Source organism: Diprion similis, chromosome 12 (assembly GCF_021155765.1).
Source record: "Diprion similis isolate iyDipSimi1 chromosome 12, iyDipSimi1.1, whole genome shotgun sequence".
In the NCBI taxonomy this organism is placed as follows: Eukaryota; Metazoa; Arthropoda; class Insecta; order Hymenoptera; family Diprionidae; genus Diprion; species Diprion similis.
In genome coordinates, this window is record NC_060116.1 from 9,972,866 (window position 1) to 10,033,813 (window position 60,948).

A 60,948-nucleotide genomic window follows, 5' to 3' on the forward strand; every position below is an offset into this window, starting at 1 on the left:
TAGGTCGCGGTTGCCTCAGGTAAGATTTTTGGGCCTATTCACCCCGTTTGGGACCTCTCACACCTCTCACGAGAGATCTCTTCTACCTTCGTCGTTCAGTCAGTCCCTATCTGAACTCACTACCGAGAAGATCATTTCGTTCTTTATTACTCTGCTCCAAAGAAATGTCAAGATTCCGATCCCAGGACCTGATCGCGATCACAAGTGCCAGTCCGTTCGAGTGCCTGTTTGTTACTGAGTAAATCATTCCATTTTCGAGTTGACGATCTGTTATAGGACCTTGATTTCGGTTCATGCGGTTAATTCCACGTAAGTTGGCGTTTTTATTATAAAAGTAAATGGGAGTATAAATAGTCCCTTGTTTCTTCTGCACTCGGTGACTACGGGATTTTAATTCTGACGATTCTTGAAAGAAGTTCTTTTGCATCAACGGGGAGGAGTAGAACCCTGAAATCACAGGTTGGTACTATTATTTATTAAAATGATTGTGATGGAAGTGATTTGAAAATACTTTACTCCGATATTTTTAAATCTATACAAATGCGAAAAGTGCATGGCATTTAGTTTGATTCGCGCAATGGAGACTCGGAAGGTTTCTCAACAAATTTAACGATGTCAATGGTGCTGTTTTGTTTTACATTTACATTAAAAAATTCTTATTCCTGTAACTAGAACTTCATAATTGATGGAAATCAGCAGATTATTTGGTTTTTTATATAATAATAGTAATTCCAACAGGCAACATTCGTTCGCGCAACGCGTTTCGCGATGCGTGTATTTATAGGGATAGCGTCTCGCTTGGTCAGCAAGGGGTCGCCCCCCTCTGTCCAGCGGACCAATGGGGTGGCTGTATTTTTTTTATCAATACGATATAACGGGGGAGGTGGTTCGAAGGGTTCCGAACAAAATGGCGTTCCTCATCCCCCGAGAAAATACAGAACGACCGATATCATTACGGGGCAAAATTTGTTGTTAATAATCGGAAGGGTTCATGTCTGTTTTTTCTTCCACCCCACGCAGTTTCCTTTCGTTCCTTCTCCTTCTATTTTTACGATGTGAAGAATTCTTCCTCGGCCTCGATGAGGCGGCACAATTTTTCTATATAGACCCTCGACAGTCGATAGACCAGGGCCATTATCTACAGTCATACACTAACCCTGCTACTGCTGCTGCTTCTACTGCTGCTGTTTCTGATGAGGGTCATAAGGAAGGAAAAAAAGGGGGGAGAAGGAGACCTGGAAAAGCGTAAAAAGAGGAAACCTCGAGGCAGGAAAGGCGCGATGAAATGATCTTAACATGATTTGATGCGTCTAGCGATAGGTGCGAATCCGTGCAGGCATTCATCCCTTATCTTGAATCGTTATTTCCGGCCAAGCCTGCGGCACATTTCTCGCGTGCCTAAATGATTCCCTTATATTATACACCTTTCGATAAAACAAAACTGTCCGATTCTGACTTCGATCCGATTATCCTACTTCCGAGAGGCCATTCCACTTTCCGGTTTATCGACTAGCTTTCGCCGATTCTACCCTTGATTCTCACGTGTCAGATGCTCGAATACATATCGCGAAGAGAAAATAACACGCCAATTAATCTCGCCGCCTTTTTTATCGCCCCTAAATTCGTGCGTATGACGTATTCGGCAAAGGGCAATATACACTTTCCGGTTGTCACTCTCGAGGCTTCGATACGCGAAAAAACGGGGCTGCAGGAAGCTGAAGTAGCTCTGGCAAAGAAATCCTTCCGAAGACGGACCCCGCAACGATAGTATAGCGTCCATTAGCATGTTTGCGCTGCGTGAGCTCGACCTAAGTGGTGTTTTGTGCTCCCCGATTCGAATCGTCCTTTATGCGCGAATTCCGCATCCTTTAGAAAAACTTCTTCGAAAATATACCTACGTATTTTATACTGTCGTCCGTATAGTATAGAACTGCGAGAGAGGATTCCCGCTGTAACGTACCAACACCATTGCACACGTCGAATTCCGCGTATAATATATTCGCCTAACGCGATTCCGCGTGTACTATCGCCCCAAAAACATAACAAGACTTTCGTTTCGGTGTTACGAGAATCGCTACCAATTAACAAGGGCGCCTCGAAGAGAAACTTGAACCGGAAATGGGAGGCGAGGTGAGGCCGACACGTGGTCAAGCCGCGTCAAAGCAGGTTTTTCACGTTGTTATAAAAGCCTTCTTTCGGGGCTTCGGGGTCCTTTAAGGTCCTCTGGGGTTGGCGAGAGGTCGCCTTGGTACTTGGACCTTTTTTCTCCGGGTCAAAAACCGGGTAGATCTAACCCTCGAAGACGGTATAATAACCAGGCGGAAACAAGGACTGGAAAGTTGAAAACTTTGCAGTAGAACGTCGCGAAACGTTGCGCAACTTCGATGGGATTTTTTTCATACGTATTAGATAGCGAACGGTCGTCCCTCGCTATCCCGAGCCTGACGTCTCCTGGGAATTACGAAGCGTTCAAAAATTGAAGGTTACGGGGCTGAGAGACACGCGAAACTGAAAACTGCATTTGAAGTGACCAGGGGTTGAGTTTCTGGTGTCTCGAGGGAGGCGCGGGGATCCCGGGTATACCGAATTTAAATTCAAATTTTACCGACGAATGTAGCATTTATTTCTTTTTTTTGTTTATTTAATTTGTTTTTGTTTTTTTTTTGTTTTCTTCCTTAATTCTTTCCCGTTTATTTAATACTTCCTTCTTTTCTCAGGAATCACGCGCCATTTTCATCCGCCCTTCGCATCATGTTGAGGTTCAGCACGTTTCGGTGATATTATAATGCATCCCCTGCACATCTAGGTACGTGCTTACAACCCTCGGTAACATCCCTACGATATATTCAATGCGGAAGGGTCGAAAGGTTTCGCGTACCTGGTATTTTAACCCTTTCCTTGGTCTAGTTTCCGATCGAACGCGTTTTTCGGCAATAATTTTCAATTACATCTTGCCCGTGTATTATTTCGCTGCCATTTTTTTTTTTTCTTTTTTTCCGTACGTGACTTTTTTTTGCTCCTCCTTTCTTCTCTTCTTTCTTTACCGTTATGTTCGGGACGCATCGGTTCACGTATAGGCGTGCAAGGGGAGCAGAAGGCAGCGGGGAAAAACTCGGCGTGTTCTCAAACTGCGAAAAAGTATCATATCTTGCGCGGTTAACGGGCAAGCTAGGCGATGAAAAAAAAGCAGGGTAAAAGAAAAGGGGGGGGGGGGGGAATATAAACAGCGCAAGTTTGTTCATTCGCGAAATATTTTGTGAGAAAAGAGAAAGAGCTGGAAAGAAGGGGTGAAAATACCAGACGTTTTTGTGTATCTAGAATTCTTTAAGCGTGAAGGAATCGCGAAACGGATGAACGCGCCTAATATATCTTACGGCATCGGGTCAGTGATTCAAAGATTTTTTTTATTCATTAGTTTGATTCGTCAGACGTTTCTTGGACGATGGCAGATTTTTCCAAAATCTATGACGCTGAGCTAAGAAACGTTACAGTGGAGAATCGTGGCACTCCAAAAGACGCGAGTGTGTTCGAAGGCTCGCACAAAAAGAGAGAGGGAGACGGAGAGAGAGAGAAAAAACGGAACCCCGAATCGGAACTGACACTAAATCATTAATTTAGTTGCCCCGTTTTTTTACAGGTAGCAAAACCCTTTTCCCTGGCAGGTATGCCTCTTTTGTGTTTCCGTTTGGGATCCGAAAAAGTTTTCTACCCTCTGCGGAAAAAGAGAGGGAAAGAGAGAGAAAGAAAAGCACTCTGCACTGTCATATTGGGGACTAATATATTTTTGATCGATACCGTCTCTTCCGAAGTATTGGGCCCGTTTCCCACGGCGGAAAAAAACCGTTGTCCAAACAAACACACCCATAGAACGTGACTTTTCAAAATTCAAAGGCTGGAGCCTGCAGGCCATCGCCAAATTCGAGGATACGGGGGACTTGGTGGGCTCACGGGATCTGAAAGTGAAACGTGCTTACACGTTAATATCGAATAAAAAATACACAACGAGCTTGCGGATGCTGAGAAGATCCTGAAAAACACAGCGGAAACTGAATATGCAGTATCGGGAGTTCGGTTGATGGCTCGAGTTAATATGAGGAAAAATAAGGAGAGGAAAAAACAGTCTTACCCCAGGAATGCTATGTATTATACCTACTTACGTACTTATATACGCGAAACTAAGCGAGGCTGAAAAGTCGTGCGCTTGGGAAGAAATAAAACTTGGTGGTTCGTTGGAATTTTTGGTGGAAAATGTACGGAAAGCAAAAAAGCGAAGGCAATGAAGAGACGAAGCCTCGGGAATTTGATATTAAAAATTTGTCATATTTTGTCGATATGAGAATTCCGGGGATAATTCTACCTATTTTCTGCTTATTTATTCCTCATTGTTTCTTTGAAAATGGGGAATTTCTACTCGACGATGAAATCTCTGTGGGGGGGAGAAAAAAAATCCAAGGTGTTGCAAAAATTTACTCCGAAACACAACGCTCGATCGCTGATACGCGAATAGATTATATTGCCAAAATTTATTCGCACGCGCGAATGAATTGGGCGCAAGGTGACGCACGTATCCGCCGCGAGTAATTAGAATTCTCAAGTATCTAGTAAACAGCGCTGAGCTCGACAAATAGACGACGGACCGAAGACAATAACCGTGCGATTTTGATTAATGAACGGAAGATGGTTGACTTGAGTTATTAGTGGGAGAATCTATCAGGACGGTTTCAATACTGAATTACTCGAGGCCCTGGCGAATTGATTCGCAACGACTGGCGCCAGCTTTTCCCAGACACGTGTTAAATGCATTTACAAGGTGGAAACCGGCCAGTCTTCGGGGAAAATGGGCCAATTTACTCGCGGACAAAGACGTGTAGCGAGTACGGCTGATTCCTGAGTGCAAGGCTGAAAGTGAAAATCGGAAATCGGCTTTGGCTCTGCACATGAAACGCGAAAACCAAAATCCCCGATGTAATCCCTCTTTTGAACCCCGTTTCTCTCCCTCTCTCTTTCTCTCGGTCGCGACACCCTTCGCTAAATTTTAAGGGTTAAAAATCCGCACTCGACTCGACAATGCATCAGGATACTGCTCCTGCAGGGATATCCCAAGCTCGGAGCTGGATGCGATCGTCCCTTTCGAAGCCTTGCCATTCCCTACATTTCACATTGCCAATCGCTCTGGCGTGTACGTGCGGGGTGCCCAGAAACGAAAATAAATAATAAAATAAATGACATTTTCCCGAACTGTTTTGGGTTTTGGAGCGCGACAGGCCATTGTGCCAAATTTTTTCCTCAGCTTTTTTCATCCTCCCTTCTAGGGCCCGTAGGCCTACCCTGTACGACTTTTACACCGGTACTACAAATTTATTATGTTTATGGTCTACCATCGTGTACCAATGTCGCTCCAGGAATTACCCTTCGAATCAATTAATGGCTAGCCACCGCATCTGTTCTTTCTATTTCGAATCCTCAGTTCCGGAGTGAATTTATTCGTTTCCCGTATCCGTTTCGAATCATCTGGTTTATTATCTTGGAGGAGTTTCAGCCTGCGAAGTGGGGAATAATTGAAGATTCGAAAACACGTAAAGGGTGACATCACCGAATTTTATATCGATTGCATAGCCGACGAGCAGTACTCCCAGTACGGTCGTTGGACCGACCCTTTCTTCCCTTTCTTTCAGTTATTCCCTTTTCTCCATTTATATATCTTTCTCCCTCCTTCTCTCTCCTCCGTTTGCTTGCTGCAGGGCTCTCCGGGTTATTCTCCCTTTTTCCACGGAATTAGGGAATTTTAAAATTTAAGGGCAAGGGGGGAAGAGGGTATGCCCACTGGACCGGACTAACTTCAGAATTTATTGCCAATTTTTTTTAAAGGCTTTAGATTTATTTCCAATTTCTCGGCTGATCTTTTCAATCTATGGTGTACGTATACATCGCTAGGGGTGCAGCTCGCTATAAAAATAAACACATTATTCGCTCTCGTCGATAATTGATCCTTCGCATACTACAGCAAACCCGAGGCTGATTGAATAAGAGATTTGAAAAAGTCGTCTAATCCTGACGCCTCGTCGTACCGAAGCCGGCACAAAAAGCAAGAGTTCGGAAATAACAGATCGAACTCACATTAACTCTGAGAAAATTTATGCCTGCGTTGCGTTTTCCTTGTCTGCAGTTGAGAATTGTCGAATAGGTATACCACGGTGCGAAAAACGATTTAAAATAAAAAGAAAATAAAACTATGCGTGCGTAATTTTTTTTTATTCTCCAACGAATTTGTCACGATGTTTGAAAAGTGTCTACCGTAAATTCTTTTACTCGTAGTATACTGTTTGTGAGACAAATGCGAATTGGAGAAAGCAAAAAGTGATTGAAAATATTCAGATAATCAATATTACCGGTTCTGGGCAATGACCGTAACGCGAACGACGTTTTGAGTTAGAATGTAGCGAAAGCTCGGTGTAGATGCTGGTGGGGGCGGCCTCTAATCGATCGCTGGTGTCCACCCTTATCAGGGGTTGGGGTTGGGGTCGGTGTCGAGGTTTCCGTCGGGGATGCCGACGGGGGGCGTCGCGGCGGGGAAGGCCAGGCTGCTTTGCATGGCCGGCAAGCCCCACACCTACCCGGCAGCCTCCCTCGGGCCGAGGCGAAAACCAACCCTTAAAATGGGGGGTGAGACCTTGGCCATTGTTGCCAGATGCCCTCCGCATTTGCATTTTCTCGCGGTTTCTTTGAAAAATGAATCAGCAGCCCGGCGCCTGCGAGTCTCGGGATTAGGGTTGCGATTAGGTTGGGTTCTACTCGAGGTCCGACGGCTCTCCGGACCCGGTCGAATCAGGCGACGGTGTTACAAAAAACACGAGGCATCTAAATTCCGTTAACTCGCCCAGCACCCGCCGGGCACGCCAAAATGACAAAACACCTTCGTCAAGTTCAAACTTTCGACTCTCGCTTATATTCAGCACACCGTGAAGCAGCGAGTAGTTTATTTACGAAGTGTGAAGATTTTCATCTTAACTTGCGGCAGCTGGTACCTTCTCCCGGTCGATGAAACAATTTCACCATAAATTTATCTTGCTGCAATGGAAATGGTGACTTGTCTAGTGTAAGGAACGTTCAATGAATGCTAAAAATTTTCTTGTTCTAGGCATCGTGGGCGATCGAAACGACGGCTGTTCATTAACCTTGCAAATTGACTGTTCGTTCTTCTCCTTTTCTCTACTTTGCACAGCAACCGAGTAAAGTAATAAATGATTTAGTGCGGCTGTCGGTTGATGGAAACGAACTAATCGACTCACAATCAGCTACGTTCACAGATCTCGACTATCTGCACGTAAAATTAGTTCGAGGAAAATTCTATTTGCCAAGCGAACAAGATCCAGAGCGAAGGTGGGTGGAAAAATTTCTTCACAAGACGTGTTTAAGATAATCTCGGTGATTTGCAGACGAAGAACAAAGAAGCCATAAAAAATATCCTTACAGTTACAGAGTAACGGAAAAAATATTCCCCGCAGCTCCGCATCTGTATTTGGACAGTTCTTGTTTGAATGTGGTTTTGAAATCTACATTTACTTCAAGACGTCGACTCCATATTGGCACAAGACTTACGAACCGGGCTATATAGCACTTTAAGAACTTCTGCATACTCTGAATACGGGGTTCGACTTTTTTCAAGTCCGTATTCAATTTGCGCAAGGTTCATCGGTGCTTTAATACGTGTTGCGCATTTGACTTTGACCTTAAAATAATCGCGCGCATCGGTAAAAGTCGATACGAATTTTCAACCCCATCGTTGAACGACATGTCGCGAATGAATTGTTGCACCCGCGGATTTCGCCCCTTTGAATACATTTCTTGTATTTATTTTTTTTTCATCCCTTCTCAAATCATTTTCCTTTGCCGCACCTCGCCTTGCTTTTTCTTTTGCCGGGCTTTGAAAGCTTGAGAATAATTGTAATGGATATCACTTACACGCTCCACGACCGCTAGGACTGTAACAGTGATAGATTCCGGGTCTGGAAAATTTAATGGAAAAATCCCAAGTGTCAGGTACAGGCACGGCAGCGATATGTCAGGCCATTCACGACCCAAGCGCTTTCCCTCCGACGGAGGAAGAGAAGAAAAAAATAAATAAAAGAAAGGAGAGAAGCGTAAAGGAAAAACTAAAATGCTCTCGGACGTGATGCTGGAATCGTACTGTGATCCTTTTGACATTACTCGGTCACCCAACATAAATGTGAAAAAGTCTCGCGATGAGCGAAACGGCGAGTAAGTAAAAAAAAAAAAAGAATCAAACCGGAAGTTACACTGACCTTAATTTCACTTGTAATATCTTCTAACTTATAACAAAAATTTCTCTCTCCCGTTAAAGCGCGATAAGATGCTGAAGGAATAACTTACCAAAAGAAGAACCGTTTTCCAGCTGTCCACGGGTATGAATTAGGTATAAATATTCAGTGCCGGAAACGTCGGCGTCGCTTGGGTATGAGTAGACAGACGCACGGCCAGTGTAATCAGGCCTCGCATTTACCGCCCTCGAAGTAGCTTCGCCCAGGTCGGTACAAGCGGTTTCCGTGGCATCTGCCTGGGGTTCGAACCCTCGTTAAGGGTTGGTTGTTCGCAGAGTCGGTAATGCAGAGCAAAATATCCGGTGAGTGTTGAGTCAGGAGTTCGCCCCTGCGCTTAATTGCTACGCTTGGGGAACCGCGCGGGCTTCGAGGGGTGGACAAAACTGTTGGGCTGGCCAATTTTTCAGGGCCGGAATAATTCTGGCATTGAGTGTACGACGCCCCAAGTATAAAGGGGGGGAGCGGCGGGACAGTCTGAATAAAATTGTCGCCCGGTGAGATCCGAGGGAAGTATTTGAGTCGCTCTTTTTCGACTTGAGTAGTACGAAAGTCTTTTAATCTGCGGGGTAACTTTTCACGGCAAAGCTTCGTGCTAATTGTTTGATTCATAGTTATTACACGATGGTCGAGATCCTCGGAAGTTTTTAATTCCGGAACGATTATCTAGGAACTTGTCCGATGAATATTCAAACATTACTATATCGAGAAGTTAGTTTGCTTCCCAATGCATGCATCTTTTCTGGAAACGTTGTCTCGTCGGGTTACAGGACTTCAATATCAATTTTCAGTTTCGAGGCCAATTGTCGCAATGCAATGTTGATACCGGTTCCATCATAATTTGTTTGCAAATATCTCGTAATTTTTGACCACTCATTTAAGCTTTCTGTTCAAAATTTATCTTCCTCAAACTGTTCTATTTTGTATCGAAAGCCAGATTACCAAATTTTTTACAATAAATCGCTGTCCCTTCCAAGTCACTGTGTTTCGCATGTTTGAACTGGAAATCCTTATCGATTATCGCCCTATTTCTCAGCACGGTTCGAGGCTCCGGTATGGAGGAGGGATGTGAGGGAAGAGAGCCCAGGTAGGTACACTCTAGTTCCGTAACCGAATTAGGAACGTCGGGATATTGCGGAACGCCTTCGTGCAATTGTTTTAAGTCGACATCTCCGCCGACTGCAGAACCCTGCATTCGCTCGCCCTCGACTGGCGGACATTCGATTTGTACTAAACTATTAGACAGTGAATCGAGTTATCGGAATATCCGCGGCGACGATTTCTCACCGAATTGCGTGCCCGGAATGATAACGGCCACAACGATTATCGCACGTTAATTACGACGTCTTAATTAGAAGTATAATAATCGCTGCGATAATGACACCGTAGATATTTTTACAACGTTATGCCTCTTGCGTTATCGTGCATACATTTATCACAAGGGGCGGTTAGTTTATTTGCGACTTTGCATATTTAATTAATTTCCCCTCATACTATCCCCGGAATTATCACATTGCGTTCAATTGTCCATTTCTTATTCACAACTCTAGGTTGATTATCAAACTACTTAAAAAAATTCTTTTTTTTCAAAGAAGTACAGACGTGACTCTTGATTTCAAAGGACTTACACACAATTTATATTTAAAGGAGATCTATTTTCCTGTCCATTATACCAATTTCTTCCGAAATCTGTTTTTTTTTTCTCCGATCACAGAAGCAAGTGAAACAAAAGCAAAGGTGCAAATGTTTTGAGCCCTGGAACCAGAAAATCTCGAATTCAGAAATCTCGAAAAGGGCGCAAACATTTTTCTGTGTAACGAATTTTGAAGAATCTATGAAAATTAGTTCATACCCGCTGCTGTATACTTGGAAACCACATGTCAATGCATTAGAGAAAGTTTGATCCTTGTCCAGAGAATTAGCCGATCCATGGCATCCGCAGCCCGCAGCATTTTCGCAGTGTAATTATCACACGTGCGAGGAGCTTCGGTTGGGTCTTAAATTTCAAAGGGTCGTCCATACGTCCCCCCTCCCCTCTCCTCCCCTACCACCCCGCCATTTCTTCTCTTATTACGGGCGATGACGACGCGCCTCGTACGTACGAAAACCGAGGTAGTCCCTTAATTTCTGCTAACGACCAAAGTTTTTTGGTGTCCGAGCGGGTCCGGGGATCATAAATTCAAAATGGCGGATCCTTTGGGGCGAAAACAAAAGCCACTCGGGCCGAGCGAACGAGGCCTGGAGGCTCGAGGGTCCGGGATGTGGACGAGTCTTGGTGTAGGGAACGGTTGATGCGGGGGCAGCGGGGGCGGCGAGACGGGGATGCCGGGTGACGAGGGATCCCAACGAGTGGTGGTGGGCGGCGAGGAAAGGGGATGCAACCCTTCTGCGAGGGCGCGGGGGCTGCCCAACCGCCCGCCGAAACACCGAAAATGGCGGACCCAATTAAGAGGGCTACCCGAGTGCCGCTCCAGCCTCGGCTATTGTTGTATTTATCCTCATTGCACTCGCCGGAGGAGGATACGCGATATTTCACGTCCTCGCTAACCCTGAATTGCCAGTTTCATTTGAACATTCTCAGTTTTGTTTTTTACTTGTTTTTTTTTTTTTTTTTTTCGTTTTTTATATTCAACAAATGTAGGAGATAACACAACGTAACCGTTTGTGTCTTTGTCACTGTACTTGTAAAAGTTTTGCACACTTGGTTTTATTATTATAGATCTGAATAATTGATAAATTAATTATGAAAGACACTTTTTTACAGATAATGTTGAACGATACTTTTCAATACTTAATTCTTCGAAAACCAATTATCTTAGCATTTAAACAATTATCATAGTTGGTTGAACATTTGTGTATCATTTGTAACCGCATGTTCTAATTTATATGATATTGATATCATCTGCACAAATGCTTTAATCGATGGCTTCATACCGTACTATGGTGGTCAAAAACCGTGGATCTTATTTTTATATGAGCTACGGATTTTATACATCTTATTATGATATTTTGCAGATATTTGAACAATTTCTTATTTCTCAACTTTGAAGGGTGGTCATCGTATTCTCCTGTCATTCTGAACATTCTATATATCTCACGCTATTTTACGTATAATTTTACTTCTGCAATTGCAAATGAAACCTGCACGAAGTTATGACTTACAGGCGTAATAAACTGCATCGAACATACAAAAACCTTTTTCATCCTAAATAATCTAAATTCTTCAACATTGCGTGCAAAACCTTACAAGATCTATACAATGTGCAATTTCCTTCGTGTGTAGAAATTTGTACCAAGTAGTAATAGAACAGTTTCTTCAAATTTTCACCAAGGTCAACAAGTCCTTGTTTATTGCATTGAACTACACTTTACGAGTACTTTATTGTTGAAATGTGCCGGAAATCCTCGTTTTCCCTTAACCCGGTGAACGTAGCGTTATGCAGTACAGAGAGATGCCCAGCTCCTTCGTTCGAACAACTAGCGTTCGGTTACTTCGGCTCGTAACCGACGCGAAGCGCCGCGACGCCTCGAGTGCGAATCGTTAATGGCGTCGGTGGTGTCTTTACCCACGACCGAGACACGGGGACTCGCTAAGTGCGTGTTTCTGCGTGTATATGCAGCCTTCCGTTCATTTGGCTCGGCAGTTTTTCCACTTCGTTCTTGGTTCTCTCTCGATCGTCAAACGAGATGGTTTCAACGGGATAGCGCTTACAGAATAAGTGAAAAGAAGAGTTACGAAATCGGAAGGTAAAGTCCGAATCCTTACCGCCGACTTTCCGCTAAAAAGTTGGATTAGTTTGCAGGCTAATATCTGTAGATTCATTTTAGGATAACAATTCTTGTAATTAATACTCGCCATTTCACCATTAATTGAGCTTAATTCTTGGTAATTTATACGGTGTAAATTTGAAAATAGTTAAGAAATCTTTAGGGGGCAGGGGGGGGGGGGGGGGAATTTGAACCTGAAATATTAAACTCGGGTATTTCTTGCGCGGCAGGCGAGTCAAGCAGGGGCTGACTTACAATGCATTTACTACTGTGGCGTCTTCACTCTTGAGTATTGAAGCGACTTCTCGATACGATTTTCCCGCTACTTTTGTATTACGCAGATCACTCGAAGGTGCTGAGATATCCGGAGAAATAAGCGAAGATGATCGATTTCTGAAACGATCAGTTTGAATTTTTTGCACGAAAGGGAATTCTGGTAATGGATAGAGGAAGACTGAAATGCCTGATACCCAAATGCAGATATTTTCAGAGGTTGAGAGGTTTAGTTGACAACTACATGTAAGAAAAGCAGGAACAAATACTTGTGGGAAAAATAAAAAATGGTAAAATTCTTGACTCCGTGTATCTTGAAGTGCAAAAAAGTGTCGTAACCTTTAGCGACGTTCCAGCCGTTTCACTTCTTATTACAGAACAGATCTTGTAGGTTTTGCCCCACTTATTTCAGTTGAGGGAGGACCGGCCACGCCGTCGAGTTTTTTTTTTTATTATTACTTTCCTTTAATTCGCAAACTTAAGTAACTTCCAAGAGCGTTAGTTTGTCAACGATATTAGGTCATAGATTGCAAGGAGCAGAATCTGCGCTTCCACCGAAGATCATGACGCGAAATTAGACTGCAGCCTGGGGATTTCTGGCTCATGGTGTTTCGTAAAATTTCATAACACATGCAGGACTACAAATCGCAGTTGTGTTGGACCTAACTTATCTATCGTACGAAATTTGAGCGTGTACTGTACGACCAAGGTACAAAGAACCGTCAAGTAGTGGAGCGAAGTCGAGTTTGAAAGTGCGAATGAAATGTAGGTTTCAAAAATTTATCCCCCGTCTTCGGAGTCGCGTATTTTGAAAATTCGAACGCCAGATTGCAGCCCGAAGCCTCGGTGATCGGGATCAAATTTTTTAAGACTTATTGGAAATTGAAAAATGGTAGAAAATTCGACGTTTCCAGAACACTGCGCTCGTATCGATCTCAGCTACTGTGGGCGTTGCTATGAGATGGACCCTTACAGCTGGAGATTCGAGTGTCGCCAGGCTACCCCCCCCCCCCCCCCCCCCTTCATCCACCCTGCACCCACCCCCTGGTACACCCTCGTTCCAGTACCCACCTACGGTTATTACTTTCGCAAATATACAAGATATCATATTCCGAACTTTATCCACCGAGCGGAGCTCTCAGAAATTGTCCCGTAATACGATTTCAAAAGCAATCGACCGTTGCTGGTGTTGCAACGAGCTTATTTTTCAAGTGACGCGTGTAATTACTGTGAACTGTGCTTCGTATTTTTCTTATTATTATATTTGGGAGGAAAATATCATTACAACAGTCGCAAAATCATCGAGTATCCGATGTCTCAGGATATATTAAAAATTGAAGTCCTCTAAAATCAGGATGAATCTTACTCGGTCAAAAGGTCATAATCTTATCTAGGAAACAAAAGTTAAAAATTTAAAAATTCCAACTCAGCTTATACCGATTTAAATTCATATTCATGTGTAAATTATTCATATTATCTAATCATCCCATCACCGATATCTTGCGAACCAATTAATTGATAAAAGTTTGTAAACTTTTTTCTTCGTTTCTCGCTCAGAACTTTATGTCACACTATCTCAATCCTCTTGGGGTTCTCGAATTTTTTTCTCCGTCAAAAACAAGATTCCCGTGGATACTTTGTATAAAAAACTCGTACAAGCTCGTGTAGGATTTTGAAAAACGCGGTTACGACAATCTGACCTGATTAATGGGGATCAGTCGGTGTTGTTGTGCAGGGGTTGAGAATATCCGGCGAAATAGTCGGTGCGGAGAGATTCTGGACACGGACTGCAAACAGGCTGTGCAAGATTTGATCTTTCACCTTTACAGGTGTGTCTTTCATCACCTGTTAGGATGATGCTGGACCTCTGGACCCGGTAGATCGAGTATTAAAATATCTCTGACCCTTCTAGTCGGTGCAGCAGCGTCAACTTAATAGCCGTATATGGGTATCTATACACATGCGTCCCTCACGTGTATATACATACATATATATATATATGTATTCACGAGGCAGTGATATTCCCATATACAGTGTAGTAGATCCGAAGGTAGCGTGCATAAAACGGGACGACCGTATTATTCAGATCAGTTCTTATCTCAGCGTGAATTTTTCTTTCCTATTTCATTTATTTATTTATTTATTCTTTTTCCCCACACCCGCGAATATTATTATTCCGCGGGGTGACGTGACGTCCAGCCAATGCCCTAGTCGCGTGGGAGTCCATTGTTTGGCAAAAAGGGAGAAAAATAAGGAAGAAACGGAGAAAAAGGGGAGAAAAAAAAACATAGGAGGAAGGAGGGAAAACATACCGCGAAAACAGCGGGTCTGAGGGTGGATAGACGTCCAGAGAATTATCGCAAAGTTTTCTCGCGAGTTTTCGGCATCTCGCATCTTCGGGGCTGGCGTCGGTAGGTATAAGGTATATGAGTGTAAGATACATACGTGGATGCGAAGGGCGGGGGGTGTATCCTCGCAGAGGATGAAGGCCGGATCTCTCGTCGTTTTTCCCGGCGTGGCTAGCCAGGCGTTTTGTCATGCATGGACGATGTCGATATGTGTACACTCCCCCGAGCAAGCTCGACTTCCATCTTCAACCACCCCCGTTCGACCCCGTATAATATAACCTTCCCTTGCCTGGGTCTGCCGGCTCGAGGCGACGTTACGCCGCCGGGGAACAGAAATTGTTATTATTTAGTAAGCGAGTTGAAGAGGGCTCGTTCTTACCTAATTATATGATGTAAGCCGGGCGAGAAGAGCGCGTTGAAATCAAAAGAAATTGGTCGTAATTAGAGACACCGATTTTCTCATCCACACATACAAGTATATATATATTTATACACCTCTTATGACGGGAGATTAATTATTATAAATCAGGCCACCTTTATTACATCCAAGCCTCGGAGAATACCGGAATTAGTCATCAATTATTTAAGAGTATTTAATGCGAGTACTTTCAACGGAGTTGTCTCAGGGTCATCTTCCTGGATTTTTTATTACTTAACACCTTGAAGGTAGGCGGTGAGGACTTGTTAACAGCGAATAACTTTTCTCCCCCAAGTCTCTCTCGGACACGCGATAAATCATTGCTAATGTACGATATGCAATTATTAAGTCTTACCTTACTCACGATTGGTGATTCGACATCACGCGGTTGGGCATCACTGGGCCAAATTTGTCTACAGGGTGATTGTGGTCAGTCATATGTGGGGCGGTGAGACCAGCCAGTCTGGTTCTGCGTCCGGTTTTACGTGAACTCTACCCCAGAAATGGGGTAGAGCCTGTCAACACAGAGGTACGCGCCCAGGATGATATATGTTGTCCCACCGCTAATGTTATTCGACAACAATTTATACTCGTACTTTCGCGATACGATCTACTATTTGAGAGCTGAATAAATAGAAATATGGGCAGACTGTTTATATTTTCATCAATCCTGCCGCAGCTCAAGATCCTTCACATCACTTACACTTTTTCTTCCTCTTCTTCTTCTTCTTCTTCTTCGTATTCTTCTTATTATTATTCTTCTTCTACACCGCACTCTGTTTACACCAGAACAATATTCGGAAATTGAATAGTCTACAGGAACGGAAATCGAGACCTCGTACTTCATGAGTGTTCACAAGTTTACTAACGTCGGGTTGGATTTCAATCTTAAACACTGGCACGTCACTTTTCTTTTCAACGATTATTTTTTCTCAGTATTTAATAGCCTTTTGCAATTTCAAGGTAATTTCAGCCGTCGAAAATGGTTGTGTAATTATTCCCCTTAATTTATATAGCGTGAAATATCATATAACGATATTCTCTACGTTCTTGAATTTATATCAGAATTAATTCTGGACGCAGAACAGCGCGTTCACTTTTCTTCGACAGAATCGTTTGTTCATAAGTTATTGCGAGTAAAAACTCGTCGATTCGTATAATATGAAGAGGGCAAGCAGATCGATCGGTTAGTCCATTACAGCAAAACGCTGCTGTTTGAAAAAGATCAACACACTAGTTTGTAACTGAAATTTTTCGTTGGTTCAAATAGTTTTTTTTCTTATTCCAGGACCTGCATTCATCGCGCCGAAGGACTCTGGCGGCTGCACGAGGCGAACAAAAATGATCTTGATCACCGATTCGCACGCATTGTAATTAAAGTGGTGGTAAATAGCCGGTAAGATTTTTGGTTGTGAATAAATAAAGAGATATTCTAAATCCCCATTTACCTGACTGATACCGTTCTAATAAACGAGTGACTGCTTGTTCCCGATTTATTTCATCCCACCCTCTGCCTTATTCGGAGTACAGGTTTAGGATAACAGCTGAAACCAGAATGGCCACAAGAGTAATTTAATATTAATTATTATCGAAGAAGAAGCTTGCGTTTAGCTTCAGGGAGTTACACCGTTTGGACCGATCCATTAGTCCGGCCGTAAACAGATACCCTCCGAAATAGAGCGCCAAATCTGATAACGGCATGGCGTTCTGGTGTAATCTGCACTCTCGGATCGTTTGCAAGTATACGTTATAGCTCTGGGTGTAGGTATGGTTCTACAATCTGGGATGGAGGCTAAATGGTTGTGTCAATTAATAAATCCCAATCAAGCCTCGGGGAGTCGCGGTGAATCGACTTTCGATATCACGAGGCTAAAATTCCAACTTCCGATACTTGCAGCAGATGCAATGAAGATGATTTTTCGGGGTCAAAAGTTGTTGGAAAACGTGACTAAATAACGATGGATAAAAAATGTAATTTGGTGAGTTTCGTGGATATTCTTGAACGCGAAATTGATCCAGAATACAATAAAGAGCGTTCTTGAAAGTATAGATAAAGCATTCGCAGGGATGAAAACAAAAAGATTCGCTGACCCAGCGGAAGAATCTTTTCGATACACAGAGACAGCGGAAATTTTTTTTTCCGCTGTGATGGTTCGAATTTTGCAAGTACAGCAAAATCCGCGTTCAGCAGTGCAGTGTGACGGGTCTGCTGAACTGGTAAGCCAATTGAGCTGTAGGTACCTACTCGAAAAAATTCTCTCCCGTATCGCATGATTTTTTTTACCTACACTTCCGGCAGTTCAGTGCATCCGGCACAAAAGAGCCTCGGAAACTTGATTGGATCGGCAGAAAACATCGCGAGTATAATTCCAAGTGCAGGTATACACCTAACCGGTGGTCTAGATGAAAACGCGAGTCTTCGCAGATCGTGGAAAATCCTCCCCGAGAGGAATACTTGGAATTACGAATTACTTGTCAGAGAGTCCAGACTAAAGGGTGAATAAAATGGCCGCCGGCGAGGGGGTAGCGGGCGGCGGTAGTGGGGGTGGTAGCCACAACCCCTTAAGGGTTGAACCCTTGCACCACTACAAGCTGAGTCCAAAAGCAAGACCCCCTTCTCCTCACCGCCACCACGGAGCTGAACAACCTTTACATCTATACGTGCAGGGTAGGTAGGTATACTAGGTATACACACTCCTCTACTCCAGGCTCGGCGGTGCTTCGCTACGACCTCGAGTACAGCGCGTTGTTGGAAAGGGTACGCCGATGCCGCCGTATAATCAGAGGTGGTGGCCACCGACTGAGCAGGGCACATACAACCGTTACTACCGGGATTCACGGGTGAGGCTGGGTGCCCGGTAGGACGATACCCTTTACGCGAAAGAGTGCGCGTGGAGGGTGGAGGGTGGAGGGTGGGGGGTGGAATTTTAGCCGGAGCGAGAGTCGGTGGCTAGCTCACCCTTGAAACAGTACGTGCCACGCGCAAACGGGGAATAAAGGCCAGTCTTTATTGTACATAAGCGAAGAGCCAGAAATACCAGCCTGGGCTGCGTGGTATTGAGCCCTCTCGCCGATATTACCACGGGAATGTTATTTCGACAGATTTTGACCGACCCCGGAAATTTTCAGCGGAATTCATTTCGCGCGAACCTTGATGTAAGCCCCTTAGTTCAGTCATAACTCTCATTGCTTGCTGATGTTGTTCCAGGAACGGAAGAAACTGGCTGAAAGGTGCCAAATTTCGTTTCGATCCTATCTTGTTTCTTTTTTAGAGGTTTCAGCACTGATTGGTAGAGTTCTTATTTGATCATATCAGGGTAAAAACCTGGTAAAATTCAGAGATAATTACACGCGTATGGTGAGTTAATATTTTCAGAAACTGAACGCTTGTGCTGAGCTCAGCGTCGAGTTTGACAAACCAAATTTTACATGGCTTCGTAAAGTTGAAGTTCGCGGTTATCAGTGGTTCAAGTTACTTCGGTTGGAAGACTGCTTCGCCCATCTTGGGAACATTTGCCAAAATTTAATCGTTATCAAAGTCTTCTTCGTATATATCGAAGAGTGAATTTTTGATTCGGATCTTCGGATGTCAAGGAACAGATATTCGAGGTAATCTGAGCCGGAATAATTGGTCGCTTCAGATTTTGGAATGCCTTGAAGCATGCTCTTGTTTTTCGACGTCGGCTGAAGGCAGAATTCGACCCTACAGGATCGAGCTCTTCTACTCTAGCTGGTAATATCGCTCGCGTAGGGATTCGTTTGAGGCTCGAGTGCCTAGTTCTCGACCCGCGAGGCGTTTTGATGAATTTCTTATTCTGACGAGATCGATTACGCGGGCGTGAGGTGACAATTGGATGATGCCCCTGGCAGAAAAGGGTTCCCGCGTCTCCGAGGGGATCCCGCTCGAACTTTGTGGAGGTTACTTTACGACGCTGCCTATACCTTCGACTTTCGAGTACCAGGGGCTGCGTCGCCTTGACCTCGAGTACTCGGGACGTGGATGCTGCCTTCCAAGGGATGCCTTCCTCTCCTCCGATATCTCGATTTTCCCGTCAGGCCAACTCACCGTGATTCGTGCGCCCAGGGACGCAAATTCGCCAGTGCAAACTATACCTTTGCCCAAATTAATTCTCCCGTAGGTATAAATTTCCTTGATTTCACGCTGGACTCTTTCATTAGTCAGCTTCGTACAGTGCAAACGTACAACTGGAAAAATTTTCGAAGTGCTATGTAAGTCAAAAAATACACCAGTTTGAAAATTTATTTCCGTGTTGAGAACTGGTTAACACGTCTGGAACTCGCGGTAATTCATGTATTTTTAAAATAATAAATTTCATAAGACAGAAAAGAAAAATGGCTCACGGATTGAATTTGCTGATCCAACGTTTCAGATTAAGCTGCGCAAATTTTTAGCCAAGGTATCAAAGGAGACTATGATCGATCGTTTCTAAACAGGTATCACGATTAAGTTTTAGTACCTATGACGCGCTAGGTTTGATCGATAATTTCCATAAATTGTGAACTTTTTCCGAAACGCGGTTAACCAATGTTATTATTGCTGTAAAATTGTATTATTTAAAATATTCTTATCAACGACACAAAATTGCCCGCTATAGTTAATACTTTTGCCTAAATAAGAGGTAATGTATTTTTGATAAATACTGTACGTTCCGAAGGTTTGAAATATTTTTAAAAAAATTTATGATTTTTCTTCCTCTTGTTTCTGAATGGCGTAATGTTGTCTATTGCGATTTAAATAACCGATTCGAGGTATAATAATGAGACGTAATAATGATCATTCCGGAGAACCGGAACTATTCTACCCTCATGTCTCTTTTCAGTCTGTGGACCATCATCGAAATAGAAAAAAGAAATTCCGCGGCCACGATTTCACTGACAGATAAAGTACGTTCAAATAGGTAATCTAACGAACAATGCCAGGCGTGTCAACCAAACCTATAACAAAAAAAAAAAAAAGTATCATAGCATACTAACACCTGAAAAGTGTACCTAAACCTTGTAAGAAGACGAGTCGTCGTGCCTGCGTTTACGAAATCACCCCTTGGGCGTCTGGGGACAGAACTAATCCGTTCAATTACTCTATCCGACACATACAAAGCCACCGATGTATCATATCGTGTCCCAGCTCCTACCTGGACATGATTCGCAGAGCCGTGTGTACAAAGCTGCACTTCTCGAATTCTTTCGAGGAAGTGAGATACGACCGGAACACGGAACTTGGCGTTTCTGGCAAAATCAAAGAGCGTGCAATTAGCGTCGAGTGTGGTCCGCGTGGTCGGCGTGGTCGGCCCGCCATGGCATGTCGTCTCCGAGAGCGGCGGTCGCCTCGGTCAATACCCACCGGACAAGATGGCCGCCGCCCACTCCAACACAAACTCAAAGTTACATACATTTATGTACTCAAATGTGTAACCCACCCCGAAGCACCTCCGCACCGCTGGAGTTAGTTGCCTTCGACCCTCCCAACGCCGAGTTCCTCAGCCTTCCGCCTGCCTCCCACCCCCCACCCCCCTGGCGTTCATCCCACTCTTCACCCCCCTTCGCCACAGCAGCCCTGCAGCTTTCTTCCCTCGCTTCTCGCCCCCTTCCCTTCCCTTCCCTTCCTTCGCCGCGTTCCTCAACGCGGACTGCTGCACGGAACTTCATCATTATTAGGTATTACTCGGTGCTTGAGCGCAGCGCGTAGGCACGCACTGATTGCAGTCCACGTGCTGCGACGAGGGATGCAGGAGGGTGGAAAAAAATATTATACCACACACGTGAAGAAATCCTTTCCATTTCGCTTCTTCTACGACTCGCCTCGCTCTCATCCGAGTCACCCTCTCCTCTTGCATACTTATACTTACAGAGTGTTTAAGTTGAGCAAAGTTCCACCACCGTCGCTCCTCCTAGCCCGTTGGGCTTTTAAGCTCTTTTCTTTTGTTTTCACTACATGTGCAGCGGGTGATGTCGCGGGGAGATTTTTGTCATCCCCGTTTCTAAGGCGCCCAGCTCGAGCTTCGCAGGACTTGGAAGTGGAGAATCTGCGCGTCTGCTTTACTTGCAAAGTTCATTTCTTGCAGGTTGTTATTCCCCATCTGGAACAAATTCTTTAGGATAGAATGATGGGGCTGCTTATACATAGGTGCAGCTCAAAATGTTGACGACAAAATAGGCATAGCTTACGCGTTGAAGGGTCGTGCGAGGGTTCGCTGATTCACACGTCCTGGACGCGTTTGCGGAAATCTTTCTATTGGTCAGTTGAAAGGGGTCGACGAAGGACGCTCTGTCATTGGTCAACGCCACCCTCGCACGCAGGCGAATGCTGACCGTTCGGGGATGAACGAATCAGGGTGGGGGTGGTCAACCGACGAACGAACGAGGCTTCGAATTCGGCGATGACCAGCTGCTCCGGTTTTTCCAACTCCTTTATCTCCCCTCAGCGAATCCTGAGAATTATATGAAAATTATAATTGAGAAGAACTTCGAGTCGTAGATTACAATTGAGATATTACATTAGAGGATGACGCAGACGCGATTTGCATTGCCGTGCTAATTTTCTCGGTAAAAGGTATATAATATTTCAGGTTCCATCCTACCAAGATGGTATTTCGCAGAAGGACTCGCAGCATTGGATACATAAAATTCGCGGCGCGGGCTTAGATTACAGCTAATCGGGAAACGGTTCACAGAAGGTTCATGCGTGAATTGAACGATACAAATGGGGGATAATGTCGCCACGACGCGACTGCGCGGCTCCTATTCAATTCCATATTAACGTGTGATTTTAAACGGGCAGGTTTGATTCGAAGACAAATGAGTCTTGGGTAACCTTTTGATCAGCAAGAAACCCGGCTCGAAACTACCCTCTAATCCGGCCCAATTGTTTTCGGGCATGTTCGCTGCTTATCTGGCTTAACAGTTGACTAACTCGACGATCTAACAAACTTCAAACTTAAAGGCCTATCCCCGTTGCGAAATGTTTTTCTCCAAATCGCTTGCTCCGTATAACGGTTCAACCTTGCTCGGCAGATCTTTAGATGGTTAAATATTACTCCCCGACTGTTTCATAACTTTTATGATTATTCCGTATGTATTCATAGATGATATTGATACGAAAGTTTTCAGGCTTCTAATGAGGGTGCTTGCGGAATTTCTTTTGAAATTTAATTCATTTACGAATCGTTTATACAGGTTTTTTACATCAATTCGTCACGTTAAAAAATATGCGCCAATTTTTGCCGACCCCAAATTTGCCAATTATACCTTCAGCGTGGTTTAGGTACGGGGTACAATCAGGGATCGACCTGAGATTATTCCCTAGGGTAAAGGTAGGGGCTGTAGTTCTCCGCGGGAGAAATTTCACCTGGGGAAGTTTGACCTACCGGTAAATCCGACTATAGGGTGAGTTTAATTTTTGGTGAGAGTGTATCGTCTGGCTTCAGGTAACATGGACATACTGTCGTGGGGTTGCAGTACGACTGGCGCAAAAAGTTGCCCCAGTTCTTAAACTGACGTTACCATGTTAATATCGTAACGGAACAGGTTTTGTAAACTATGAATATTCATAATTCCTACTTTTGTTTCAAGTTGAGCAATTAAAATACCCCTCTTAGTGTTTAACCCGGGAAATTGTTGTAAAATGTCCTGAGAACTAAATTACGAACGGCAAAGTCGACAAAAAAAATTTAAATCCACCGACCAACTACAACCGGATTATTTTCAATTGAAATTTATTCATGTAAAAGACGAGTATCTGAATTTAAAGTTGTACAAATTTTTGGATGTGTCAAGTTTTTCTGTAAATCAATACGGAAAGTTTGTCCGTAAAATATTTTCAACGGAGGCCAAAAGCTGTCGCAATCAAGTCAGAAATTGTTTCGACAAATTTTGTCTTGAAAATAAAGGGGTGAATCAGTGATAGAGTCAGCGTAGAGGCCACTGCTGTGCTTGACGTGGAGATTAGTGTTCGCCATTGTAGTGACGTCACTATAGTTAACACGCATTCAACTGACATCGCAAAACAATTGTCTCCCGTGTCCGCGTTGCGGTTCAATTTCTGGAGCTTCCTTCATCGTTAGTTGAAAAATTTCCACCCTAACCGATGGACGCGAGTCGTTTCTACGTGTGTGAAATTTTCGTGAAAAAATTCATCACTTATCGTACTGTTCTTGATTAATTAATATTCAGATTTGGTTCTAAGCGACTCACAGAAGTCACGGCACTTGACAGATGAATGTACCACGAACAATGGAGCTTATACCAAAAATCGACGCTATTGTCTTAACTTTGGGTTCCGGGGTTTGTTGTGTAAGCTGATTAATGTGTGAACAACCGTAATTTTATTGACGTATTCTCGTACATACGCGCGCAAAATTTCAATGCTCGAAATGACCCTACTGTTTCTGTCGTTCGTCTACTTGAACACTGAAAATTCTCTAAAATTTTCATTCGAGTGAACATTTTGAATCAGTTTTGAGTTCTTTGAATAATTCTGTAGGGATATCAAAAGGCCTTGATTAGTTTTATCCGTCTCGGTGACATATACCATTTTCTACATCTCCTTTCAGCCAAGTTATGCACACACAAATTAATGGATTTGAATATACATCGAATGTATGCGGGTACCAAAGATACTCTGATTTCATAGTATTATGCAAATATCTTTGTAGAATCTAATTCATTCTGCATACTGGAGTTGAAATATATTTATTGAATGCTTACAATTCAGGTTAAATTGTTAAGTTCACGTCGCATGATATGATAAAATCTCAATTACTGGTAACAAACTATCGAAAAAAAAATACCGTCAGTAAATTTTTCCGCGTTATTGGACACTATCAAAATCCTATAAAATTTCAATATAACTTTACAAATTAGAAACCGAGTGATTCTAATAATCCAAATAAAAATTGTCCGAAGAATTATGAAATAAATTTCGCATCACGAGTTATAAATTGAACTCAACGATATAGATTTTCAAAACTACCCAATACTCGCAAAAAAGAGAAAAAAAAAAGAAAAATGCTAGCGTCTAATTAAAAATGCGCGTTGGCAGACAGTATCGATTTTTTGAAAGACCGCGACGGTCGCAAGCCGTGCGGTTAAGGGTCGTCGGGGAATAGAGACTCAGGGGTGTCCAAGGGGGTCAGGCTCCTTGGGCATATGCAACCCTGGTTACAGATCTGCTATGCATCGCGACCTCGACGTCTGCGATACACCACCTCCACTGCCTCCAACGATAATACCCGAATGCGTTCGCCAGGACTTGGCTATTCAGCTCCCGCCGTGTTCTCACCCCGCCATCTCTCCCCCACCCCCCACCCACCCATTGATACGTCATACGTGTAACGTATTAAATGTATCACCTCAAAGCCTCCAGACATCCCGACGTCTTTGCTCGAAATACTTCTTGCAAATGCAAAGTAACCGTGACGTAGCTGCAGGTACTTTGAGGGCTCAACCCTGTGTCTGTACATAGATAGGTCTAGTGTACCTCTATCCATGCGAATTTCTCCCAAAATGAGGGCGCGGGGAGGGGGTGTAAAGCTAGTGCACAGGTAGTACACATCCTTCTATCCTTGCTGCTCTATCTTGTCTCTATATGTACATGCATATATAATGCTTCGGTTCTCTAAGTCGTTCGGGCGAGTAAAGTAGAGCCGACGTTGCTGCGTTTATTCGACTGGAAGAAAATGTTTGAATAAAATTGTGGCGTACGAGAAAAGAGGAGAAAAATTATTCCCTTTCGGTTAATAGTATATCTGCGGAACAGGGGAGGGCGGTGGATGGATAAAACATCGCGGAGAATCGTATAAAATTGTTAGCCAAGGTTTAACGGGGGATTAACGGGATCGAGGGAGTCGACAAGTTTATATGGTATATTTATATTTTTTAAAAACAATTCCGTTTATTTGAATCGCACAAGACATACACCGTACCTGCTACTTTATAACTAATGGCCATCTCGAGAAAAAGTTTGCCAGTCGATGCGACGACCGAAGCGAATGGCAAGCCTTTCCACGCGAGTTCCGTGTTCGTATTGCCTTAAAGTCGAATCTCGGTTTGTAAGTTTCGTTTTGACCAGGTTTAACCCGGCCTCCACTCCCGTAAAAACCGAGCTTTGTGTTTCCTGTTTTTTCATCTTATAGTTTTTCTTTTTTACCTTTTTTTTTTTTTAATTTCATTTTACCCTGGATCAGAAATTTTTTGTTAAAATTGAAATTTTTCGCCGCAACTAGTTTGCTTCTTTTTTTTTTCAAATTTATTCATTTAATTTGTCGATTACTTCGAATTTTTTCTTAGTTTCTTTGTTTCTCTTCCCTTCTTTCCGTTATTATTATATAATTACATGAAATATTTTATTCATATATAAGTTTGTCTATAGATACTCTTTGAATCTATCATTATATACTGGCTTTTATCGGAATAATTTGTCTTTATTCTTTTTACCCTGTGTGTAGAAATATTGGAAACGACTTTCTGTAATGCGAAATTATTAATACAATACATACGTCTGCGGCAGAGAATTTGGTCCTATGGCATGACTGATAATACAGACAGAAAAGAGCATGAAATTTACGAGATGAATTGAACACGAAAAAAACATCGACCGGAAAGAAACCGAAACGAACATTCGCATCCACGGTATTTTCTGCGTACGTTTATTTTTTTGATACATACTATAACTTGCGATTTTGCGGCTAACATTCAAATTTTTTCGTTATTTTTTTTCTTCTTTCGTTTTTCTTTTTTTGCTCATTTATTTATCGAAAAAACACCATCCCTTCATCCTGTCCGCAGCAAAATGGGGCTTATAATTGTATTTAAATAACCACTAGAATAATCATTATTATTATTAACATTTCGAATTTATAATTATTTCCAATTTTTGCTACGGGCAGTATTAATATAGTGCCTTATTTACATAATATATATACATATACATGTACGTATATAGGGATATAGGCATATACACATACACGTACATATATAAACAGGCCCGGTACGTATATGAGATTATCTAACAAATTTTTAACTAGATAACGAGATTTTATCTAGAGCCGTACATTTCTAACACCAAAAACTATCTGATATGAGTTTTCCCATTTTTTTTTTTTTTTGCTTATTTTATTATTTTTCTCTTTCTCTCTCTCTCTCTCTCTCTCTCTCTGTCTCTCTCTCTCTTTCTTTCTCTCTCACACTTTCTCTTTTCTTTTTAACCTCATTGCCTACATTTTTTTTAGGAACAATTCTCTTCAAAAAGTTTACAACGACAAAACGATCTTGATTGAACAAATATGAAAAAAAAACCTATAGATTCAAATAATAATAATATTTTTAATAATATATTCAAAAAACCTCAGTCTTGGGTAAGAAACAGAATTTTCGAAATATTGAAGATCGAAACCGTTCACGGCTTTCGTAGGATCAAGAATGTAATGAATCTTTGATTTTACGAAGGTCGAACCGGGTGTGACGACTTCAACAATGATAATAATAATAATAATAATAATGATAATAATAATAATAATAATAGTCATAATTATAATATTAATAATAAATATAATCAACGAATGAACTGATAAGTACAATAATAGGCATTAATAATATAATAATAGAACGCGACAGCGGGGTGACTGTAAAGGAAGTTAGATCCAATCAACAATATAACTTTAAGAGAAAAAAAAATCATCCCAATGAAAAGTCTGCACCCTCATAAAAATCGCAGAAATAACTTAAAAGAACGCGATTAATTTATAGTTATATATCTTCCCTCACAGACACCGCGTGTACAATATATAGATAATAGACGATAAACCTAGACAACTTTGGCATCTTCTTAACTATTAAAAACGTTTCAATAATAACTTAATATCGGAACAAAATAATGTACGTATCGTTTAATTTATAGTAATGACAATGACAATAATAATAATAATAATAATAATAATAATAATAATAATAATAATAGTCGTAGTAGTCATAATAGTGATAATAATTGTAATAGGTATGATACATTTTACACATAATCGATCTAGACCTTAAATTACGTATGGGTAGCACGTAATAATTATTATGTAAATTAATATTTTTTCTTAATCCATATTAATACATAATAGAGTGAATATTTATTATATACAGAACTGTAATGCGCCATTTTCAAAGCGACACGTTGTTTTTTTCAAAAAATTACTACACAATGTACAAAAACGTACTAGTACATCCATAGGTTTAAAGTTTCGATATATATTACGATATATTATATTATTAAATAAATAATCTTTATAATATGATAATAAAGTTACTATTCATAGTGTGTGTTTTATTTTTTATATATGTGTATGTGTGGGATTTTTATTACTCTTATTATTATTGTTGTTGTGTTTTTATTATTATTATTGTTGTTGTTGTTATTATTATAATTATTATTATTACTATTTATTAATTACTCGTAAGTGTTATTGATAGGGGGCGTGAGACTCGTTATGGTAACCATTTATTTAAATAAAATTAATGGGGTTTAAGTATTTCGTTTATAATTTTATATTCATTTTTATCTCGTCCAGTCTTCGCTATTGGAACGTTTTAGTTCTAAGTTTATTACACCTCAAAGCGACTCTTTTCTTTCTCGTATTGCGGATATCATCTCTCCGGGGTTGCTGAAAGCTATTATTGAGTACTATTGTTCCGGGCATTTCCAGCCTTCGGCCATCGACCATCGAGGTTCGATATTTGATTGGCGAATTTCGAAATCCGACAGTTTTCACTAGCATAACTTGTCTTCGGGGAAATTGACTTTCCATTCGAATTCGCATTTGGCATTTATCCAATCGCCAGTCTGACACATCCTCGCGATAACATCGCGAATCGCTGAACCTTTAAACTGCAGATGGGGTTAAAGAGAGAGGAAAAAAAAAGATAGAAAAAAAAAGTTCCTTCCCCGATATTCGTCAGCGCGTGTTGCGATAAGTAAAAAACCGAGACGAAAAAAAGGTAACGAAAACTTGGCAATCCTCTGCAGGGACTCGGACAATCCGCGCCTTTCATCCACCATTTCGAAAGTATAACCGAGGATTCGGGTCTTTCGGGTTTTGGGAAAAGTGGCGAAGGGATGGCCGGCCTCTAACCGGAAGAACGCGACGGACGTCTAGTACACCGGATACGGCGGCCTGTGGGGCCAGAGTGGCGGTATAGGGGGAAGACTGACGTTCCAGGATCAAGTATCCTTCGTGCTCAAGGACGAGTCCTCGTCCTGACTCCCGGAGTAGGGCATCCCCATCTTCTGGCCCTGCTGCACGACGACGCATTTCCGCATGTGCTTTTCCAGCGTGCTCGGCACGGAAAACGGCATCTCGCAAAACCTACACCTATAAATGTCCTTACCATGACGACCGTGGGTCTTCATGTGTCTCGTGAGCTTCGAGCTCTGGGCACAGGCGTAGGAGCACAGTTCACATTTGTAGGGTTTTTCGCCCGTGTGCGACCGCCTGTGAACGGTCAGGTTCGAACAGTTCTTGAAGACCTTGCCACAGTACTCGCATGTGTCGTTCCTGCCGCTCCGTTCCTTCTTGAGCAACGGACTGGGGAGTCCTTGAAGCGAGAGACTCGAAGTCGTCGCCTTCGAGGCCTTCCGGAACTCGTTGTTCTCCAGATAGTGAGGGCTGGGCAGCCACAGGCCACCGAAATCGGGCCCAGCCGAGCGGGGAAACCCCTGACCAGAAAAGATGTTCGGTGTAGTCGACGAGTTGAAATTCGTCGGCGAGAGGGCGCTGTCCTTCTCCTTGTTGTTGTTCAGGGAGTTGACGAGGTTCGACGGCGACTCGGTCTTGACGAAACCGCCCCGATGGTTCTCCTGCAGCGCTTGCCTGTAGGCCTCCGAGTACTGGGCAATGTTGCTCAGCCCGAATTTCTCCATCAGGTCGCCAACCAGACTCGGTTTCTGGTCGACCCGCGTTCCACCCTCCTCGCTGCTCTGACCCTGAGTGGTGCTCAGGTCCTCGGGAGTGTTTTCCTCGTTGTCCTCTCGCTTCGCGTCCGGCTCCTCGCCCTCCTCGAGGTCCATGTTCTCGTCGCAGCTGCTCCCGTCGTCCGGTACCGTCTCCACGCTGCCCTGGGGACTCGACGCGACGTTCAGAGCCTCCTGGTGCTCGTTTCGCATGTGTTTTCTCAGCTCGGAAAAGCTCGGTACCTCGACCTCGCATATCTCGCACCTGGTTGCCGTGGTGTCCTGTATCGTCTCCTGGAAGGCGTGTTCCTTGTCCTGATGACTCCTTCGGTGAACAATCAGGTTTGATTGGAATCGGAACTTCTTCTCGCATACCTCGCAGGTGTACACGGTCTCCGAGTCGGCGATTATCGGGGTCGAGGCGACCGGTGGACTGGTCTTCTCACTGTCGGTGGAGTTGTTGTTGTTGTGGTGACCGCCGATCGGGCTCTGGGTGTAGCACGGGGGCGAGTTCTCCTTCTGGATACTGTTGTGCGTAAGGTTCGCTGGGTTGGCCGCCGGACTCGGTGGCTGGATCGGTTGCACGCTGACCACCGCGTTCTGGTTCGATGGTGTGCTGGGGGTGGGATTCGGAGCCGCGCCTAAGGAAGGGTTAGCGAGGCTCCTTAGGCGCGCCGAGTAAAAATCCAGGTTCGCTTCGAGTGGTGGTGGGTGCGCCTGTCCCGAGAGCCCACGTCCGTGGGACAGCTCGGCCAGGTTCGCCAGGTTCCTCGCGTTGTTCAGAGAGTCGAGTGAACTCCGAACGAGGGAGTCGCCGAGGTTTAGGCCGTCCATTCCGCGAAGCGGATCTCCGAGGTTCTGCAGGTTCCTAGTGGCGGTCTGGAGGTCCTGGAGTCCCCGGTACGAGGCGAGGGGGTTCAGGGCGAGAAAGTCCGGCCTGAACATCGGCGGAAAGCTTCTCTCGAGATGCTGGGGCAACCTGAGGAAACTGTGCAGAGGATCGCCGACCAGCGAAGCCGAGGACTGAAGCTGCCTGCCGCTACTTCCGCTCGAGTTTCCACCACCGGAAGAATTCCCCGCCGACGAACTTCCCGTCGATTTACCGCTGAGGTTTAGGTGGTTCGGGGGACTCAGGTGGTGCGTGTGCGTCGACGTCTGCGTCGGAGGACTCGGGGCTGGTGTGTTGGAGGATGAATTCGCCGAGGGTGACGAGGACGTGTAGAGTCTCGCCCCGTGGACGCTCTGTGCGTGCTGAAGAAGCTCCCACGCCGAGGACAGCCTGCGGGCGCACTGGGAACACTGAAGCCATCTCGGTTCTGTAACAGAGCGGTCAAACTGATCGTCTTATTCCGGTACAACGGACCCCATGTCACACTATTCTAGCGTTTTTTCATTTTTATTTATTTTATCGTTAGTCAGACGGAAGCATGTTGCACGCTGTTATTGCAAAACCGTCGTTTTGGCGTTCTTATGGTACGACGCTCAGTTGTATTGCGTAACTCTAGGTACGACAAGACAAGGCACCGATTGTCTCAGTTGTGAAACTGAATTGCTATTGCATGCTATGATGTTAAAATAACAGTTCTAGGAATGACGTTGAATTTAATAGCGATTGGTATTAATGTCCACATGTGAAATGTATACCATTTTTTGTTAATAATATAAGATGAGCTGATCTACTATTTCTTCCAAAATATATTTAGTTTTTTTTTTCTCTTTACTAACAATAAAACAAGTCTTCCAACTTGTTTACAAAATGTAAAACACAAGTAAGTGAGAATAGAAATGGATGGAAAGGAAAAAGTGAGCGGAATATCCACGCGGACTCGATACATGGTTCAAGCTTTGGCCGAATTGCACGTCTCTTAGATACCGCATAGATTTGTATTGTGGATGTATAAAAATCGAAATCGTCGATTAGTGGGTAAGAGTGTATCGGGACTGGTCAGTGTACCCGGTGTGCAGCAAATCGTAAAATATCACCCCCGTCAAGAGTCGGGGGACAACCGGGGGTATCAATTTCATCCCCCCTTAATTTTCAATCGCCGAACGAATTCAATTCGGGATTCAAACGGCGCGTCTGTGTCAAATTGCAGAGCCTTATATAGTATATATCGGTTGGAACGGGGGTAGAAGGAGGGCTTAAAAATAATATCCTCGACAATAAGCGGGGGATGTGAAGCGGGATGAAACTGACCCTTAACGACTTTCTGTCCCTGGTCGGGGGGGCGGCGAAGAAAGGACGGGATGCGGTTTTGAATTTCAATGTTTTTAATCCGGGAATATCAGATTTTCGGTCATTTTTCACGCCCCACGTGGCGGCGACGACATTGCCCACGTCGTTCGCGGCTACCGGCGGATTTTATTAATTCAGTTTTTCACCCTCGGTGAAAAGGACCATCGCCATGTGTTTCGCGGACCCTCTTGAAAGGACGTAAGACATAACCGCAAAAGCATATTTCAACGGGTCGTATAACTCTCCGAGCGAAGAAAATTCCTCCCGTTATTTATACACCGAAATAGCCTTGCATGCCCGCAGATTCATGCACGCGGTCAAGCTTCGCTACTAGACTGTCCAAAATGCCAATAAAAACCCTTTGCGAGAAGCTCGAATTATTCACACCCAGGGTAGAAACCTGCAGGCAGTAAAATTAAACCAAACGCGTGCGCTTTAATGGATGAAAATTTGCGGATTACCAGGTACAAGCAGCAGAAAAATCGATCAGGGACAAAGAACCGTCAACGAAATAAACTGATCTTAATTAAACGGGAGTCTGGAGACTGCGAGAAGAAATCTTTGTTCGCTTAGCGACTTAAAGCCGAGATCTTGTTAGCCGTCCATTTGAATTTAAAATTCCATCCGATCGTTAGATGAAACTGCAACACCTTCCTGCTTTAATTTTGTACCCGTGTTGATCCACGTTTATAAAACTGTCGCCTCTACGCCTATCACGGAAGTCTGTTGTATTTTCAAAAATCATCTGTTTGGAATGATTTTTCAAAAACAGCCGAACCACCGAGTAACCAATTTGGTTGTGCGAATGGGCAGGTAGCAAAGGGAGAACAAGGCGAGCATGGCGTGTCGAATTGGAGAGGATCGTATTTAGGATAATCAACGGCGGTGATCCTTTGTTTTAAGTGGTTTCCAAATTCGACACGTCGCTACATCGAGGCTTTGCGGAAAGTTCCCGGACGGCGAAAGGCGCGAATTTTGAAGCGTCGGTAATTAGGTGGTAGTAAGAAAATCTCCCGAGTCATTCGAGTGTGAAAAAGAAGTTTGAAAAAATCAGGATCGTTGTTTCAAGACCAAGGACGAGCTGATCCGCAGGCATCGGGGCGGTCCTAACGGCGCGTGACGAATTTCCCTTCTGTCCGGAAGTCGAAAATATTGCCAACTTCCCCTTGTGTAGTCGAAGAAAAGGCGGCGCCGCGCCGCAAGGGTAAAAGATAAGCAGAGCCTAGTCTATAGAAAGTAGTATCGATTGAGGGGCAGGGGTGAAGGGGGTGACTCTGTGTACTTTTCATATGCAAACGACGGGCCGGCCATCCGTTAGGATTATTTTTTACCGCAGGACCGAATCTCGCTGAAAATTCAAAAGCCGCGAATGATCGCGCCGCGTTGTGCTCCAGGGATGGAATAGTTTCGATTTACCCTTCGTCGACAATTACCTCCAGTACATTCTGCGTCCCTCTTGCACAGGTTGGGGAGCTGCTGCTGGGCGCAGATGCACTTCCGAGTCAGAGTCGAACGAACGGCCAAGGTTCAACTCATCCTTAAACAATGCTCTTCCAAACGATTTCGCTCTAAACGCTCTGCCAGGCAATTTGGACCCCGATTTTCTGCAGAAAATTGTTCGGTCACTTTCGAAAGAAGCCTGACATGCCCGGCAATCCCGGAAGCATCTGAGATCCGGGGAACATTTATTCGGGCAAGAGAATCGCTCGAATTTGTTGAATAAAAAAAAAAAAAAAAAAAAAATGCCTGCTGCACCGACGTTTTACTTGACACAGCTTGCAATCGGAGTGATTCGAATTTTTCCGAAGACCGATTCACTTGCTGTTGAAAACTGACGTGGAAAAAATTTTCGTGAGACATGAACCAACCGCGTATAAATCGCGCACGCGAAAGTTTACACGCGTTATCAAAGGCGGCTCTCTATAAAGCGGGAAATTTTAGCGTAACCGACACGTGCCCGGGGGGTTCGAGGGCCGTGAAATTCGGCACAGTAAAAGACATGTGTTGCACGAATGCCGGGCAGAATTTAAGTTTCGAATTCGCGTCACGTCGTCGCGTAGATGCGACGGCCGCGTTTGTCGATCAGCGTCCAGAAGCACGAAGATGATCCAACTAGCGCTCGATATTGGGGTTTTCATTTCGAGCGTCGATTTTCTCTCCAGATTTTCCTGCAGCGGAGCTGTAATATAACGGCACGGCACAAAGGTGTAGGGCGACCCGTCATCCCCGGGCTCTGATTATATTAAATTATCGATTAGCCGACGTATTTGGCGTATGCACTTTGTTGTCGGGATGGACAACGATAGGGTTGTGCATCGGCGCTCGGAAGCTGCTCAGGGGGATGATGTTCGGCGATAGACGCGGACTTGGTCCAGGTAGAGATCCCCGAATGATTCGCGCGCTGGTGGTTGCTGGATCCACCTCGGTGGAATAATCTTCGCAACCGTGATGCAGCTTTTCGAGCTCGACTAATCACCCTAACTTTTGAACCTTTTATCCCGGACCCGTTTCCCACCCCCCGCCGCTCGGCCGAACCGTACGATTGAAGAAAAGCAGAAAGCAGAAAGCAGAAGGAGAGGACATGTTAGCGCGAAAAAAAACCGAGAGGAACCGTGGAGGAAAAAAAATCACTTTCGGATTATGGGCACACGGTGCGAGGCGTATCCGACGAAACGTCCGCGTCTGGACGCGTTTCGCGGCGAGTCGAGTCTGTTATTTTTATATCGGACAAAGGGATTGCACGGTGGTTTATACTTGCGGTCAGCCAACTTTGTCCGTCTTGCCGTTTGCCGGGTATGTGGTACTTAAGTCGTTTATGTCGTATTCGCGTCTCGCCGCAAGACATTCGTAATGTGTCCTGTAGAACAAAGTTGAGAAATTCGCCTTGTCTGTATGTATGTAGGTATGTAGATATGTATATTGTGTACCTAAACTCGGACTCGGAGGTAGCGAGTTTCTCGCCAAGTTGTACATGCGTTAGGATATAAGATGAATGAGATAGCGGAAGAGAGATTGCCCCCGGATTGCCGAGGCTGGAAGCGTATTTTCCAGGATCTCGACCGCGTGTGTCGGTCGCCAATTGACACGCAATTCGCACATCGCCTTGGGCGGTCTTTGGTAAGGGGTCGGAAAAGCGTCATAAAAAACCGGGAAACTGAGAGGAACCGAGAATCCGGGGGTGAAATAAGAAGGCGGAGGCATACGCAGAACGCGAAGTCGTGGAAAAGAAATATATATATATATATATGTATGTATATATGTATACATATACACTCGTATATTTCACCCCATTCGAAAATTAATATTCGACAGAGAATCCTGACGCGTGATATCAAATCTGCGTATATCGCACCACGTAACGGACTGGGTGTCAATTTCGACGGATTACACGGCGACTCGCTCGCGTTGTTTCCCAGCTATAAAGGCGATAAAGGCTCTCTCTCTCTCTCTCTTTCTCTCTCTCTCTCAATATCGCGCGTCACGTCGTCGTCAAGCATCGAAAAAGGTTAATTTGACGTATCTCGAGATGAAGAAATTGCGCAGGGCGATGACAGGTTTCGTTACCCGGTCGGCTTCACCCCTTCGGCGGTATCTGTACCTGGTGCATGGTCACGCGAGTAAGGAAATAAGGAAGGAAGGCAGGCACCCGAGCGAGGAACACCTCGTCGAATTTAAAGCGAGTGGCTCGTGCAGTTGGGTCACGGCTACGCCGCCACGTGGCATCACAATGGGAGGACCCTAATTGGGCTCGAGCTTGCTCGGTTACAAAAACTTTCCGACAAAAACCCGCGCCAAGGGGTTAAACCGATGCCCTCGTGTGCCGTCCACGCGATCACGCGGCAGTCACATCCTCTCCACGCTCGCAGGGTGTGCGACGGGGGTCGTCCGGGTGTCTGCGGCACGCTGCCCGCCTCTCGTCCTGCAGGACTCAAAGGAGAGACGCGACCGGAAGATCCTCTTACACGCCGAATGCGTAATTGAGGGATCATCTCGAGTTATTTATTGGGATGCGCTTTTTATCAACGTCAGTGGTTCGTGTCGTGGTCACGACGAAGAGATTTGTCGCTCGACCTGCACAGATCTTTTATATCGAAAGCCGCTGCTCATTCCGATGGAAAAAATTGCTAGCGTCTAATGCAAGCCATTCTAAGATATCGAATTTTCAGACAACTGTAGCTGTAACGGAATTCAAGGATAAGCATTGTCTTTCTATAAAATATTGTTCAATGGTTGTGAAAAAATGACAAGTAGGGAGATGATGATGAAGACATTAATCTGTATCTACAGAGGCAGAACTGTTTTATGAATAATGTATTTAATAATATCTTGAGCTGGAAAAGAGACTTCATTCTGGAATAGTCAACTATTGATTCAAGTTATCTTTTCGTTAATTTGAATAACTCGAATAACGTATCTTTTTACAACGAAAGTTATCATCCAGGCAATTTCCAGATTTTTAATCCAGCACCATATTTAAAAAAGCAAATAACTAATAATGAACATCAGTTGCTTCATCACCACAGAAAATCGGAATGACTTTACAGTTGCAAATCTATTCGGCATATTTTCGATTATAAGAAAAATTTTCCCCAATTTGACAAAAGTGAAAAAAAAAGAAATCAGCAACAAACAAGTAAACAACAAAGAAAATCCCGCATGAGCTTCGATATTCACCGCATTAAGCACGGTCACATTGGAACGTTAACCCTTTCAGCACATGGCGCGTCGAAGTTGACAATGGGTGAAATTCGCCCCCTACGCTCATACCTATCGTGGGGTGGTTTTAAATTCAAAAATCGAACGACGCACGTCCCAATCTCTCTTTCTCTTTTTTTTTTATTTCTCTCTCCTTCTCTCTCTCTCTCTCTATCTCTCATTGTTCGGAATCGGTAGACCATGTCGATCGTCACATGTCGCGCTGCGAGTGTCCTTTTAAAAATCTCTTTTTCATCTTCTTCATTCACTCTTTCCCCTTTCCAGGATCACAGATGCGTCAGTCACAGGATCAATGGTCAACGTATGAAAGTAGAAGAAGAAGAGATAGAAGAAGAAAAAAAACAAAAAAAAAAAAAAAAAAAAAGACAAGAAGAAACAACAAGTTGAAGACCCGATCTACCCTCTCGATCCCATTTTCTGCTTACCGGAACTGGTCGTGTTGGTGTCGGCATCGACCGATTCCGTCTTAGGTTTTTTAGGTAACTCCTCCTTGTCCTCCTCGAGTCTTCTCTTCGGCGTGGAGCTGGCGCTTGCCCTGAGCTCGATGGGGCTGCCGCCGTCGGAACCGGAGCCCTGGGGCGTCGGCGGACTCTCGAGACGGCTGCCGCGCTTGTTGATCGGCGCCGATATGCTGGGCACCGAGTTGAGCTTCTCCTGGTCGTTCTTCAGGGCGAGCGCGTCCTCGGGGTCCGAGTCCTCGGGGGCAGCGGCCGGGGGCGGACTGTGACAGCCCTGAAGGGTGCTCCGACAGTGGTTCACCTTGTGCTCGATGAACCTGACGATGTCCCCGAGAGGATAGGAGGCCCGACATCCCCCGCATTGCACCGTGTCCGGGTTGGAGCCTTGAGACGTTTCCGCTGGAAGCATAAAGGCCAGGTTTTTAAATTTCCACGTGTCGACGGTGAAAATTCCCCGCAAGGGTGGAGCCTGCGAGTCGAGCTTGCGCCCTGGACGTTGGTCAAGTGGAGACTCCACCCCTGGGGAATTCGTTCTTTTTTTCTCCAGGTGGAGGGGCGAGAGCGGGGTTGAAACGGGGAAAAAAAGGTCGGATCAGCCGGGTGCGAGGTGAAAAGGAAAAACAATTCGTGCCAGACACCCTGTCAGGGGGCAGTCGGAGGTGGCGGGTGTGAGCACTCGACTCCGCGAAGAGTGGTTGAGAGATGAGCGAGAGGAGCCTCGGAGGCGGGGTGGACAGATCGATATATGAAACGCTGCCAATCTCTATGTTAATGCCACCGTATAACGGGAAATCGTACGGCTGCCAGAAATGCTCTTGAAGGACCCTAAAAGTGAGTTGCGACGTCTGCGGATGACCTCAGGACCTCCTTACGGCCAAATCGTCCTTATAGAAATCGTAACTTCTCATCCCACTCCTTAGTTTCGCGATTTCTTCCCCGCGACATGCGCCTTTTTCGAGAATCGTCCTACCCGATCGACCGAACAAACAAGAGTGGGTACAACAAGCGTAGGCCCGGGAAATAGACATCCACTTGCGCAAACAAAATTTCCGCGCAAATTACGACCCACGAAACGAACGTACTTGCGTTCCGTCGTATAACAAGAGGGGATCGTCGATTGAATAACTCCATCCGCAGGTTGAGCACGAGCGGAAAAATATTTCAACGCATCAGATTTACAGATAAATTCCGAGATTTTCACCTCATAGCTGAAATTTGGTCGAAAGGATAATTGGTAGGGTTGAATACCCCCCAAAAAAAAAAACAAAAAAAAAAAAACAAATCCATCGTGGTGAATGAAAATAAAAATAATAGCAACGAAGAAAGGAAAAAAGTTCGGAAGAAGTTGAATAGACCAGCAGAGTCCGTTATGCGAGCACCTACGATTGAAAAGCGCTCGGTTAGAAACAAGAGACGTGCGACCGGTCGTTAGCGACAATGGGCTTTTGTTTTTTCGGGGGCAGATGTTGCCTGGACCAAAACTCGTGCCTCGTACCGGGCCGGCATTATACGCACGTCCAAGGTACGAAGGACGAAGGACTAGGTATGTATATGCCTAACATAGCCGAGGAATCTAGCCGAGATAACTGCGGCAGCGGTCGATCTGTGTAGGAAATGTTATTCCGTGTCCCGCATATGTATATGAGAAAAAGATAAGGTGCAGAGTATATAGAATATCGGTTCGTGAATACAAGTTGGATTGCTTACAAATTGGTCCATACATCCGTAATGTCCCGGCGTTATATACAGGGTGGTTCTCTTATTACGTTGTAATTTTTCCTCTGCCCGCGCGTTACGTTCGAGTGTTGATTTTTATTTACCGAAATCAATTTTCCCGGATCCCATCGGGCTTCGAGGGAAGGAGGGAAGAAATCGGTTCGAAAAATATTCTAATACTTAGACGAGAATCTCAATCCGAGTTCGATCTTCAAAGTTATCGCGGGGTTGCGATATTTCCTGTACTTTAGTTGGCAGACCGAAAGGAAATTGGCGAGAGTCAATACTAATGGGTAATCGAATTATTGGTTTGGGTCGGGACTCGCCCTAGGGATGATCGTAATTCGATTGTTTCGATGTGTCCTCTGGTCGTTTTGACAGGACGCCGTAGGTACTAACAAGGACACCGCCTTCGGCGTTCCTCAACGTTATATACGTACGTTTTTATCTCAACGTCTATCAAAGTCACACTATAGGTATAACGCCATAACGGAATACCGTCCCAGCGGTACAGCTGCTAAACGGATCAACGGCAAGCAATCGGCTAATTTTCAATTAGAATTCCCATCTCAAGAGATCCGCCGTTCTATGATGCACAAATGTCGAATGCCGACACCTCGTTTGGGGCTCAAGGGTCAAGGTAATATTTTCAACCAATTAAACATTCACCTTCTAGCTGCATCGCGTTCCGATTAAAATCACTGATCTCAACACGTGAGAAAAACGGTCTTCATCCACTCATCACTCGCAATTACGAAGCAAGTATTCGTCAAATCAGGCACGATCCAAGCTCACTCGATTTCTTCAATCGACGCATTTTGCCTCGCTGATCGGTAAAGTTAACGAACACGATCGAAATCACCGGAAATTATCTTCATTCGCGAATCGAAACGGTAGTGTAAGATCTGGTTTGGTCCATGTTTGGATGCTAACTGGAGATCTCCGCGCTGGCGAAGCCCGAACAGGATATCAAAGAATGAAAAGGACCCTCGGGGTGGTGGGGATAATTTTTATAGAAAATCCCCCACTTTTTAAAACCCCCTTACGACTGTCGGCTATACACATAAACGTACACATATACGCGTACCTGAGGGGTAACAGTTTTTTATACCGGTCCCCATGCCGTCCCCCCGAAACGTACGGTAGACAAAGGATTCAAAATGGTGACGGACTTTTTTCTCCCAACTTTCTTTTTCGGGAACCTTATCCCAGAGAGCTAGGTGAGCTTGTACGTTAGATCGATGAAGACGGTGCCAATTTTTCTACTTTTTTTTTTCACCTGTCGTTGACTTTCGTTGCTTCGACGCAAAATCCTGTTTCAATAATCGGCATATATTAGTACGTGTGTAATAAATGTTCATCGGTATTACCGGTATTACATCACTGCTAGATGAGTTGCATAACGGCAGGCGTTACGAGCTAGGTAAAAAAAGCTTTTTTTCCGCCTCCTTCAACTTCGAACTGACTTTCGATGGAAGTTTCTCTTCTCTCACGGATTTTGGATGGAGTCCACAGGTGCCTCGGGCAAGTCCGGTTAAAATGTCGACCCTCGGACAAGCGGAGGGAATTAGTGACCAGAGGTGACGGCCGTCGAAACGGCGGGTGTATGGCAGAAAAATATCATTCCGTTTGCAGGGAGTTATGAAAAATATGAAACGCAGTTCTCACGGACCGGTTGAATGGACCGCGAGAGCGCCCCTCATGCGTATCGTGGGAGGATCTAGGTGGCCTTTGTCCCGGGCAGGACATTGTCCATTGAAAACGGGCAAACAGGTCCTAGAGTTGACCTGTCCTTCTTTTCAACCTCTTTCAGAATGAGAAAAAAACCCTTTCGTGAAATTTTCATCAAAATAAATCATGTGGGATCGGACTGAATACAGTTATGCGTCCAGGTGTCTCGCATATGTCCGTTTGACCATATTTCGACAAAATTTTGAGACGTTGCTGAGAAGGAAATCTTATATTTTCGTCAGGCGTTCGATGGCAACTTTCATTATTTCAAGTTTCTATACTTTTCAAAATGAAGGTACAATCGTTCAGGGTGGTCACAAATTTTTGGGAAAAACAGTTCTAGTAAGTTACTAAAAGCTAAATCGTTCAGCTTACTAACTTTATATTCGGTTAAAATTCAATTAGATTTGAGGAAAAAAATGACGTAAAAAAAAAATCAATTTCATTTAATTTGTTTTTTCGATAAAAAAAAGTAAACTTATCACATCCAAAAATGATTTCTAATTTCTATGATAGAAAAGTGACATTTTCAGTTTTTTCCATGACGAAATTAAAAATCCCCTGACAATTCGAGGTTTTTCATGACTCCTTTTAAATTCCCTGACATTTTCAGGTGTGTAACCACCCTGTCGCCATGCGGATTCATTTTGTGATAAATTTTTGTACGAGCATAGGTTTAAAAAAAAAAAAATACCTTTCGTAAAAACTTTTCAATTTTTCTGTTCATTCACAAACGGAATTCGCGTAGGTTCACCGCAATATCACCGCAGCGTACAAAATTGAAATTTATTAATCATTACGGTCGTACGTTATACACGTCTCGCTTCCCTCAGCGAGTTTTGCAAAAGTTTGTTCATGCCGTGTTTTCTGTTTTGTGTTTTGCCTTTTATCGCTGGCCGGTGTACCGTGAGTTTCGGAGCGGCATCCCCCTGAATAATGTAACTCGACGCATGTGCGCCATACGAGTTCCTAATTAGCAGATATGCGCCCTGCACGATCGTCGGTCAACGGGGTGCGAAAATTCTGTTCGTTAAATCACGAGCGTGAATTTTGGAATGTTGAAAAATTTGGAAAACTTTCATTCAAAAAGAATCCCGTGTCCTTCTCACCACGAGCTCAATGACAAACCGCACTTGAGTAAATTAATCCAGCCGAATAAACGTGCATAAAAAAGTTCGGTGAACTTGAAACAGGGCACAAAGTGAAACGGAGCTCGGAAAAAATATTCGTTCGATCATTTCGGGTTTGTTCCATCAGCTGTTTAGCTACTCTCGGCTGCATGGGCATACCCACGACAAAAGCCAATTTTTCAATTCTTTCGGTCAAAGGTTATACCGCCTACTCTTATTCAGCGGTCGACTCGTGTCTCTCCGTCACACTCGGTCACACCTCGACACGTTTGAATTCCTCCATGAAAACTGTTGTACGGAGAAGGGTGTTTACCGAACCTGACCATCAGCTATCCCAACACCTTAGGAATAATTTTCTTAAAGCGAGTCATTGTCAGCTCGAAATACGTGAGCTGGATCATAGATGAGAAATGTAAGAAGAACTCGCTGAGAAGAAAAAGGATAAGAACGTAAAAATAAAAAAAAATTACCTATAGCGGTGAGATATGCGCAGCGAAAGATTAATTTTACCCTATTAAACGAACCGAATTAGTGACGCCGTAAAATACAGTCTTAAAATTTTTTTATCGCTGATAGGAATCTGGCGACCGAAAAAATGAATGAAATTTGCTTTAGCTTTAAAAAACTCCATCACAGCCCCCCGCGAATCACGACCCCATTGGCCAAGAATTCGACAAAAGAATCACACTCGAAGACCACCCCACTGCCCCGAAAGTCACCCCTCTGGCCCCATCTTTCAGCGCCATCGGTCCAGTAGCGGGCAATTATTGTTTAGAAAGGAGAAGAAAAAAAAGAAAAAAAAAGAAACGAAACTATCCCGTCGTGCCTTTGCACTAGGAGTGCGCCAATCGAGAGCTGAGGAAATACTTGTACATACCCACAGGGAATCGGCCACGCCGCTTTTACTGTGCATGTCTGGATTCGACGTTTTTTCCCCCCTGAAATAAACGTCGCAATGGCCGGACATGATTTCTTAAATTTCTCTCGCGCGGTGTTTTTATTTTGCGGTACTCAGATTTTAAGTTAAAGCAAATTTCCTGTCCCGCTTGAACCGCGGCGTTCGATGGCGTTGAAAATTGTCGCTTCCCTTTCCGGTGCAAAGAATCAAACGACGCGGTCTTGGCTCAGTTGAGATCTTTTATCCGTCTTTGAGACGGGAACTGCACGTGCAGGCATATATGTATACAGGTGTGTACTCAATTACCCAAGACTTTTCCGACGTCTAGTCTCGAATAAAACCAACCCAACCGTGCATCAAGTTTAGGTAATATATAATAAAAGAAGAAGAAGAAGAAGAATAAGAAGAAGAAAGAGAAGACGAAGAAAGAGCAAGTACAGCAGAAAATGATTCAGACTCAAGAGTCAATTTTGACCGTTCGACCTCGCCACGTGGGGTCGAGGAAAAGTAGATAACTTTTAAAATAACTGGACTACACAGAGCGACGGACTACGTGCTTGGCAGTTAAAAGCCTTGGCAAGAAAATACTCGAAGACGTTTCTACCCATCTATCTCTCTCTCTCTTTCTCCTTCACTCAAAGGTAGAGAGGTCCTTCTTTGAGACCGCGGAGTTTCGAAGAGATCTAATAAACTCTAAAAACCGAAAGAAGTTCACCCGGGTTCTGGCCTGTTTTCGTTGTCCTCGGTCAGGGGGCGTTTAAACGGTGCACTGCCGTATACAAGAGCGCACAGAAATTGCTTCGTTGCATGGTGTGCGGTGTAAGCGACATACGTGCGTGTAAGTATGTATACAGTGTGTACATACGTAGAGGTCAAAAATGGAAAAAGCCAAATGAAAATAAAAAGAGATTCTAAAAACACTCGCGTTCTCCCTATTCCCCTGAACTTGCTCTCCTAAACTTTATTTATAGAATCTCGCATACGTCCGGACACATACGTGTGTTGTACCCTCGATCTCTGCCTCTTTCGTGTAACGGGCGTCAAGGCACGTTGGTTGGTTTCTATATGGTATATATCTATGGAGCGATTCAGATTTTCGTTTGGCCTCTCCAACAGTTTTCTCTCCTCTCCTTCTTACCACAATTTTTTTCTTCTGTCTCTTGATAAGTCGAATTTTGCACAGGAAACTTTCTCCGTATACGCTGAGCGAGTGTTACTTATCAACAACCTCGTAAGGGTGATATAATGAATCGAAAGAGTCGGTGCAAAGTCAGCATTCACGTCAGCATCCCCCTCGTATATATACATATATACATACATACATACATACATATATATATATATATATATATATATATATATATATATATATATATATATATACACATGTATATTCCGTTCGAATTATTCAACGAGAGAAGTTTATTAAGAGTCTCTCTTTAAATGGCAACGAACCGTTACTCACAAACTCAAACTTGCAAGAAAGGGTTGTACAAGGTAGGCGTGGGTGGGATAATTTCCGTAAAGTTATTTCCCGAGCTTTTCATCTCGGATAAAATAGTTTTACGACCTCTTAAGCCGTGAGTTTTCTTAAACGCCTTCAAACACCCTTAAACGCTTTATAGTAGGCTTCAGCGTCGTACGCCGGGCGTAGAGAAAACCCCAAAAGATAGGCGTTTAGAAAAAGAAGCGTAAGAATAAGAATAAGAAGAAGAATAGAAAGAGACGGGGAGAGGGAGAGGGAGAGAGACGCGCCACTCGGACGCCGCGCCGGTTCGATGGGACAAGGTAAATTTATGTTGTTTGTAGTGTCGGTTTCCTGGCCATTGTCCCTCATTGTCCGACACCGCCCCGCAGCAGCCCCTCACCTCGCGCATAAGGTGTGAACACTCCTGAAGCAATAATCTTCAGGCATTGTGGGCTTTGTTGGTCATTCGGTCAAAGGGGGATGTTCAGGGCTACCTGACCATTGACCAGTCGGACTCTCTCACTCCGCTCCACTGCACTTTGCCTCCGTGGTAATAGTCTTTACCCAAGGGGGTCAAGATTTGACGCCGTGAATCAGGTGGCACCGATTTATTCATCATAAAGTCATTATCCGACTAACTCGGTTCTTAATCCTGCAACGATGACAAGATACGTCATCAATATTCATAGACATATAACAGTTCGTACAGATCGGTCGATCAGGATGATTATTTTTTCATTCGGCAGGATCAAAAATCGTAATATTTTGTGATAAGAAAAAAAAAACAGAAAAAAAAACAGAAAAAAAAAACTCGCGGCACCGGCTGCAGGATATAAGTATAATCGAATATATGCAGACGGTGTGTCGATAAAACCGTGACCGTTGTGACAATCGGCTTCGACTTGGTACTTCCTTGATTGATAAATTCTAGATCGTTATTGTAGAGCACGAGGATACACGAGGAAAGAAACGGTATACATAATAGAATGTTTGCGATAGGCGTTGCGCGAGCGCGGCGTGGCTGCAGGTGTGTCCAAGCCGGTGAATAAAAATGGTAAATACAAAATGGCCGCCGTTCGAATAGTCGCCGTTATAACATATACCGACTCGTATCAGCGATGCTAATCCTCGTTACGTGTGTCGCGCATGATGTGGCGCTGTTTTTGGCCCCGAACATACGCCGAAAGGAGTGTAAGCAGTCAATGGGTTACAAAGATGGTCGCGGTTTGGTCGGACCCGCAGCAATAAGCCTGGGCAGTTATAACCGAAGTTAATCTCTTTCCGTACACGGTGATGTTTCGAAAGTCGATAGTTACACCTATATAGCGTTACATACTGGTAGCTTCCGTGCAGTTCGACCCCCCAGAAAAACGTACGAAATAAAGCCACTTGACGTTAGCCCCGGCCGCAAATGGGAGCGAACCACATCGTATATTTCAGATTGAATTGCCGGGACTAGATTGGATAGACGATATACAGCCTTGGCTAGTTTTCTGAGAAAAAGAGCGGGGCAAAAGTTTCGCCGGCCAGTCTCGCGTGTCTTTGGAAAAGGCGAACCGTTTATAATTCCACGAGAAAAATCGCGTGAAATCATAGAAGTGCGAATATCCGCACCGCATAGCTTTTCCATTCCTTGTCTGGCGCTGATAATTTGCGTCGACGCACCCCGACGTCGTCCGTCGACGACCCCTGGCGCCATCTCTAGGAGGGTGGTCGAACCACCCACGCGTGATTTTCGATCTCAGATTTTCATTTTCATACAATTTATAGTTATACTCTTCATTTTTCCGCGGACGATACTTTATGCCACCCACGTTGCGTCGCTGAGACGAAGAAGGAAACCGCGAGCATCGGCCTCAGCATCCGTATTCTTTCGAGTCAGTTCTGTCTCGTGACATAATCCGACGCCACCTTACCTGGGCGCGTGCGAGGCGCGAGCCAAGAAAGGGTTGGTAGGTTGGGGCCACGCGGCGAACTGAGTTGCCCTGGGAGGTTCATCTCCTAGAAGTCAAGTCCGAAGAGACATAGGCGAGGTGGAGTTTTTTGCGCCCATGCCTTAACGACGAGAGAGAGAGAGAGAGAGAAAGAGAGAAAGAGAGAGGAGAGAGGAGTGAGTAGGTACAAGGCGATCGAGCGCGCGCGATTGCGTGTGTGTGTGTGTGTGTGTGCGTGTGTTTCAGAGGGAGAGGGAGACGATCCTGCAACGGCGACGGGTTACATCAAAGACAATATTTAATAGATACAACACATATGTGTCACACGTGTCGAAGGAGGAGAGGAGTGAGGAGAGGAGGGTAAGAGTGGGTTGTCCGGGTGTTGAAAACACACTTTGTTTAATAAATAACAGTTTTTAAGTATCTTACGTGTCACTTGCGAATCCATTTGATGTGTAAAGACACCGTTGTTAAAACAATGCACCGACGGATCCCGTTGAAAAGTTATACATATTATAGGCTACTTGTTATACGCGGTAGCCAAGGTACATACATTCGTACGTACATTGACGTACATACATGAACGTAACGCATCTTATATAGCTTTACGATTATTATGTGTGTAAGAAACAGTACAAGATCGCGTTATATGTGCAATCAAATTGCGCAATGAGAGAAAGAGAGAGAAAAATAACAACACACTGTGAGGATATCAATTTTTTTTCGCTTTCTTTTTCTTATCTTTCTCACGCGAGCAGATCTAGTTTTCAAACGCCTAGTTTCCTGCGTCTTTTTATCGAACCTGGACTCTTCCTGCACTGAGAAATTTTTGTTTTCCATTTTTTTTTTTTCTTCATTTACAGGTTGAGAAAAACTCGAGCAAGGCGCAACAGACTCATTTCTTCGGTATAGCTCTTACATGAACTCTTCGCTTGTGTTGGGTGTGAAAACACTGCGTGTTCAATGACGTGTAGATCTAAAAAAAACAGTTAAGATGATTGCGGAAAATTCACGAGAGGTAAGATGAGCGAGAAACCTGCTACAATCGTTAGGAGAAAGACCGATCTAAAAATGATTCGCATCGTAAAATTGAGTAGAAAATCAACGTTGACCGATTAATTTTGAAAATTCGAGGGATTTCGGAAGTAAGAAGGAAAAAAAAAAAAACAGAGAAAGAGACAAAAATCACGTATCCGAGCAATTAACGAATCAATTAATTTGTGAAAAACTTTCGAGTGTTTTTACCGCACTTAGTCCGCAGCTGTCAAAATTCATAACTGACACGAGAAAACACTGAATCATCCGCAGAGCTGCGTGGAGGAAAAGGGGAAGTCCATGACGTACCGCTGCACGGTCATCGTTATCACCGCAGGTTGATGATCGAACGTCGACGATTATAAAGATCCGCAGTCGGAAATAGGTTGTGATTTTTTTTCCTCTCCAACGTATGGTAGATTCGAAAGACGGTAAAATAAAAGAGCGACGGGCGGGTCATCCGAAGATGCCCCCGGTATCTTTTCGCCCCGACGCCATCGGGCGGACTAAAGAATATCGCAGTTGTAATTAAGAAAACGACGACGCGAAAGGGGGATGAGGGGGTGGAAAAGTCTGTGAAAAACTCGCGCATGACAATGCGCCCCCCACCCGCCGCCCCCTACCCCCGTAACCCCTGCCGCGATTCCCCCCCTCGTCATCCTCGAGCAGAATTCAGGAGAGCTTCGCTCTTTGCGATCTCTTCCGAAGATGAAGAAGGGGGGTCAGGGGAAACCGACGGGGGGTTACTAACTAATTAAAAATTCTCCAACTACCCCTCGACGATCCGCGAGTCGTTAACCTCGCGAAAATAAGGCGGCAGACGAGTTTTAACGCGCGGAGTAAGGAATCGCCAGAGTCGAGGTTTCGGTATCGCGCGATGAGGGTCGCGGCTATTTTATTTTCGCGGTAACAAGTGACGAAACGAGTTTCAGTTTTTTTTTCCTTTTTTTTTGACTGATTTTTGATTATCAATTCCAAAAAACAGCGAGAAATTACGTTATCACAGATTAAACGGGAACCGTAAATTAATCGAACTTCGAGCAACGTCGTTTCACACATAATTCGACTCCCTGAGAATTGAGGAGAAAAGTGCATGTGTCCAACGGAAGACGGTTGATTCACAATTAAGTTGCGAAAAGAATGTAGACCGTTAGCGTTTCACTTTTTCTTTTTTTTGTCTGTTTGCCTAATAACGTCTTCGTGGGAGAAGATAGAGAGATAGAGAAAAGGAAACATGTGAGGGGAAAAAAAAGCTGCTGGTACTTGGCCGCAGCTTTTTTCTTTCACTTCTCCTCGCACAAACGGAGAGTGGCTACAATGTAAGAAGGAGTTTTCTGAGCGCGATAACTTTGGCAACTCGGGAATACATACATTGCGATCATATTGGAGAAAAGAATGAGGTGAGATGGTGACAATCGTACTCGAACTGCTGGAGAACACGTCGCGCATCAACTTTTAGACATCGGTTCTCTTCTTACGGCCCTTTTTTTCACTCCCCCGCATTGCACAGGGAGAAAATATGCGAGGAATCGGTGAAATGGGGGAGCTTTGGAGGATGAAAAAATGAAACGAGATCCAGATTTTTTTCATTCAAATATCAAGTAACTATTGGCGACTTACCTTGGGCAATTCTGACAGCTGGCATCTTGATCCTCATTTTGATAGTTCTGATCTTCTTTCCACGAGAAAGGGGTAAAAAGAAAATTAAAACAACAAAATGATTTGTTTTCCCGGACAAAAACTAGAAACAAGGGTCCAGCTTCAGATTGTCACTTATAGTCGGAAACACGAAGCAATTGCTGCATCATCGCATCGCATCGCATTGCGCGGTTTCACCGCATTTCTGCGAAACTTTGTCACCATTCACAAGAACGTGTTGAAAATATGAATTAAAATAACGTTGAAAATAAAGAAAATAAAACCGAACGTTTATATCCGCGTCGATTGATAGACAAAACTTCTGTCAAATGTTCCTCATGTCTGTAAAACTGTCACTGACTCTCTCTCTCTCTCTCTTCTTGTTTTTAAAACTGCTCGTAGCAGACTTACGTTGTTATAACAGGTTCGAATTTCGCATAAGTTACGGTCACAACTGTTCAACCAATATCTTTTAATAGAAATTTAATTTCTCACTGGCGATCCTTGACGAGATTTTGATTATCCCTCGCGATCCGATAGCGGTTAAACTGTCATTTCACAAAACAGCGTTGAATTAAAAATTTGTCGATTCCCTCGTGGTTCGCCAATAGGCGACAGATTATCGGCGATATACTGTCAGCGAAGTGTCACGATGATGTGGCACAGAACTGAACATTGCTTTATCAAAACCAGCAAATATAATACGATAATAAATTTTTATATTTTATCTCTGTTTTAAACAATATTTTCTTTATTATTACACAACCCCTCCGTCGCCGAATAATTTTTCATAAATACCGTATCAAACGCAAACGTGTAGGACGTACGTAAAAATATTGAAGTGAAGGAGAAAAACGAAAGAGGCGTAAACAAAAAACTAAAAACAGTTGATCACCATTCACAAACTGCTCCTCTCGCTCGTTCGTTGTTCGGTAATTATAACATCGAATATATTATTTACATCGAGGTGGCGGGGCGGTATGGTGCGGGGGGGTGAGACGGGGGTGGGCGAGGGTGTCGATGATACGGTATTTAAAGATCACTTCGACTCCTCGTGCAGCATGTATTTACTTAATGAATTATTTATTTATTTATTTATTTATTTATTTACTCATTTCCTTGTTTATTTATTTATTTATTTATTTATTTATTTATCAATCAATCCCCGTTCTTGTACTCCTTGGCGTTGGTCCATGTGCCCGCAGAAGTCACACTGCCAAGTATCGGTACGTATTTAAATATCTCCAGAATAGGGTATTCGAGGAGCGATGCGGAGGCCCTCGGGTAAGTAGCTGTCACTGGTCGGAGAGCTCGTGCAAGAGTTCGGCGTGGACCTGGAGCGATGGTCCAGCGACGGCCGTATCTCTGAGTGGACTGTGGATAGCTGCGCCATGGCGGGGCGGTGGGGTCTGCTGTGTGGGGCACTTGGCGCACTTCGGACGCGCTCGGCAACGTTCGGCTCGACCGGACACCCCACGCGTCGTGGGGTGGCTTTGCACCCCCCTCCGTCGCCCCTCGCATGAACGCGTCCTCGGGGTGGGGGTAGCCTCTCCGTGGGGCAGAAATTTCGGGGTACGCTTTCCTCTGGCTACACCTATACTCAGGCGCATATATATAACACACGTGACACCGAGTCGCGGGGTGTAACCTTGCCGGGGAGAGAATTTTTTCACCCTGTTTCTTTACTTTTCTTTTCCTCACTTCACTTTTCTTTACCCCATTCGCGCGTATCTATAGCTATAACACATATCTTCCATATATCTCTGTATGTGTAACGTTGTTAGGTATTCTAATATAAATAATAATCCAAAGATCTGGAGAACGATGAAATCGATCGATTCACCGCTGGGTGCACGGTCACGATTTTAACAGGTCGATCCATGATCCCGTTGACGTTTTTATATTTTTACTTCTTCCCCTCGCTCCTCACGCTGTTATAGGGTACCTTGTATCTATCCTATATGCAACGCGGGTTACAGGCACACCGCGATTACTTCCCAAGTGGAATATCATCGGTTCTGAACAATCTTCGTGCGGTGCGGATACGTGAGAAGGTACTTAGAAGGTATAAAACACGACGTGTGCGCCCACGCGAAGACAAACACAGACACACCGGTGTGCACAATACTTATTATACTTTTTTCAAGTACCTTCGATATGCTGCGTGTGTGTGTGTGTGTGTTTGTGCTCGCGTTCTTCGTGCCGCTGCAGGTAAATGATATATATACCTAAGAGTGTATAAAGCACACTGGGTAACTGTGCGATGAAATCGCTCGGGATTTTACCCGGGGAATGGAAAGTCGAGACGGATGTGTAAACGCACGCCGTGCTAATTGGACCCGTTGTCGTTATCACGGAGATTTTCTACCGCGGCAGAAAAAACGAATCCGTTTTACTCTCCTCCGCGGTTTTGAGACTCTTTATTGTCCTTCGTTCGAACTTTTGACGGAGTCTTCGAGGGTGCCTCGCATTACAATTCGGAGCATCTCGCTTCTAACTTTTCACTTGCCGATCGCAATGTTTCTGCTGCACTTGTTGTAACGTAAAAATAAGATTCACCCCGTGTTTTTACAATGGAAAATTATCGAAAATCGAGGATAAGTACTCGTGGTTTGATATGGATGGATGAAGGCGTCGATGGGTTGCCTCCCACCCATCCAACATACCTGCGTGCACGCGTGTATCGACACGCGTGAATGTGTCCGCGGTAGCGTTGATACAGGCATGAACGTTTTAAATTAACTTCGGTAAACTGACGCACGTAACGAGACGTGTACTTGTATGTAAGGCCATGCTTTACTACGTACACGTATTAATACACACTGCAGATTGGTGAACACGTGTGCTTTCGAAGTTTATATAGACACAATCGTACCGAGGATATAAGTACAAATATACTGTCCTAAAGTAGAGATGATGACATCCATCGTCGCGTTGTTGGATAATTAAACGAATTTTGGTTGCTCAGGTATCGAACCGATTTCCAAATTACAATATTGTTCACGCAACGCGTTTCGAGTTCGTCGAATATTTTTATTACTTCGTTAGTTCTCTCTTCGTTTTGACATTTCTTACACACACGATGGATGAACGGGTGAGAAAGAATCCAAGAAATCTATACAAAATTTGACCTACTTGATTGAAAAGCAATTGAAGTGTCAGTTAGCAGGGTAAGAACCGAGATTTTATTCAATGAAAAAATGAATGATAAGCGTCTGTGTCATCCCAATTCGTAGGAATATTAGTGAATCAAACTTCTTGGCATATCCGGCATATAGAACACTGTTTTCGGTTCAAAGTTCCTAGTAAGAATTCAAATGCCGAGGATTGAAAGAAGACGTGCTGGTGAAATCATCGTTTCGACAATACCAAGAATTGTAAATAAATTCCAGTATTACCTACGTCTGATTTTTTGTTCTTCCTCTTTTTTTACTGCGTAGAAATTCGATCGATTTGAGAATGCAGGTGCCTTGGAAAGAAGCAAGAGCCGGCCATTCCGCGTCTGTATTTCCGAGAGACAATGTTTTCGATCCTCGGGGTTCTAAATAACGCTGCGCCCAAGATTGGGTGCTTAAGATATTGGGCAGGTCCAGGAGACACTGTCCAGGCCCTGCAGCAGACCGCAACAGCAGATAATTTTTCCGGATTGTTAAAACTCACTTCAGACTTGAAGAATTTCGCTCCCTCTGCACCAGGCCTGGGAAATTCTGTCGGCCCCCTTCCCTCCAATCAAGTGTCGCACTGCAGTCAAAACCACCCTCTTCAAAATTATAGGGCGCTCAAAATCGCGGGCATCGTTGCCTGACCAGATCTGCGAACCAGCTGAGCCAAATCTCAGTCCCACTCTGATTTCTCTATTTCAATTTTTCATTTTTATGCTCACCGTATAAACAGAAAATCGTGTACGTAATAATAAATCATCGAATGTGAAAAAAATAATACCAAGCGTATCAATTCCTGTCCCTTGACTCTGTAAAATTTTATGCATTTGTAGAAGTTAAGTTGAATGAGGTTGTCCTAAAGAAGGTGGGAAATTTATTTAGAGGCCGAAACTTATCTGTGGTCAGAGGTAATTCGTATTCTTTCAGCGAGCGGCCGAAAACTTTAGTTTCACAAATTCCGGGACTTTGGGGATCTTTCAAACTGCGGCAAGGCTCGAGATTGCGGCAAAAGATTTGAATAAGGGACAGATTTTATCGGAAAAATTTCAATCGCATTTTCATTAATACGCGGCTCCGACATGGATACTGTTTAGACAATTTGTTGAGCCTGCTTGGTGGGATAGTATTGCTTAAATATTTTTCCTTAAAAATCCTCTGACTTCTAAGTCTCGACTACAAGCACCAGGCTTAGACTAATTTTAGGGGCCCAAAATCTCACCCTGCTCTTGAACCCTCCTGCTGGACTCACGCTGGACAAGCCAGACCAGAGACACTGCACCATACGAACTGTAGAGACGGATAGGTTTCTAGCCTGCCAGGCCTGCCCTGTTCAACAAATCCCATACACACTCGGAAAGAGCACTTATAGTCTCGGTCGGAGCAGTGTCCTGGCTAATCTCGACTTGAAATCGCTCGAACCTTTGAGCAAGGTGCGAAGTTAATTGATCGATTTGACGCTATGCGACTTAAAAGTCGAATCTGAGCTTAACGAGTGATTTTAAAAAATTGTCAAGAATTATTCCAAATTTTAATTTGGAAATTTATTATATTCCGAGTATCTAACAGGTAGGATGATAACGATTTGATTGTGAGAAAAATTGTATGAATAAAAATTTCAAGCCCCTGGATTCTCCTCTTCCGCCGGCGGCGGCTCCACGCTTCGGTGCTCGACGGCTGTCTTCATCGGTCCTCATCGCTAGCCTCTCTTGTACCGCGTCAGCGCGCCTGCTCCCCCACCTAATTGCTCTGCTCAACATGCGTTTGGAAGCTCGTCATTTTTAGAATCATTTTAAATACAAATTTTTTCACCAACTTTTTATACAATCTCATGAAGTCGATGATTTTGCGAACAGGGCAATTCACAGTCGAAAATATCCCATTCACTGCAGCGTATAAATAACTATTTACAATACAAATTACCTGTGCATAGGTGGAAAGCATAAATGAAGATAAACATACACACACACCCACATATATATATACATGTTGGTCAATACAAGCCTGAATTTTATAGACCATCGTATACTGGATGACCAGTTGATACATCAATATTATTGTATGCATACACATGGGTGTATTTAATCATACATTTGCGACATGTCACCAACGTATTTATCCAATGTCTACGTTGAGAAATGCATGCCCATTATTTATCTTTCGAGTTTCATATATTGTAAATATGTCAAAGGAGCATTCCAGCTCATTTCTATTGACTTCAACGTAATTTAGGCTCTCGATTTTTCGTCTAAAAATAAATATGTCGTGGTATAATGGAAAGGACTTTGAAAAACTGCAGAAGCATGTGATTTTGTAAAAAAGGACATATTTCTTCGTTTTTAATTCAATCGTATTCGTCCTTAATCCAATTTCTAACCGAAGCTCTGTTTTAAATGTGACAAATTCGCTACGATTGCCTAAATAGTGAACTGTCGCGTGTTTGTTCTTAACCTGATACAGCGAACGTATATATATCTGTGGACGTATATATATCAGTCTGTGGACTTCTCAGCCAACAAATGTACGATTGGATACTGTTAAATACACGGTTGAAATATTTACACTGATGCTTTCAGGTTTTCTGTCGCTCGTTTTGGAATTGGGAAAACAATTTTGCAGACACAACAATAGCAATGCGTCTTTTCGCCCACTCATGTTATATTGCTCGTTAAAAGTATCCAGCTGTAGAGTGGAACAGAGAATATCGCGTGTGCAAGAAAAATTGTTCATTAAAAATAAAATTTAATACACCTCGTGATGAATTACCTCAAATTATTTAAGGTTTAAACTTACAGAATTCGTGATAATTTATTAAACTGCTGGCTTAAAGAAGTGAAAAAGAAAAACAATCTATGTTTAATCAATCAATTGCTTAAAAAATTTATATCTCCAATACTTAAAACCCAAGCGTGTTAATTCCAGTTTCAAAATTTTTGCTTTTCAATGTACAATTGAATAAGGAAATAGTGACGGTGTGAAATGTTTCATCTTTTTTTTTTATTTTCAAATTCTTTGCCGTATTTAGATTTTACAATCATTAGTAACGAATTTTTGAAAAATAAAAAATTAAAGAACCAATGCTAGGCCGTGCCAAGGCACCCAAAAAATCCGTACCTGGTTTGAAGAGCTACCTTAAGTGTTAGCCAGAAAACAGCCGTCACGATCATGTTATACGAGCCAGCGCAGAATATAAACGCCGAGAAATTTTTAAGGAATACACTATATCAATAGGTGAAAATGAGGATAACATTTTACGGCAGATCAGATTGAAGTACTGGATCAAGGAATACTTGGCATCACGAACCAAATAATAGTTATAAATAAATTTAAATTATCCAATTGCATCTGTTTTGCGTATCCAGTTATGTACCGACCCTATGTAGCATCTGTATGCCTATGTGTGTGTCAGTCCGCTCGGACACGAAGCGACGCACTCGGGCTTGTTGCCTTGAGAAATAATTAATTGAAGGGAAAGGGGCATGGTCACCAACTTTTCAACCCTTAAGAATAATTCATCACGGTCGACGGGCGTATCTACGTTTTATTTCTGACGGCTCGTAAGACAGTTCAAGTAAATAATTGATAACATGTAACGAACCCGGGATTTCTAATAGGAATAACCTACTAGTGAGAAATTGAGAAAAGTTAAAACTCCGGAATACCTAGATCACTCGTAGAAAACCGCTCTAAGCTCACAGTACTTTTAGTGTGAATTGATTGAAAGTCGCTTGACAAGTTTCCAAAAATCATGAGCAATTATTTGGATTCTATTTTTTGGAGGCGCAAACACCTGCTTTAGCCGGAAAACCGAATTAGAAAGAAAAGAACAAAGAATATCGTCAAAAATCCCGAGAATCAAGGCGTTCGGCGAGAGCTTTTTCAACTTGCGCATAACGCGGGCAAATCAAGATAAGAGACGAAGTGAGAAGTCCAGCCGCGTATAATTCGGATGATAATTTGAGTCACCCGGTAGTGGATGAGGAGTAGCTGGATGGTAAAGACGCGGTCGTCCAAAGGGTGAAAAAACGCACTGGTGCGCGCGGACCATCTTGGACCATCGTGGTGACGATGCCCCCCCCCCCCCCCCCTCCCTCACCCCAGGGCTCCTCTATACCCCAACAACGCATCCTGTTCGGGGCTTTAAGATTATTTTTACTTGGAGGCAAAAAAATTCTGTCTGGCGACTCCAAGACGCACATGTGCGTTTCGTGCCGCTGTACATCACTGCTAGAGGCAGATTCTCTCCAGCGTCCAGTGCCAGAGTCGTGGACCGACGTCGTCAGCGTCGTGGGAGCCCCGATATCCCCCGGATCTGTGGTAGCCACGACGATTAGAGTTGCGTTTTGAAATTGAATTTTAACGGGGGTTGATCTCGTTTCGAGAGAAGAAGAAGGAGAAAAGAAAACCGAGCGCTTTCACTCTCGGAGAAATCATCCGGCAGACTCTTTTCTCGAAATTGTACGGTAGACTAGCTCTCCGATCGCTCGAGTACGAGGACCGATAACCGTTGCAAGGAGTTAAGAAAAAACATCGCGTCCGAGGAGAGCGAGACTACGCCACTGCGAGCATGTGTGCTTGTGAAGTGACAGACACCAAATATAACCAGAGACGGACCCCTTGCCAAGGGTGTTTGGAAGTTAGCTGAACGACGCAAGGGTTGCTGGAACCTGCACGCTTCCCATACGTGTGTCTACGTACTGCAGCATTTCGGTCCGGCAGTCGTGAATGCCCCACGATTTACAGAAATTTTACGTGATCCGTTCATCTGAAAGTTCGTCCTTTCGATTCGAGACGCCAATTAATGAAGATATGCTTCGAAATTGATATTGTTTGCAAATCGGCATCGTCACAAATTCTTTGATCGAATATTTGTAGAGGAATAGAGCAGAATTGTATAGAAAATTTCATTCACTTGAAAAACACGTCACGGGATTTAAGAAGAAGAACCCAATCCCGATGACGAGACACGTGTCAAATCTTTAGAAAAATATTCTAATTAGTCTGTACCTATAAAAAATTCAGAAATCGAATGAGATTTTTTTTTTTTTTCCCGACAAGATTTTTCCATCCGATTAGCTCATTTTTGTATCATGCGATCGTAGGTGTATATAGAAGAGCTCGTTGCGGGTGAGAATATATCTCGACTTGAGATCAGAGACGTACAGCGCTATATATATCCACGCGAGCAGTTACGGAGAAAGTAATTCGATCTGGAATCGGTAGCCGTTGGATATAATATATATCGGTGGAGGATCACGGGTAGTAGCTCGCGTGTCACGGAGATTTATACTTGGTTCGCTAATGCGCTGCACGATTTCTTCCTCTTCTTCTTCTCGTTCAGGCTTTCCGAAGATTGGGCGAGGAGGTGCAGGATGATGGGTTGTGGTTGGAAGGTGGTGGAAAGTACAGTTCCAGGGCATTTCCTCACCGAGTGAAATACGCCCTGCAACCGATCCCTGCCTGCCGATCTTTCGCAATTTTAATAGACAAACTTCACACACGGTTATAATTATTACACGGTTATAACGATCACTATACAGTAAAAGAGCGACTCACGGTTGGACTACAAGAAAAACGTGTGTATTTTCATTTCCCCACGTATCCTTCGACCGCGTTTCCAATTTGCCGTTGATTTAATGAACGCTCGATAAATTAGAGGCTGAACCAAGAACGAAGCCGAGGTCCGTTCGATCCTAGACTCTTCTAATCCCCCATGAAGTTCAGCCACTCTGCGGCAAGACCGCGAAGACTTTTTTTCCCATGTCCATTTTTGCATAAAAAAATTCTCACCGTCGAAGTTTCGCACGACCCCTTGAGGCCGCGGTGAAGGTGAGGAAGTAAAAAAACCCAGCGAGCGAAAGAGAGAGAGAGAGAGGAAATGAGATGAGAAAAAATTTATTCCGGGGGGTAACCTTCCGCTAGGTGCTAGGTGTAAGTCTATGGGGCCCCGCGATGGGATGTGGTACGCGACCGTCGAACGGACCCCTTGGTTTTTTATGGGAAGGATATCGAGCGGGCTTAAAGAGCGCAGGGAAGGCCGGCCCAGGAACTCCTAAACGAAGACGGAAGTAGCGTATAAAAAAGCTTACGGTACCCCAAGTGGCACAGATTCTCCTCCCAGTGCAGCGGAAGGTGAAAAAAATGTATTAGAAAAAATTGAAATACTGCTAGGTTGTTAGCCGAGATGAGGGGTGTGCGCGCGCTGCCCCCTTCTGCCCCCTTCCCGCCCCCAGACAAAACTTTGGCAAAGACGGGTGCGCGGCTGCCCCTCTATTCCCTGTTTTGAAAATTTTTTCAAAAAATCCAACAATTTTCGTGTGAAAATTTTTACCCATCGACGCAAGTAGCGCAGGGGAGAAAGGGCAAGCTGCGTGCTCTACGATCGTGAAAACGGATCGAAGACTTTCGAGTACGTGAAATTTGGGGGTTTTAGGAAGATATTCGTAAGTATATTTAAAGTAACGAAGTTTGAAAATTTTCGGATTCGCTATACTAGGAATTGCGTCGTATGTCAAGAATAAAAAAGAATACGGATAACGGAGGAATAAAAGAAGAAGGAAATTGCAGAGAACGCGGAATGTGAGAAGGGCGTAAAAATAGTTTTGGCGGTCGGTTCGTTAAATTCACGACAATCGAAGTCTTATCAAATTCTATCTGGAAAAAAGGCCGGTCTCCCCTTTCACGTTTCATTCAGTCTTTCTTAGGGACCTTCAACTCTATAGTTGTTCGGCCGAGATCTTAAACGCGAAGGCTCAAGCCGTTACCCCTAAATCGGAGGCCTTCGGGCCCTCAAGTCCCCACCTCGCCGCCCCTTCCGCAGTGGCAGATGGCCAGCCAAGGGGTAAGAAAAAAATGTGAAAGAAAAAAAGGTTTATAAAAAGGGAATGAAAAAGCACGGGCTGGGCAGGGGATGATGCCCAGGAACCACGTGTGTTCTCTTAAATTCGTGAGACCATTTCGTCTCCCGATGGACGCCGAAGGAGGCAGCAGATTTTTCGTCCTTTGATCAAATTTCGACCATTCACGTACGAATGCTTTTTTTTTCTTCAACTTCTCTTTCTCACAATCTTCTTCTTCTTCTTCTTCTTCTTCTTCTTATTCCTACTTTTGTTTCCTCCTTATTTTACTCGGCTTTTCTCTTTTCTCGGCTTCTTATGTACGCCCCGTACGCACAGCGAGACTCTCTTAATCTGTCCACGAGCTCACGAAACCAAGAAGATCAAACTTTTTTGAGTGGACCGTTCGTTGACAAGACGGCGTAGGTATAATTTAAAAACACTCGACTCCAGTTGCGGGTCTCGTTCATTCGGATCGGCTTCAAGACTTTGCCTTCTTTTTTTTTCTCTCTTGCTGTTTATTCGAGAACAAAAAATATGTCCCATTGTACCCCATCTTTAATTTCTCTATATTACCGTTGCTTTGCGACCTTTGTCAAACGTGCCATGTGCAGGTGAACCTGCCCGAAAGCAAAGGGAGTCGCAGAGAAATTTTGCCGAGAAAGAAAAAAAAATTGATAAAAAGAGAGAGAGAAAAAAAAAATGTAGCGGGTGAAAAAAAAAATCGACTTTGCCTTTTCCAAACAGGTGCGTTAATTATTAATATGTATAATATTCGCTAATAATTACCGCGGGCTGTATATGTAACCATTTTTATCAAGGCCTTGTATTTATTTAATTTAACATATTGCACCGACGTACGAGCTTTGAATGAGACTTTTTTTCCAAATTGAATTGGCAGCCGGCATTGTAAACGAGGAAGAATATACGGTGTGTTCTAATTTCGAGTTTCCCCGGAAATGGCCGGCAGATTAATACCTGTCCACTGTAGAATATATCCAGTATAGGGGTTCGCCAATTTAAAAGCAATTTTCTCGAATCCCTTGAATAAGACGAGGACAAGGAAGAAGAAGAAGAAGAAGACTAAAAAGCGGAGGAGGTGAAAGCGAGGTGAATAGTAAAAAAAAAAAAAACACAATCACCTCTTCCCACGGTTGGTCAGCTGGTCTGCGCTAAGATGCGCTTAGTTGTTTTTTTTTATGAATTTCGATTTTTCTACCTGAGTCCATCCTGGGTCATCCAAGATCCAGGATAGGTAGAGACTCCGGACTTAGGATCCTTTACAGTTACGCAAAAAGATCCTGCAGCGTGATAAAAACGAAAATTTGTGCCGCACCGTCGTGGAGGGAGGAAGGAGATAATAAGTGAATGATTACCAGATATTTATTATCCGGAATCATTAACCTCTCCTAAAATTGAACCTCACCACGTAGGTATACAGAGCTAAAATTTTTCCCGGTAACATTTTCCGCAACACCTGCTCCTCGCCACTCGATTGAGAAGTGTGCAGGTTACGGGGTTACAAGAAATTAAAAAACAAATAAAAACAGTAATAACAGAAATGAAAATGAAAGGGAAAAAAGGAACAATCACGGGTTCCTTCGGGATGAAAACGAACTACACATCGTCCTAGCGGGACAAAGATCTTCTCGGAGATTGGGCAATGTGCAGAGCCTTGGCTTTGGACCTGCTCCAGGCTTCTGGTGATAGATAATTGCCTTCTTGGTGACCCGAGTGGTTTCCACGAATCGGAGTTTCTTCTGTCCAGTCGATCCTCGCTCAGTCCTTTTCCCGTTTTTCCCCTTTCGGCAAATTTAGCGTGAATTGTTGCAACAACGAGTTGCGGGGCGAAAGAATTGGGAAGAAAAATTGGCAAAGCTAGTGGTAGCCTGTCGACTAATGTACCCACACGAGACCCGCCCACGGCTGGTAGATCCTCTTGGACGTGGTGAAATATTACGTGAACCGTGGTGAGCGTGAATTCAACGAGCTGTATGCCGGGTCAACTGGCAAGCGATCGCGGACGGACAAAGAAGCGTATTTTTTCGCCTCTGGCTTTCGAAGGAAGTGATGCATTTTTCGCACAGTTAAAAATAGTCGGACGGTGTCGCGGACTGGCCAAGGGTCAGTAACTCCTGATGCACTCCGTGGGTCAAAAATAGCCCAGTATGGGGGAAAAATTATTTTTCGTGCTAGAGACACGCGTGCGATTTGCGTACGCGACTCGTTAGACTGTGCGGATTATTTGCACGGAAATTTAAGGGACTAGCTGAACAGATGTAATTGACGATATTCTCCGACTGCACTCGTTAAAACGCACCGTAAATTATTCACTGCCCGTTGTGACTTGGAAGTAACGTTAAAATACTTAGTTTCGATGATTCTTTATCCCTAGAAAGAGTAAAAGAAGTAATAAAAAAAGTCTTCCCCGGTGTTGCAAAAAAGTTGAAAAGAGTATAATCGTTGCACAAATCTGCTCGGTGAAAGGAGAGGAGGAAAAAAGGAATGAAGGGGAAAGAGAAAAAAAAATCCTTCAATCGATCTGGACTGACCGTTTGGCATTGAAGGAAGTGTCATTGACAATATCGGAGGCAGCAAAGAGATGCAGCGGAGATTTTGTTCTGCAGCGAGAGTTCGGTAGATCGGATGGCGGGGTGGAAGGTCCGATTTTGCACCGTCAGGTCTCGGATATTATTCACGGTGCCGATCTTTTGTAGAGGGCGCTGCCCGGTTGTCATATTTGCCTATGATGGACGATTTTTAGGAAAGCTAGCAGCGACAACAAACAGATTTTCGGAATGACGTGCAAAATTCATTGATCCTTCTTGCGCCGAACGGACCACATTTGGGCAATTCTGTTGATTATGACCGGTTGGACAACTGTGCGGGCTCCTGCGACTAGC

General features: G+C 43.9%; 1 protein-coding gene across 4 annotated transcripts; it reads right to left on the reverse strand.

Annotated features, from left to right (window-relative positions):
* Window positions 1-27,471: 27,471 nt before the first annotated feature.
* Window positions 27,472-60,665, reverse strand: LOC124413535 (B-cell lymphoma/leukemia 11A). 4 transcript variants are annotated; one of them, XM_046894194.1, is made up of 3 exons: window positions 60,598-60,665; window positions 36,469-36,900; window positions 27,472-30,407 (listed from the first exon to the last, which is right to left on the reverse strand). In XM_046894194.1, the coding sequence occupies exons 1-3, from the start codon at window positions 60,620-60,622 to the stop codon at window positions 28,363-28,365; spliced, it is 2,502 nt and encodes an 833-aa protein (XP_046750150.1). In that variant the 5' UTR covers window positions 60,623-60,665; the 3' UTR covers window positions 27,472-28,362. The 4 variants fall into 4 exon arrangements, with proteins under 4 accessions (XP_046750150.1, XP_046750151.1, XP_046750149.1 ...); XM_046894195.1 differs by lacking the exon at window positions 60,598-60,665 and adding an exon at window positions 52,563-52,568 and having other exon boundaries at window positions 36,469-36,970; XM_046894193.1 differs by lacking the exon at window positions 60,598-60,665 and adding an exon at window positions 48,034-48,817.
* Between the last annotated feature and the right edge of the window lie 283 nt (window positions 60,666-60,948).

Coding starts and splice junctions, on each gene's coding strand:
- LOC124413535 (XM_046894193.1), bottom strand. CDS start 48,070: ATGAGGATCAAGATGCCAGCTGTCAGAATTGCCCAAG. Junction 36,901..48,033: donor AGCTGTCAGAATTGCCCAAG/GTAAGTCGCCAA, acceptor TTATGCTTCCAG/CGGAAACGTCTCAAGGCTCC. Junction 30,408..36,468: donor CACCAACACGACCAGTTCCG/GTAAGCAGAAAA, acceptor GCTCTGTTACAG/AACCGAGATGGCTTCAGTGT.